This window comes from Lissotriton helveticus, chromosome 2_1 (genome assembly GCF_964261635.1).
Source record: "Lissotriton helveticus chromosome 2_1, aLisHel1.1, whole genome shotgun sequence".
In the NCBI taxonomy this organism is placed as follows: domain Eukaryota; kingdom Metazoa; phylum Chordata; class Amphibia; order Caudata; family Salamandridae; genus Lissotriton; species Lissotriton helveticus.
The window spans coordinates 1,428,936,030-1,429,008,118 of NC_136059.1; positions in this window are offsets into that span (position 1 = coordinate 1,428,936,030).

Here is a 72,089-nt window from a genome sequence, read left to right on the forward strand (position 1 = left end):
TTGGAAAGTGCAAAGTTAATGACGTATATAAAATGCGGAACTCACCCGGCCCGCCAAATATAAGATCTATTTGGCTACAAAGTAGGGGAGGTGACTGCCACGGTAACGGCAAAAGACCTCGTGTGACGTTTATTAGGGCCGCAGTATCCGATGTGTGGATAAACACATCTGTGGAGACAGCAAGATATGCATTTCCTTTATTGAATTCCGTTTTAGAGCAAATATACAGCCACCCAAGAAGGCACAACGTATGGTAGTGAAGAAATCCTACCTTAGTCTACTGCTGGTAAGGCGGAAACCGGGAGGAGCGGGGTCAAAAGTGGTTGTAGGGCGGGTGCGCTCTTTTACCACAAAGTGCCTAGTCCCTGGAAAAAAGATTTTTTTAAATATTAGGAAGGCGGGTAAGATACTCTCCCTGCAACGGAGAAACCGCAGCCCATAAGTATATGAGCGTTTCCCTCTACGGGGGGCATTAAAGTTGAAGGTCCTTAATGCGCTTACCTTACGGACGTGTGTCTCCCTCTACGGGTTTCCCGGCGCCGTGTTTCGTGAACGGACACGTGCCCGGAAGTGTGGCTCCTTTAAGTAGTGATTGGTAGTCGGTGAGTTGCAGCGACTAGAACGTAGCCCTCGTGATCTGAACCCACTATGTGTGGCCATAAAGAGAAGAGTTACTGCCATGAGTTCGAAGGTAGAATGAAAAATTAAAATATGAGACTAAACATCTGTGTAATTGTCTGACTCGCGCGCATGTATCTCGCAAGGTGTTACAGGTTGAAAAAAATGTTTTTAGCCTGTGGGAAAAAGATATAATTTCTCTTTAACCCTAACACTTTGGTGCCCACGCGTTATGTCGTGTGACGTGTTTGCACCCCGATTTCTTGCACAATGTCAATCCCTCAGGGGAGGTGACGTGTACAATTACTGTGAGGCCTAGACTCTGACCTCCTTCTAAGCCACCAGGCTTGTGATAGGATAATACAGAATATTTGGACAGAACACCCAGCAGGGTGATGATATGCCATGATAAGTGGGTGTGTCCACCAACCGGCACGAGTTAAATAAAAAATAAGAAATAAATGTCAATATTGCCTGAGCGTCCCAGTGTTGGGACGTGAGCAAGATGCTTGGCATATTCTTACCTGGGTAGGGGTAAGGGCCTATGCGGGAATAGGTTTATGATTTAAGAACCATCCCATTATACAGAGGATCCGGATTTGGTATTTACCTATGCAAATGTAGTAAGATGACGCAACCGGATGCTCCTACATATAGGTCAGTATAAAGACTGGTTCCGAACGCAAAATGAGAACAACAACATCATATAGGTGAGATACAGTGGGAAATAACAGTCAATATGCACATTATGGTTCTTTGACGTGGAGAGAGGAAAAACAGCGGCATGGGTACAGTTGGAGACATGTAGTTGATATCTAGTCACCCAGGAAGAATTGTAATTCAGGGTCATAATTCAAACCGCACTCAATGCTCCGAAGACGCATAATCCAAGTTGCTTCCTTGCGTCTTAGGAGCAGTTCACGATTGCCACCTCTCACGTGGATGGGTACGGTTTCTATCCCATAGAAAGAAACTTGAAAATCCTCTACGTTGGGTTGACACTGTGCTACATGGAGGGCCACAGGGTATTTGGGATCATGTTTCAAGATTGCCCTCATATGTTCTGCGATTCTTTCTTTCAGCGCTCGTATTGTGCTCCCAACATATTTCTTACCACATTGGCATTCAATGATGTAGATTACATATTTGGTGGTGCAATTTATGTTGGTTCTGATCTCATACAATTCCCCTGAGGGGCCCGTGTAGTGTTTGGTCTTGTGCTTGGCCCATTTGCACATCGAGCATAATCCACACTTGAAAAAACCAGTTCACATATTGAATTTCTAGACTTAGAATTTTATGTAATCAACAACACCCTACAAAGTAAACTATACAGGAAACCCACATCCTGCAATGCAATCCTAAGAGCAGACAGTTTTCATCCCTCACACCAAATCAGATCTATACCCTTTGGCGAGTTTCTTCGTGCTAGACGGAACTGTAGCGACGATGAGGAACTGGAGAAAACAATTAAAGACATGAATCAGAGATTCACCAAAAGGGGTTACCCAAAAGCAATTTTGTCAAAAGCAAAATCTAAAGTAAACAAAACAAAGAGAGAGGAAACGTTAAAACCCAAAGACCCTCAGCAGAAGAAAGAGAACACAGTAAGAATGATTACCGAATACAATGACTTACACAACTCAATCAGAACCAGTCTAACCAAGCACTGGAAGTTGCTAAGAGATGATTCTACATTGAAGGAAGTAATCCCGACCACGCCTCAAATCACATTCCGTAAAGGGAGAACACTGAGGAACAGACTCAGCCCCACAGTGCCACAAGTAGACAGACACCCTACATGGCTTACCCAACGAGGCAATGGTTTTTTCAAGTGTGGATTATGCTCGATGTGCAAATGGGCCAAGCACAAGACCAAACACTACACGGGCCCCTCAGGGGAATTGTATGAGATCAGAACCAACATAAATTGCACCACCAAATATGTAATCTACATCATTGAATGCCAATGTGGTAAGAAATATGTTGGGAGCACAATACGAGCGCTGAAAGAAAGAATCGCAGAACATATGAGGGCAATCTTGAAACATGATCCCAAATACCCTGTGGCCCTCCATGTAGCACAGTGTCAACCCAACGTAGAGGATTTTCAAGTTTCTTTCTATGGGATAGAAACCGTACCCATCCACGTGAGAGGTGGCAATCGTGAACTGCTCCTAAGACGCAAGGAAGCAACTTGGATTATGCGTCTTCGGAGCATTGAGTGCGGTTTGAATTATGACCCTGAATTACAATTCTTCCTGGGTGACTAGATATCAACTACATGTCTCCAACTGTACCCATGCCGCTGTTTTTCCTCTCTCCACGTCAAAGAACCATAATGTGCATATTGACTGTTATTTCCCACTGTATCTCACCTATATGATGTTGTTGTTCTCATTTTGCGTTCGGAACCAGTCTTTATACTGACCTATATGTAGGAGCATCCGGTTGCGTCATCTTACTACATTTGCATAGGTAAATACCAAATCCGGATCCTCTGTATAATGGGATGGTTCTTAAATCATAAACCTATTCCCGCATAGGCCCTTACCCCTACCCAGGTAAGAATATGCCAAGCATCTTGCTCACGTCCCAACACTGGGACGCTCAGGCAATATTGACATTTATTTCTTATTTTTTATTTAACTCGTGCCGGTTGGTGGACACACCCACTTATCATGGCATATCATCACCCTGCTGGGTGTTCTGTCCAAATATTCTGTATTATCCTATCACAAGCCTGGTGGCTTAGAAGGAGGTCAGAGTCTAGGCCTCACAGTAATTGTACACGTCACCTCCCCTGAGGGATTGACATTGTGCAAGAAATCGGGGTGCAAACACGTCACACGACATAACGCGTGGGCACCAAAGTGTTAGGGTTAAAGAGAAATTATATCTTTTTCCCACAGGCTAAAAACATTTTTTTCAACCTGTAACACCTTGCGAGATACATGCGCGCGAGTCAGACAATTACACAGATGTTTAGTCTCATATTTTAATTTTTCATTCTACCTTCGAACTCATGGCAGTAACTCTTCTCTTTATGGCCACACATAGTGGGTTCAGATCACGAGGGCTACGTTCTAGTCGCTGCAACTCACCGACTACCAATCACTACTTAAAGGAGCCACACTTCCGGGCACGTGTCCGTTCACGAAACACGGCGCCGGGAAACCCGTAGAGGGAGACACACGTCCGTAAGGTAAGCGCATTAAGGACCTTCAACTTTAATGCCCCCCGTAGAGGGAAACGCTCATATACTTATGGGCTGCGGTTTCTCCGTTGCAGGGAGAGTATCTTACCCGCCTTCCTAATATTTAAAAAAATCTTTTTTCCAGGGACTAGGCACTTTGTGGTAAAAGAGCGCACCCGCCCTACAACCACTTTTGACCCCGCTCCTCCCGGTTTCCGCCTTACCAGCAGTAGACTAAGGTAGGATTTCTTCACTACCATACGTTGTGCCTTCTTGGGTGGCTGTATATTTGTTCTAAAACGGAATTCAATAAAGGAAATGCATATCTTGCTGTCTCCACAGATGTGTTTATCCACACATCGGATACTGCGGCCCTAATAAACGTCACACGAGGTCTTTTGCCGTTACCGTGGCAGTCACCTCCCCTACTTTGTAGCCAAATAGATCTTATATTTGGCGGGCCGGGTGAGTTCCGCATTTTATATACGTCATTAACTTTGCACTTTCCAAAGCGTCTAAACAAGTATAAGTATAACGCCCACTCACGAAATGTAATTACAATTGGTTTCTTCTTACGGGTAATATGTTTTTGCTGCTGAAATTGTAGTTCTCGTGGTCACTAGATTTAAAGATGACATATCCTTAGCCTCGCATTTTTCCGACTAAAACTCTGTTTGAAGGACTCTACCCTCCCTTTGTTTTATAGTTCTAATCAGACGCCCAGCTCTAGTCTTCTCTTGTCTCACCATACAGACAAGTATTCCATATTTTTACTTTGTAATTGTTTCCTCCCTTTCTTTTCCATTTTTTTCTCCCCTTTGTTTACATCCGTATTTTGATGATCAACATAGTTCAAGCCCTGACTGATCGCTTTGCGCCCTTTCATGTGTCCACTTTTGACCAGCATATCCGGTCCATAAAGCTTTTTTTCAGGTATGTCTGGTTTTTCTGAAACGGTAGTCCCCCATCACAGACCAATAACGATTCCAAGTGTACACTCTAGTAGAAAATAACAATCTTGGATACCACACTCCAATCGCACCAAGTAACAGTCTACCCAAGTGTTATAACAATGTCATGTCGTAAGCAATGTGAAACAACCCTCACTTATGTCACTCATGAGAAAACTTGGGACACCGTTCTTTCTATACCACACCCCACTTTGCCTAATCACGTCACTCGCATAACCGGCCAGGATGTTTACAAAACGTAGCACTAGAAGTCACATCAGTCACTTTGTGCTTGACGTATTTTATAAATATTTTGCCACTAGACACAACACCATGTCACCTATGTCACCTTAGCTATGACTTTTTCCCATACACACAAAAAGTCACTTTACCACCTTTCGCGCATGCCTTTGTCCACTAGGATGACACCGAGAGTCACCCGGTCTTTTGAAGAAAGATGTAACCTTAAATTATGTAGAGTTTCAACAGACTTTGTATTTTTCATATAGCCCTGAAGATTCGCACTTGTTCCGTGCGATGAAACACGTGTTGGCTTTTGTTGAAATGGAACAATAAACTGGAAATGGACACCCCCAACACAGACTATTGACTGACTTACCCGTCGCAATAGATGAATTTTCTTTGAATCACGTACCTACACGAACTGTTTAGATTGATGCACTATATGTCATTTTCGTGTTTTACAATTGCATACAAGAATTGTTACCATATGATTTTGTGTTAGTGCAGGGGCACTGTTGTTCATATTTATTGCTGACCAGTTTCTGGTCATCCCGAGTGGTTGTGAGGTATTACCACTCGCCCTATTGCCTACACCTTTCTCACTAGTGCCTGTCACCACTCAGCGGCTTACAAGTTGTGCGCCCTGAACATCTGGTATTTCTAAAAGACCTCAGTAGGTGCTTAGTCATATCAGCTCACCAGATTGGGCTGCCCACCGCAAGGACTTTCAAACTCGCATTCCCTTACTCCAGTACAATCTAAACCTCTTCCTTACACCATGGATCGAGATAAAGTAGCCGCAGACCTGTTTGAAAATTTAGCCAAAGGCATGCCGACACACTCAGCAGCAGCTATTTCTGGTCCCCCCCGGGTGGAGGGCCTTAAAGAAAAATTTAAAAGACTTGAGAAATTAAAAATGCAGGAGAACTCACGATGGTGGGATGCCACTACCTTAAAGCAATATATGCGCCTCAAACAAATCCCCAGGGGCCTACGTTCTCAGATCTTTCCGACCTATGACAATCTGGATGTAGATCTCATGAAAAAATGGGAAGACTCTGTGAACAATAATTCTTTTGTCCTCATGGACATCCTTATAGAAAGTGCTGACCGCAAAACTCTGAAACTTCAGGGAGAAATTGCTCTTCTGGAGCAAGAGATAAAAGACCTCAACCTGCCAGAACCTACTGTCAAAAATTACACCATCTTGGATGAGGTTTTACTTAAACATCAGGAAGAAATCAAGAACAGAAAGGCCAGACAGATTAAAAGAGATGATGGTGACTACCGCAACGGTAGAGTGTTCACCTTCGACCGTAAATATGACGCTCTGATTCCCTCCAACAAATCCAAGAAACCAGAGGGCATCACATCTGCCCCAGGCTCCATTTCATCCAGTACCACATCCTTAAATACCGTTGGTACCAGCGAACCAGAAACAGAAAGTGAAGATAATCTAGACGCTAACAGCAATCCTTTTTTAGTAGAAATGGAACGTATACGCAAGGGGAACAGGGCGCCATCCCGAAGAGGTCCCGCACCTCCAAAACCCACAGGGGGTCCAGGGGCAGCAAACGACGAATATCGCAAAAAACTCAGGTCAGGGAGAGCTCAGAACTAGAGAACATGAACACTGAAGTACAGGTGATCAACCTATCCTCCTTCCCCCTTACCTCAGATATGACCAATTTACTCTCGAAAGGTCTTAGTTTTAACCCTTACTCCACAGGGGATTTATGTCAAACAAAAATAGATCTCTTTAAATTTGTCCGTAACCTAAAAATCAAAAAATACTTTGCAGGCAAAGTTGCCAATAACAAGAATATCAAAAACATTCCTGATGTATTGAGTGACAATGTTGTACTTACAATAAAAGACATACAAGCAGTCCATGTACTTTTGTCTATTACTGAACGAGAGGACAGTCCCATGGAAATGGGGCAACTCTTAGAAGAACTAAACATTGATATGGATTTGGGGGTAGCCAGTGGTCTCAAATCTAAGTCCACATGGACTCCTACCCTTCCAGGCGGTAACAGCATTGACAATTTTCATAGAAATGTTTTAGAAGACCTAAATAAGATTAACACCACGAAATTGCAAGAAAAATTCAAGTTCAAAGACAACCTAACTAAAGGTGAACGCAACGCCTTATCTGTACTGACACGTAATCCCTCCATCATTATTCGTGAGGCAGACAAAGGAGGAAACATTGTGGTAATGAACGCAGAAGATTATAACAATGAAATACTGACCCAACTAGCAGACCTCTCATGCTATGAATCTATTGCCTCCAACCCCATGGGGGTGCTCACAAAGAAGATCAACGACCATCTACTCAAATGGAAAGAGGATGGGCTCCTCAATGATGAAGAATACATGTACCTGAAAGTATTCAAGCCAACGTTTCCATGGCTTTACACACTACCGAAGATTCACAAGGATCTCCCATTTCCCCCTGGGAGACCAATAGTATCAGGTATCGGGGGTCCAACCGAGAGATTAGCGGAGTATGTGGATATTTTTCTGGGCCCACTCGTCAGAAATCTCCCTTCATATATTCAAGACTCCAAACATATTCTCAGCCTTTTAGGAGATTTAGAATGGCAACCAGGCACCACATTAGTTACCATGGATGTGGTTGCTCTCTATACCAGTATCAACCCACAACTGGGTATTGAAGCAATCACTAAAGTCTTGTCCAAACGGCCCGCTTCTCTCTGGTCGCACACTCAAATGCTCATCTCGATGATGGGTTTGATTTTGGAGAATAACTTCTTTTTGTTCCAGAAAAAATGGTACCAACAAAAACGAGGAGTAGCCATGGGCTCTAAATTCTCGCCCTCCTTCGCGAATCTCTTCATGGGAGCTTTTGAAGCAGACCATCTTTGGGGTACCTCTAGCAGTCAATTCACAGATTCCATTCTGTTCTGGGGTCGCTACATAGACGACTGTATCCTACTATGGACCGGAACGGATGTTCTACTACAAAGCTTTTTCGACTTTTTGAACAATAATCTTTGGGAAATCAGCTTCACTATGAAACACAGCAGTTCACATATTGAATTTCTAGACTTAGAATTTTATGTAATCAACAACACCCTACAAAGTAAACTATACAGGAAACCCACATCCTGCAATGCAATCCTAAGAGCAGACAGTTTTCATCCCTCACACCAAATCAGATCTATACCCTTTGGCGAGTTTCTTCGTGCTAGACGGAACTGTAGCGACGATGAGGAACTGGAGAAAACAATTAAAGACATGAATCAGAGATTCACCAAAAGGGGTTACCCAAAAGCAATTTTGTCAAAAGCAAAATCTAAAGTAAACAAAACAAAGAGAGAGGAAACGTTAAAACCCAAAGACCCTCAGCAGAAGAAAGAGAACACAGTAAGAATGATTACCGAATACAATGACTTACACAACTCAATCAGAACCAGTCTAACCAAGCACTGGAAGTTGCTAAGAGATGATTCTACATTGAAGGAAGTAATCCCGACCACGCCTCAAATCACATTCCGTAAAGGGAGAACACTGAGGAACAGACTCAGCCCCACAGTGCCACAAGTAGACAGACACCCTACATGGCTTACCCAACGAGGCAATGGTTTTTTCAAGTGTGGATTATGCTCGATGTGCAAATGGGCCAAGCACAAGACCAAACACTACACGGGCCCCTCAGGGGAATTGTATGAGATCAGAACCAACATAAATTGCACCACCAAATATGTAATCTACATCATTGAATGCCAATGTGGTAAGAAATATGTTGGGAGCACAATACGAGCGCTGAAAGAAAGAATCGCAGAACATATGAGGGCAATCTTGAAACATGATCCCAAATACCCTGTGGCCCTCCATGTAGCACAGTGTCAACCCAACGTAGAGGATTTTCAAGTTTCTTTCTATGGGATAGAAACCGTACCCATCCACGTGAGAGGTGGCAATCGTGAACTGCTCCTAAGACGCAAGGAAGCAACTTGGATTATGCGTCTTCGGAGCATTGAGTGCGGTTTGAATTATGACCCTGAATTACAATTCTTCCTGGGTGACTAGATATCAACTACATGTCTCCAACTGTACCCATGTCGCTGTTTTTCCTCTCTCCACGTCAAAGAACCATTATGTGCATATTGACTGTTATTTCCCACTGTATCTCACCTATATGATGTTGTTGTTCTCATTTTGCGTTCGGAACCAGTCTTTATACTGACCTATATGTAGGAGCATCCGGTTGCGTCATCTTACTACATTTGCATAGGTAAATACCAAATCCGGATCCTCTGTATAATGGGATGGTTCTTAAATCATAAACCTATTCCCGCATAGGCCCTTACCCCTACCCAGGTAAGAATATGCCAAGCATCTTGCTCACGTCCCAACACTGGGACGCTCAGGCAATATTGACATTTATTTCTTATTTTTTATTTAACTCGTGCCGGTTGGTGGACACACCCACTTATCATGGCATATCATCACCCTGCTGGGTGTTCTGTCCAAATATTCTGTATTATCCTATCACAAGCCTGGTGGCTTAGAAGGAGGTCAGAGTCTAGGCCTCACAGTAATTGTACACGTCACCTCCCCTGAGGGATTGACATTGTGCAAGAAATCGGGGTGCAAACACGTCACACGACATAACGCGTGGGCACCAAAGTGTTAGGGTTAAAGAGAAATTATATCTTTTTCCCACAGGCTAAAAACATTTTTTTCAACCTGTAACACCTTGCGAGATACATGCGCGCGAGTCAGACAATTACACAGATGTTTAGTCTCATATTTTAATTTTTCATTCTACCTTCGAACTCATGGCAGTAACTCTTCTCTTTATGGCCACACATAGTGGGTTCAGATCACGAGGGCTACGTTCTAGTCGCTGCAACTCACCGACTACCAATCACTACTTAAAGGAGCCACACTTCCGGGCACGTGTCCGTTCACGAAACACGGCGCCGGGAAACCCGTAGAGGGAGACACACGTCCGTAAGGTAAGCGCATTAAGGACCTTCAACTTTAATGCCCCCCGTAGAGGGAAACGCTCATATACTTATGGGCTGCGGTTTCTCCGTTGCAGGGAGAGTATCTTACCCGCCTTCCTAATATTTAAAAAAATCTTTTTTCCAGGGACTAGGCACTTTGTGGTAAAAGAGCGCACCCGCCCTACAACCACTTTTGACCCCGCTCCTCCCGGTTTCCGCCTTACCAGCAGTAGACTAAGGTAGGATTTCTTCACTACCATACGTTGTGCCTTCTTGGGTGGCTGTATATTTGATCTAAAACGGAATTCAATAAAGGAAATGCATATCTTGCTGTCTCCACAGATGTGTTTATCCACACATCGGATACTGCGGCCCTAATAAACGTCACACGAGGTCTTTTGCCGTTACCGTGGCAGTCACCTCCCCTACTTTGTAGCCAAATAGATCTTATATTTGGCGGGCCGGGTGAGTTCCGCATTTTATATACGTCATTAACTTTGCACTTTCCAAAGCGTCTAAACAAGTATAAGTATAACGCCCACTCACGAAATGTAATTACAATTGGTTTCTTCTTACGGGTAATATGTTTTTGCTGCTGAAATTGTAGTTCTCGTGGTCACTAGATTTAAAGATGACATATCCTTAGCCTCGCATTTTTCCGACTAAAACTCTGTTTGAAGGACTCTACCCTCCCTTTGTTTTATAGTTCTAATCAGACGCCCAGCTCTAGTCTTCTCTTGTCTCACCATACAGACAAGTATTCCATATTTTTACTTTGTAATTGTTTCCTCCCTTTCTTTTCCATTTTTTTCTCCCCTTTGTTTACATCCGTATTTTGATGATCAACATAGTTCAAGCCCTGACTGATCGCTTCGCGCCCTTTCATGTGTCCACTTTTGACCAGCATATCCGGTCCATAAAGCTTTTTTTCAGGTATGTCTGGTTTTTCTGAAACGGTAGTCCCCCATCACAGACCAATAACGATTCCAAGTGTACACTCTAGTAGAAAATAACAATCTTGGATACCACACTCCAATCGCACCAAGTAACAGTCTACCCAAGTGTTATAACAATGTCATGTCGTAAGCAATGTGAAACAACCCTCACTTATGTCACTCATGAGAAAACTTGGGACACCGTTCTTTCTATACCACACCCCACTTTGCCTAATCACGTCACTCGCATAACCGGCCAGGATGTTTACAAAACGTAGCACTAGAAGTCACATCAGTCACTTTGTGCTTGACGTATTTTATAAATATTTTGCCACTAGACACAACACCATGTCACCTATGTCACCTTAGCTATGACTTTTTCCCATACACACAAAAAGTCACTTTACCACCTTTCGCGCATGCCTTTGTCCACTAGGATGACACCGAGAGTCACCCGGTCTTTTGAAGAAAGATGTAACCTTAAATTATGTAGAGTTTCAACAGACTTTGTATTTTTCATATAGCCCTGAAGATTCGCACTTGTTCCGTGCGATGAAACACGTGTTGGCTTTTGTTGAAATGGAACAATAAACTGGAAATGGACACCCCCAACACAGACTATTGACTGACTTACCCGTCGCAATAGATGAATTTTCTTTGAATCACGTACCTACACGAACTGTTTAGATTGATGCACTATATGTCATTTTCGTGTTTTACAATTGCATACAAGAATTGTTACCATATGATTTTGTGTTAGTGCAGGGGCACTGTTGTTCATATTTATTGCTGACCAGTTTCTGGTCATCCCGAGTGGTTGTGAGGTATTACCACTCGCCCTATTGCCTACACCTTTCTCACTAGTGCCTGTCACCACTCAGCGGCTTACAAGTTGTGCGCCCTGAACATCTGGTATTTCTAAAAGACCTCAGTAGGTGCTTAGTCCTTTAGAGACCTCATGACAAAACCTAGGGGGGTCAGGAATCTCTACCCTGCCTCCTTTTCAAGTACTAGCCTTCTGTTTACAGCTACCTTCTGCCACAAAAACAAGATGGCAGACCGCACTTCCTCATATCGACTGACTGGAATGTTGACAGACTTCCAAAAGCCAATCAGAATTCCGCTCGCGCACGCTAGGGTCCGCGCACAGTGCAAGGACCGTGCAAGGACCGTGCATGAACTAAGTGTGGGCGTAAAATCCGTTTCGCGGTCAAATTTGAGGATTTTTGACGATTTTGCGATCCGCGGATCGCGCGACTTTGCCCAATAATCCGCAAATTCGCAAGCTACGAATTATTTTGCTTGGTCGCGCTTGAAAAATACTATATTGCGCACGCGCCGTTGACTCTGAGCCTGCCGAGTTGTTTTTCTCCCGGTTTTGCGTGTGCTGTGCCATTTTCGATCTTGCTGCGTGATCGTGAGAGAGTTTTTCGAACGCAATTAAGTCATCGCGGCTTGCCATCTTGCACGGGCAGAGTTTGACAACACAAGTACGTCATAAATGCCCACGACGGCGCGCAGCTGACTTCCTAAGGGAGGTTTGAACAGCTCGCGTTCCCGAAATTGCAAAAATTGCAATTCTGCACAAGAAATCCACCGCAGGAAGCATAAACCTTGTGAAAATGATGATTTTGATAAGAATAACTCCTCAGAATGACATTTGGCTGCACTTTTTGGTGCAGGAGTCCATTTTTTGGGGTGGGTGGGAGGAAGGAAGTGCCCCAGAGTCTCCAACTTCCTGTTCCTGTCCAGCAGGCTCCTCCCAGTGCTTTGTGAATGTCCTGGCCACTTTTCATTTGGCTGTGTAGCTGGAAGGATTACTTTTTCTTGCTGCTGGTGGATTTTTGTATTTGAGGACTTTTTGGACTTTGGAGTTTGAATCACTTTTGGTCTTGAGATTTTACAAGTAAGTTGGTGTTTGTTTGGGGCATTGCAGTTGAGGCAACTCCAGTTCTAAAACTTTTTTCACAACTTTAACAAAATATATATTGTGGTGGGTAGCTAGCCACAGTATCCAGTAGGCCCAGGGTTAGTCATGGGTGCATGATACAACTGTTTCTCTGATTTTTTTAAAAACTTAATTCTCATTTATGTCATGGAATTCTAGCTCACTGTTATATGTTTTTTTTCTTTTTTGGGGTGCCTGTAAAGCCTCACTAGCCAGTAGGCTCAGGGGTAGCTAGTGAGTGGTGCATGGGCCTAGTCTTTCTGTGAGGTGTCTTGAATGTAAAAATCATTGAGGGCATGGATGGCACTGAATTGTGGTGATTTTTGTGTGTTTTTCGATTTTTGGGGGAGTTGATGGGGCATGGCCATGTGGGTGGGGGCCATTTTGAGGGCTGGTACAGGCAGGGCCTGGCCATGTGGTGGGGGTCAAGGGGCCATTTTGAAGCCAGGCAGTGTGATTTGTGCCATAGGCCTGCATCCAATGTGCCTTGCTTTCATCCATTATGCCCAGGGTTACTCAGTAGTGCATGAGCCTATTCTTTCTGTGGGGTGTCTTGAATGTAAACATTATTGAGGGCATGGATGGCATTGGATTGTGGTGATTTTTGTGCATTTTTCGATGTTTTGGGGTGTTGACGGGGCATGGCCATGTGGGTGGGGGCCATTTTGAGGGCTGGTACAGGCAGGGCCTGGCCATGTGGTGGGGGTCAAGGGGCCATTTTGAAGCCAGGCAGTGTGCTTTGTGCCATAGGCCTGCATCCAATGTGCCTTGCTTTCATCCATTATGCCCAGGGTTACTCAGTGGTGCATGGGCCTAGTCTTTCTGTAGGGTGTCTTGAATGTAAACATCATTGAAGGCATGGATGGCATTGGATTGTGGTGATTTTTGTGTGTTTTTTGACTTTTTGGGGTGTTTAACTGATGTTCCTCTGGCTTCCATTGCTTTTAGGTGCACAAGAGAACCACCAGTGCCAGGAAGAAGCACTGCAGCGGTGTGTGCAGCACAACGTCACGTGACGTCACGTGTGGCCACAGACAAGACAACTCTGCAACTCGTGCAACTGCGACCTGCTGTTCTGAGTTGACATCTGAAGAAGATGGCCCCAAAGAAAGGTGGCCATAGCGCCTCAGCGAAAAAAGTTGCTAGTGCCACTGCCAGTAAGAAGGAGCAGAAGAAGCAAGTGGCACCACCTACCAAGGAGACTGGTGTGCCCACCAACACATTTTTTGGGAAAAACAAGTACGCCTGCAGCAGCAGCGGTGTCTGCCGGGTACCAAGCTGGAAGCAGCACCTCTGCTTCATTGGGCTCCGTGCCACCACGCCAAGTTAGGTCCAAGACCATAAGGGCTGCTGCGCCAGCCACTTTGGTTGTTCAATCACTATCGACCAGTGATGTTGGCTCATCACAAGAAAGTACCATCCAATCAACGCCGGGTGTAACTCAGCTGACGAGTGTTCAACAACCACAGCCGCAACGACAATCACAAGTGCAACTAGTACAAGCGCAAGTACATGGGCAAGGAGAGGCGCAAGTACATGGGCAAGGAGAGGCGCAAGTACATGGGCAAGGAGAAGCACAAGTACATGGGCAAGGAGAGGCGCAAGTACATGGGCAAGGAGAGGCGCAAGTACATGCACAAGGAGAGGCACAAGTAGAGGTGCATGGAGAGGTGCCACTAGAGGTTCATGGAGTGGCACAACTGCCTACAACGCTTGTTCCTCCAGAAGTAGGGGCACATCAGGAAATTGATATTCAAGTGGAAGAATCATCCGCTGAAGCCACTCCTCCTGAGGATGATCCATTGTCTTCCAGATCCCCAGCAAGAAAAAGGTTAAGGAGGGGTGCTCCTTCTACTACTACAAGTTCTTCTTCAAGACCCCTTCATTCTGATGACCAGGATCGTGATTGGAACCCAGCAATGCAGTCTGACAGTGAGGCGCGCCATGAGCCGACAAAGGTAGCTAAGCCTAAAAGGAAGGTTCCCGCAAGGCTTTGACTTATGGTTGATGACGATGAACAAGAAGTGGTGCCTTCTGCTACTGATGAAGAGTCTGACGATGACCCAGTCATCACAGACGTCACTCCAACCACAGCGGGCATGCAGCAGACAAACATTTTAACCCTAGCCCGAATGGCTGCTGAGCGGGATGTGGGCAGCGTGGCACGGGTACCACCACCAACGCAGTTAACTACAACACCAACACGACCTACAGCTTCCATATTTTCTCGTCAGAAGGGCCGGCAGGGACCTCCATCCAGCTCGACCTCCATTACCTCAAGTAGTGGTGCTGTAAGTGAACAACAGAAACAAATTCAGCCATGCCCATCCTCCACTTCATCTGGCATTGAAAGTCAAAGTAGCACCTCCACCACCAGCAGACATCTCCAGTCCCCAGTTTGGGACTTCTTTACTGTTAGCAAAAAGGTGGAAAACATGGTTGTTTGTTCGATTTGTAAAGCAAGCGTTAGTCGGGGTAAGCTTGGTACCAACTATGGTACCGGAGGCCAGAGAGGTAATCTCAAGCAGCACCACACTATCATTTGGGAAGCACACATGAGGAAGATCGAGGAAGCCAAAACAAAAACAAATCCAAATGTATCCCTTGATATTTCATCTGATGAAGATGAGAGGCTGATCATGCAGGGGGGGAAGTGAAGAAGTGACAGACATTTTTTCTGGAACACCCAGTACCCCTGGCAGCAGCACTGCAGTTGTAGCGCCCACATCCTCTACCCCTGCAACATGTATGAGGCACACTAAGAGTCTGGGACAGACACCAATGCAAAAAACTAAATCAATGAGCTTAACTGGTTTGAAGTCTGCATCATCATCACGTAAAATGGTCCAGTGCACCATTAGCAGCATGTTTTGGTCGGATGCGCCATTTGAACGCAACCACCCAACGGTGCGTCTATAACGCAAAGTTGACTAAAATGCTAGCGCTGGACCTTCTCCCTTTCTCTTTCGTGGAAGGGGTGGGTTTTCGTGAATTTGTGGCAATAGTCTGCCCTAAATGGAAGGTTCCTAGCCGATCCTATTTTGCAAGGGTTGCTGTTCCAGCACTACATCAAGATGTGCTGGAGGTGATTGGCGCAGCTATTCTGAAGAGTGCTGTTCACACTATCCACATGACAACAGACATGTGGACCAGTTGCCAAGCCCTTGATTACATGTGCATCACTGCACACTGGGTCTCTTTTGCAGGGGTCGAAAAACAGTTAAAACACAAAGATGTTGACACGGAGGAAGTTTTTCAAGCTACTGGCAAACATGCAACAGTAGGCATGTTTGCCATGGAGAAATCTCACACTGCACCTAACCTTTTGGAGGAGTTTAACAGGAAGGTCAATGAATGGCTGCATCCAAGAAATCGCACAGTTGGTTATGTTTCCATGGATAATGGCAGTAATATAGTTAAGGCCATGGAGAACGGTGGCTATTTCAGAGTGCTGTGTTTGGCACACAGTATTAACATCGTGGTGCAAGCCTTCTTGAAAACAGAAGTGCCAGTCATCAAATTACTGACTATCTGCCGAAGAATCTGCACACATTTCAGCCATTCTTTTAAGGCCCGGAAGCAGCTGAGGAGCCTTCAATATGAACGTAAACTGCCAGTCAAAAGACTAATTCCGGGAGGTGGCAACACGTTGGAACTCACCCTTTTACATGCTTGAGCGTCTGTCTGAGCAGTGAGAGGTAATACATGAGTATGTCTTTAAACTGGGTTCTACTCATAAAGACATGAGCCTAGAGTTGGAGGAATGGAAGCTAATTGCAAGCCTGACAGACATGCTTCGTCCTTTTGAGCTCTTCACACGTGAAGTCAGCAGGGAGGACTGTTCTTTGAGCAAAGCTATCCCATTGTTGCGCATGCTAGAGCACCAACTGAAGGAGGTGTCTTCAACGTTCCGAGATGATGGTGAAAAGCGAGAAGCATATGATTTGGCGGAGAAGTTATTAAGGCTCCTACTTGACAATGAAAGGCTTAAAAACATACATACAGAACAACATTACATTTGTGCCATTATTCTTGATCCACGGTACAAAAAGGTAGTGGCTAGCAAAGCATTCATTCCTTTGATGAAGCAGATGTTTCAAAGTACAAACATTGGCTAGCTGTGTCAACCACTCGGTTAGAAAAAGACCGGCAGAACCTTCAAGGAGGCAACACAAGTACAACTGAATCAGCAGGCCATCCGGCGTCAAGTTCCACTTCTCAATCCATGGCCGAAGGAAGACCCTTTCCCTCACAGCCGTTAACGACACCAGCAACCATATCATCATCCTCACCTGCACCAGGCCGCAAACAAATATTGTCGGAAGGGGATTGGCTAAATCAGCAAGGGCTTGCTCGGTCCACTGATGAAAAGGTCGCAGATGGTACGCAAAGTGGATCAACCCTGGAGAACTTGAGTCGGTGGTGCAGGCCTATCTGGATGACCCAACAGAGGTGTGTCATAATGAGAACCCATTGGGATATTGGTATACGGAAAGCTCTGTATGGCGACTGATCACCAACCTGGCTCTAAATCATTTGTCTTGCCCACTCGCAAGTGTGTCTTCTGAACATGTTTTCAGTGCTGCTGGTGCCATTGTTACTTCAAAAAGGACCCGCCTTTTGCCTAAAAATGTGGAGAGGTTAACAATAATCAAGATGAATCAGCACTTCATACCACCCTATTACAAAATACGTGTATGCACACAGGAAGAAGAGGACACCGACTTAGGTGACGCCGACGGAAGTTCTTCTCAGTCACCAGACCTACTCCCGTCTCAATTCATAGACTTGGAGGACAAGCTTTGCTTCCCTGACACCTAGGCCTGAAAATTACTTCCTTTTTCCCGTACTTATTCACTTTTATTCCTGTGTGTCTTTCTTTGTTTTGCTACTTTTACCACAACAAAACTCTAATCACCTAATCACAATAAGTCCATCATCAGCACTGTCTTCATCTTATTTTCCTTATTGATTTGAAGGTGCCGCAGTCTGCATTCAGATGTTCACAAGTTCACAACTCAATCATGCTCCTCTATCCTCATCCTCCAGACTCCCCCTATCCATTTCCCTCAAGACAGATGGATGGGTTATGGGGAAAAAACAAACTTTGTCTTCGTAGACGAGTTCCCTCAAGTGGGACTGAAATAACTGACTGACTACATGCTTGCTGATTGTTGACAGACCTACTTCTGAAATTTACAGGAGAGGCTGCCCTGTGAGCCCTCACTTTCCGAAGAAAATGCAGTGGACAGCAATGGATGTCTGTCTCTGTTGAAACCAATTGCTGTTTGTTTTTTGTGAACAGCGCAATTTGCCATGTTTTGAATATACCAGTATTGCAGGTTTTTTGGGGTTTCTTTGGGGGTGTTCTAGATTTGCTGTGCTGGGTCGTGGGGTCTGGGAGCACTAATGGCACAGTCTAATGTTGATTGTATTTGTTTTTCAGGAAATGCATGGTGGAAAAGGGGAGTTAGGGCCTAGCTGCAAGGCGCATTTGGACTAAATTCCAGGTTGGCCCGAAATTTGCTAAGTCTCACTTTTTTAGGTTTTGCTTTTTGGCTGTTTGGGGGTGTTAAACTTGTTTCCACCTGGATTGACGGGTCTGGGGGCATTGCTAGGAAGGTCTAATACCGGATAAAATTGTTTTGGATAAAATACGTGGTGAAAAGGTTTTTCCATTTTCAGGCATTTCGCTCACTTTAGCGTTTTCGGGGGCCTGTTTGGGGGGGTTCCTGGTGTTTGTGGGTGGGTTTTGGGGCCGTGGAGCAACGCTGGGTATGGATACATTTGATTGCAAGCGGTTTGAAGCAAATCCATGGTGGCAAAGGGGAGTTAGGGCCTAGCTGCAGAGCGCGCGTGGAGTGATTTTGGAAAGTTGCCTAAAAATGTCTAAGTCCCTATTTTTGTATTTTTGCTTTTTGGCTGTTTGGGGGTCTTCTACTTGTTTCCGCCTGGGTTGACGGGTCTGGGGGCACTGCTGGGCATGTTTAATACCGGATTAAACTGTTTTGGATAAAATATTTGGTGAAAACGTTCTTCCATTTTCTGGCATTTCGCTCAATTTAGCGTTTTCGGGGGCCTGTTTGGGGGATTCCTGGTGTTTGTGGGTGGGTTTTGAGGTCTTGGAGCAACGCTGGGTATGGATACTTTTGATTGCAGGAGGTTTTAATATAAACCATAGGGTTGAACCCATAAAGTCTGAGGGACCTGGGTGATACTTTATATAGGCAGAGGGGTCCCAGACTGCAACAATAATTAGAACAGTATGAAAGAATAGATAAAAGAGGGAAATTATTAGTCTAGACAATCAATTACAGTGCAGTGTTTTATTCACAGCGCACTATTATAACCTTCTCATGGTTAGATAATGTATATCATACAGGTGTTCAAACTAATGTTTGTGCCCATAAGGAAGAAAGAAAGGGAGGGAGAGAAGTGTTGGGTATAGTTAAGGTAAAAGTAAAGTGACTCGCTATACAAATGAAATAGCATCAGCAAATACATTGATAATCATGTATACTTTGTACAAGATGGTCCCCATTTGGCGGGGCCTCAAAAGAAACATGCAAACATCTAAAACATTTTTAGTATAATCAAACTCCAGAAGAGCTGTATAAATCACGCTGGTATTCAGAGTTGACGAGGTAGATAACAGTCTACGTTTCGACCCTTGGATGTGTAGGATGGTTAGTCCTTACAATGCGGGTCTTCATCAGGACAGGTAAGGGATGGGCAAAAACCTCCTAGGGTCAAAGGAAATAGAAACTATTTACAATGAGAGACTCAGAAATTTATCGAGCCGGCGGAAATACCGCAGGTATACTAGCATTAAAATACTGAGGACTATATACACAGAGCCACATAGTGTGCTCTCAGAAAATAGATCGTGTTTACCTACCCCATGGGTTGGTGCACGGTAAACCACTCTTATTCGTCGACGATCTACAGAAATTAAAGGACCTAATGAGAGGTAGCCGTAAAAAGGGGTTTAAGAGCCGTGTGGCCCAGGGCATCTAAATAAGTTACCTTTTTGAACAATCAAAGACAGCACGGAAAACTAGATTTTTCAGCAGCCCAATAATGGGGTCGGATGGCAGCAAATTTTCGTCGGAGATCTAAGGAGTTAAATGGACCTTATGAGGGACGCCTGTATGACTGTGTGCAGACATTACGAGCAAAGTGATCAGAGCCCTCTAGATCGTTTACCTGTTGTCGGCAGAAACGGCTGGAAAAATTCGGCAGCGCGATTCTGGGGGAAAATGAAAAAACGTAGATTAGTAAATCTACGCGCCACAGTTATAACAGAGTCTACTCGCAAAAGTACTCTGAGGAATCGCATTACGCTCACCTCATTAATCCGATGCATTCAAGAGCAAAATCACTTGATCGCCTCCATTCCCTGGAACCAGGAAGTCAGGCGGGAAGGGGGCGTGGCATCCTTAAGACCTACACTGATGGATATAGAGGACAGACTAGTCTCTCACTGCTGCTAGGTAACCATTAGCGTCCCATAGGGGGAGCGAGGTCTTAGTGAAACTCCGTGTAGTATTTAATGGAACTAAAAGCCAAAAGATTCATGGACATATCAGCATGATGGTTAATCCATAAAATTGTACGTTGGAGCATATATTTGTACATTAAGCCAATAGTGTATCAATAAGTCTAGAGCAAAATAGATTTAACAGGACGTTTTTGGCATAAGGTACAATGGTGTTTAGAAAGAAATAAGAAATTAACCAATTTAGCCATACAAAACAATCTTTCGGGAAATTCTCAATCACGTGAACCTATCCACAGGATGGTTAAGACGTAGTATTGATTGAGTTTGATGAGACACAGCCACATTGATTATCTGCGTGAACCTGCCAAACAAGGCGGTCAGACGCATATGATTGGTATCAGAATAACTGTAGGATGACAGAGAGTTACAGTGTAAGTTTAGGGGAAAATCATATTTGGCAGGATAGATTTCAAAGATTAGCCCGTTGAGCGAAACTGCTTTCGGATTCATTAAGGCCATTGCGGATCGAGTCGAAAAAGTCAATCCATTTTAGTTCCCTTGTATTGAGAATGGGAGCTATGTTGCCACCCCTTGGGCCCAAAATGACCTGTTCCAGTACTGTCCATTTCAGATTTTCTGGTAGGTGATTCTCTTTAGTGCAGTGCTCCACCAAAGGTGCTCCTAAGACCTTGCAGCGAATGCGACTACAATGTTGGAGAAAGCGCATTTTCGCTCGTTGTTGTGTCTGCCCAACATAGATTAGATCACATGGACAAATGATACAATACACCACATTCTGGGTGTTGCAGTTGGTGTGTGATTTCAGGGTTACACGTAGCTGTTTGTAGGCAAATTCCTTGGTCTGTATAGTTGACGGGCATGCCTTACAGTTGCCACATCTGTAATGCCCTACGATTGGTGCAAGATTCCACATAGAGGTGATGGTTTGTCCCTGGTTATTGTCAAGAAATGAACATACCACGTGATCCCGTATATTTTTGGCCTTCTTGAAGGAGTGCAGCGGGGGATTCTTGAGTGCAAGGTCATCTGAGATCAGGTGCCAATGTTTGTTGATCACTTTTTTGATCGCATTACTATGAGTAGAGAAGGTTGTTACACAAATCAGGCGTTTCTCATCACTCGGTATACGTTCATTGGGTTGTAACAGGACCTCTCTGGGATTGAACCATGCTCTTTTTCTGGCTTTTTTGATCAGATGTCTGGGGTAGCCACGTTCTATCAATCGTTCCATCAAATTCCCAGACTGTGCCATGTAGTCATCCTTTTTACTACAGTTGCGGTGGATCCGCAAAAATTGCCCAAAAGGCAAATTATCCCTCAGGCCTCGGGGGTGGTGGCTGGAGTATTGTAATAGCGAATTTCTCTCTGTCGGCTTCCTGAACAGGGTTGTGTGGAGTGCCCCTTCTTCTGCAATAACTGAGATATCCAAAAAGTCCATTTAACACTTAGATCTCCGACGAAAATTTGCTGCCATCCGACCCCATTATTGGGCTGCTGAAGAATCTAGTTTTCCGTGCTGTCTTTGATTCTTCAAAAAGGTAACTTATTTAGATGCCCTGGGCCACACTGCTCTTAAACCCCTTTTTACGGCTACCTCTCATTAGGTCCTTTAATTTCTGTAGATCGTCGACGAATAAGAGTGGTTTACCGTGCACCAACCCATGGGGTAGGTAAACACGATCTATTTTCTGAGAGCACACTATGTGGCTCTGTGTATATAGTCCTCAGTATTTTAATGCTAGTATACCTGCGGTATTTCCGCCGGCTCGATAAATTTCTGAGTCTCTCATTGTAAATAGTTTCTATTTCCTTTGACCCTAGGAGGTTTTTGCCCATCCCTTACCTGTCCTGATGAAGACCCGCATTGTAAGGACTAACCATCCTACACATCCAAGGGTCGAAACGTAGACTGTTATCTACCTCGTCAACTCTGAATACCAGCGTGATTTATACAGCTCTTCTGGAGTTTGATTATACTAAAAATGTTTTAGATGTTTGCATGTTTCTTTTGAGGCCCCGCCAAATGGGGACCATCTTGTACAAAGTATACATGATTATCAATGTATTTGCTGATGCTATTTCATTTGTATAGCGAGTCACTTTACTTTTACCTTAACTATACCCAACACTTCTCTCCCTCCCTTTCTTTCTTCCTTATGGGCACAAACATTAGTTTGAACACCTGTATGATATACATTATCTAACCATGAGAAGGTTATAATAGTGCGCTGTGAATAAAACACTGCACTGTAATTGATTGTCTAGACTAATAATTTCCCTCTTTTATCTATTCTTTCATACTGTTCTAATTATTGTTGCAGTCTGGGACCCCTCTGCCTATATGCAGGAGGTTTTAAGCAAATCCGTGGTGGCAAAGGTGAGTTAGGGCCTAGCTGCAGAGCGCGCGTGGAGTGATTTTGGAAATTTGCCTAAAAATTTCTAAGTCCCCATTTTTGTATTTTTGCTTTTTGTCTCTTTGGTGTATTCTACTTGTTTCTGCCTGGGTTGACGGGTCTGGGGGCATTGCTAGGAAGGTCTAACACCGGATAAAAGTGTTTTGGATAAAATACGTGGTGAAAAAGTTTTTCCATTTTCAGGCATTTCGCTCACTTTAGCGTTTTCGTGGGCCTGTTTGGGGGGGTTCCTGGTCTTTGTGGGTGGGTTTTGGGGTCTTGGAGCAACGCTGGGTATGGATACTTTTGATTGCAAGCGGTTTGAAGCAAATCAGTGGTGGCAAAGGGGAGTTAGGGCCTAGCTGCAGAGTGCGCGTGGAGTGATTTTGGAAATTTGTCTACAAATTTCTAAGTCCCCATTTTTTTATTTTTGCTTTTTGGCTGTTTGGGGGTCTTCTACTTGTTTACGTCTGGGTTGATGGGTCTGGGGGTATTGCTGGGAAGGTCTAATACCGGATAAAAGTGTTTTGGAGAAAATCGGAGGTGAAAAAGTTTTTGCGTTTTTGCTCACTTGCTTGTCTTTGGGGTGCTGTTTGGGGGGGGGTTCCTGGTGTTTGGGGGTGGGTTTTAGGGTCTGGGAGCACTGTTGGCACAGTCTAATGTTGATTGCATTTGTTTTTCAGGAAATCCATGGTGGAAAAGTGGAGTTATGACCTAGCTGCACAGCGCGTTTGGACAGATTTGAAAGAAGGCCGAAAATATTCTAAGTATGAGATTTTCCATTTTTGCCTGTTTGGGGGTGTTCTGCTTTTTTGTTGGTGGGTTGGCGGGTCTTGGGGCATTGCTGGGAAGGTCTAATACTGGATAAAAGTGGTTTGGAGAAAATCCATGCTGAAAAGCGTTTTGGCACTTTTTTTAATTTAGGGCTCGTTAGGGTTAGCAGCAGTATTGCATGTGTTTGGGGGTGTTCTAGATTTTTGCAACTGGGTTCTGGGGTCTTAGAGCACTCGTGGGAATGTGTAATTTTGGTTGCAAGTGGTTTGAAGAAAATCCATGGTGGGAAAGGGGGGATTTGGCCTAGTTAAAGAAAGCGTTTGCCACTATTCTTAACTTAGGGCTTGTTAGGGTTAGCAGTATTGTATTGCATGTGTTTGGGCCGGGGTTCTAGATTTTTACGACTGGGTGGGTCTTGGAACACTTGTTGGAATGTCTAATTTTGATTGCAAGTGGTTTGAAGATAATCCATGGTGAGAAAGGGGGGTTTTGGGAATACTTTCTGAGTGCATTTTGGCACGATTTGAAATTAGGCCTCTGCGAGGTAGCAGCAGTATTCTGCACATTTTTGGGAAGGTAATGTGGGGTGTTCTAGATTTTGGGGATTGTCATCTCTGAAAGTGACAGTATAATTTTTGCACTACACAGCGTGCCTTATATATTTTTTTCTCTGAGGTGTCTTTAACACTTACTGTTGTGTTTTTCCATCATCAATTACAGGCAGGCTTTTACCCTGTGCCATCGATGTACTACTCAGGCTTACAATTAGCGTTCCGCAAATCCGCATCAGGCAGGCAGTGGACAGTGTGTCTGGTCACCAAGATTGATCGACGGAGCATCCGATGGAATGAAGGAGTACCGCGAATAAGAGGAATGGCTGGATGCATCAACTTCACAAATTCAACGGGACAACTACAAAAAACAGTAACAGTATCCAAAATTCTCCTTATCTTTTAAAGGATATTCTTGTGAACTTGAACTTACTTCTACGAGTGTGACTCTGTGCGTTTGTTTGATCTCTGCTTCAAATTCATCCCTCAAGGTATTTGATACGTCTTTGCTATGTTTAACACTAATTTAATGTTCTAAGTGTTTATTCTCTCTGAGGGCAGAGAGGCAAGTGAAATTGCGTAATGACTGCAGCCCTGTACTGTCAACTTGTTTCTTCGTAGTTACTAGTAAGTTGCAGTAAGTAGTAGTACTACTTTTCAGTAAGCTAACCATCCATTTAGTAAACAACTTCTGACATGCAGTAGTGCACTTCCTTTATGTCCCTTTAAAGAGTTATCAATATCTTCAAATCCAAAGATTTGTTTCTCTTCATTTGTTGTTTGACTGTCCATGCTGTGTTTTTTTCCTCTCTACCAAACTTTCCCAAAACCCCCCATTCCCATCCAATTTTCAAACCCTAACTCTCTTCCCCTGGGCTGTGTGGTATTTCATTGAGGTGTGACTGACAACAACAATAAATTCCACACACTTGCTGGGGAGGATAAGGTCAAAGCAACCAGAAGTTCATGTGCGCCATCGTGGATTGATAAGAACATCCTCCTCCTACACGACGTGAACAATCAAATGCTTAATGCTTACCTAACGTTGGCACTGCTTAGGCTACAATTTAGGGCACTGTTCTGTACCGTACTATCTATTGTACTGTTTCTAATGCTACGCTCAGGCCACTCAATGTTTAATTTCCTCTTTTTTTCATATGGTGATACTGCCAGTGTGTACCACTACTGCTACCAGCACAACAATGATATTGCATCCGTCGAGGATTCAAGTCAACAACCAACCTTAATCACCATTTGCAATGCAGCCAGCCCTGGGGCTACCCCGATTCTCAAACACAAATCACAGGTGAGATAAGCATATTGGAGAGGTAGTAGAATAATGGGCTAGGAGGACTAAGTTGGGAGGAAAGCAGAGACTGACAGTACTACTAGTAAAGTACAGTAGTAGGGCTACTAAATTTACTAACTTGGTTACTTGCATTTTGGTACATTTCAGGACTAGATGTTTCATTCATGCTGGCAAGTTTGAAGAAAACAAACGTGCAGTAACCACCGCCAACCCCCACACAAAATAATATATTAACACGTATACTGTGTTTTTGTAAGGAAAATAAATATAAAAAAATATATATTCGTGTTGTTTTCAGCACAACAATAATACAATAAATTCCCCGAACTCACCCCCCTCCCGAACCCAACCAATGTCAAAAAGTCCAAAAGTCCCCTTTCCCAAACACCCAATTCCCACCCCCCAACAGTCTTTAAAAAAGGGGCAAGGGACAGTCACTTCCTCCGGTGGCGTAGTTTGGCAAGATGTTGCTGCATGTCCTGCTGCTCTTTGCGGAGGTCCCTGAGCTGGCGCTGATGTTTTTAGGCCAACCGCTCCAGGTAGTCCACTCTTCTGCGTAGCCGGCGCACACGAACCATCGAGGATCTGGGGGGGGGCGCTGATGTTGTTGCTGCTGTGCGGCGGTGGCGGGAGGCTGTCGGGCCACGGCTCCATTTGGCTGGAGGCTTCTGGCTGGTGGACCCGGGGGCAGTGGAGAAGGATGTAGATGTTGATGTCTCCTCATGCTCATGAGCCCACAACCGCTCGGCACAAATAGCCTCCAGCTTACGGGCCCTGGCCCGGACAGCATTCTCCTTACGGGTGAGCTTTTTGGGAGTAGCATCTATGAAGAAAGAAAGAAAAATACTGTAGCCAATAGTCTTTAACATAAAGTCATAATAATTCAATGGAAGGTTGACACTCAGTAACACCAGCAAGTAGCAAACACTGTATAACATTTTGGCATGTATCTTTCCACCGTCTTTGTAAGCCTGTGACACTGTGAGTTTCAGGAATTCCACTAGCAGCACTATAGGTGGACTCACTACTACATACATAGTCAGAGAGCACTAAAAAAAGGCCTTTTTTACTTTTTTTCTCTTGTTTTGCAAAAGAAATTACTGATACGTGAACTTGTGGTAGTCGCCATAATGGCAGCTCACTCAGCTTTCACCCAAGAAATACAGACACAGGCCATGATGATGCAGACTCGCAGTACTTTAAGCAATACATGCAGGTGGGGATAGGAATGTCTTACTTTTCTATAGGGGTGGCACTGCCACTGGCCCTACTTCATCCACGCAGCGTCTGATCTACTACATCATACACCTCTGCTATCGACGAGGAGGATAAAGAAGATAACATCCAGGCTTCCAAAGTACGTCTATGATTCTTCTTAATGTCTCAAATGTACCAACATTTCTTTTTGTCAACAACCAACTAACACCCTTTTCATTGTATTTTGGAAACCGCCGTCTTCTTTCTTATGTTGAATTGCATTCAACCAAACCATTCTTTACAGTCATAAATATTAAGACTCGCTCGTACTTCGTTTCACCCTTCTTTAACTTTTCGTTCTTCACATCCCTAAACAACATCTAATATGACTTGGCTTCACAATAAAAATTTGCCAGCTGAGTTGAAGTGAAATAGAGGGGGCCATTGGTTACCAGAGAAGTAACGCCGCTAATGCTATTAAAAGTCAAGGTCGACTGTCTTCTCCGTGATAGCCCAAAAAGTAGTTCTAAATTAGTAAATGTTCTTGACAGTACAGTGTACTTATACTAGTGTACTGTGTACTACCGTACAGTACATCATACACTCCTTTGTGAGCCTACTCAAAAAAATTTAAATTAGTAAGGAGTATAATAACTTACCACCGTCCGCCACCGCTGAGTCTTCTCCCCAGCTCCTCCTGTTGGCGCCGCCGCATCCAGAGTGGACCCCTCCGCACTGCTGGCCCCGGCACTGGTGGTCATCTGTGCCGCATCAGATGTTGTGACGTCTAGGAAAAACATGTCATATTTTCAGATGCCATACACAACCCCCTATTTTGTCTCGTAATGGAAGAAAAAGTTACATACACATTTTTTATTACTGGGATTGAAAAAAAGTAACGGTTTTGGGGAGGGTGTTAACCTTTTATATGCTTATTCCATTAAATGCTACACTTCTTCTTATGACAACTGATGAATGGTTGCTTAACGAGCACCATTTTTCTCATTACAGAAAGAAGATTCCATTTCACTTCTGCCAGACGATTCACCGACTACTATTAAGTCATCACCAGCAGTACTTTAAGTACTTTAAAGAAGGTGGGGGCTCCTGTACAGTTATTCTAATAATTTCATGTGTCTGTTAACTATTATTAAGTTTGAGTCATACTAATTTCATCCATGGGAATGCTGTTTAAACTTTAACGTCATCTTCATCCATCAGAATACTACGCTATTAAAAATAAAGAAATAATGTTTTCATTTCTTAATTGAAAATAAAACTTTAAAACTAACAAACACTGGGGCATATTATCAAGGGGGTTTATCTCCGCTTTTTTGGCTTTAAAAGCCAAGAAAGCGGAGATAAAATTATCTCCCTATTACCAAGCTGTCGCTAACACCAGTTAGCGACAGCTAATAGGAGATAGCGACCATCTTGGGCCCCGCTTTGCATATCAGTGATATTTATCACTAATGACATGCAAAGTGGGCGTGCCAAGATGGATGATTGTTTTTTTGGAAATATTTGATTTCTTTGTACTCAATCTAAAATTATGTCGGGGAAACAAATTATCAATTGCATCTGATCTGGTCACCTAGGAGGATAGTAGTACAGTATTGCAGGATTCGCGGACCGTCTAATAGGAAAGTTATGTAATTCACTAACTACATCAACAACAAAAAGGTTCTACTACGACTGCCATCACTCAGGAGCACGAGACGTTGCGTGACAGACACAGTCCGTCATCATGATTGCAGACCACTAACAAATGTCCTATAATAAGTAATAAATAATATACTCAACGTATCAATCCACCACTATCTCTTCAAAGTGGCAGCAGCAGGAGTACAAAGAAGGACTAGACTTGAGTAATGCTCTCAAATGACTAAAAAGTTGCAAACAAATAAGCATAGTAGCAACGCCAATAACCAGGCGAGCACCTGCAATGACAGAAGCTATTTAAACATTAATTTACCTGCAATGTAATCGAATCAGCAGCATTCGTACTCTTCAGGAAAAAAATAGATTAGCAATATAATAGAGCAGAAGGAAAACAAGTAGTTATTAAATAGCTTCTTACCAAGGCCAGGGATCTCCACACCGAGCAGGTCGAGCATGTCATGCCCCCGGTCCAAGATGTCACTCCACCGGTGCGTCACTTGCTGGTAGGTGCGCCGGACCCCAGACTCCTTATACATGTGCCGGAACACCTTCTCCCACAGCTGGCGACGCTCCCGGAGGCCCTAACCGGAAGCAATCCGCCCACCTGCTGCCACGGTCTTAGGGAGGTGGACATGGACAAAAACCATCAAGGCGGCCACCTCCCCCGCAGAGAAGATCTCCCTGGACTGGACTTCCTCTCTCCTCAAACGCCCGCAAGGGAGCCGGGTACGGGGTGCTGGGCCCTTCCCCTTGCCCTTGTCGCCTCCCTTAGCCATGGTCCTGGGCACAAGAAGAAGGAACGAAGAATAGGTGTGAAAAAAAAATAAGAGAGAGAGCGAAATAAATAAAGTAGGTAATGAAGTAACAAAAAGTTAAAAAAAACACAAAATATAGATGTAGGAAATTGAAGAGAGAGATAATAAGCAAAAAAAACCAAAAAAATCAGAAAAACATAGGATTACAAAGATGTAAGATGGATAGAAAGGTAGCATGCCCAAAACCATAGCAGTGAATGAAAAACAAGATGACCGTGCCCATAGAGGACCGCGTGAGTAAGTTTGCACGATATTTCCCCAGCGAGCACGCAAAACGCCCACGAACATGTAATCGCGCGCCGCATACGACGAGAGCATACAACTAGTGCCCGGAAATGGAACACGTCACGCAAACAAGATGGCTGCGCCCATACACGACCGCATGGGCAACCTCGGTATCGGTGCGCTGCAAGCGGTCCGCGAATAAGCAAAAAAACGCGCGAACACGCAAAAAAAAAGAAATCAGCAAATTCGCACGAATTTGCGGATTGCAAGTTCGATTTCGCACGAATTTGCGCCCCGCAAATCTCGTGAAATGGCAGAAAAACGAATTTTGGAAAAGTGAAAGCACTTAGCAGGTGCAAAAGTTCAAGCTAATTTGTAACCATTCCCTGTAGTGCTTTCTGAGGGGCCCCTCCAGAGTTCAGTTGCCTAATTGCAACTATTCTCTGACCCTGCTCTGACCCTCAAAGCAGGGTCAGAGAATAGTTACAAGTATGGCACAATGCTCCTGTAAAAAAATAACTGCAACAGGAAGCACTTACAGCTAAGGAAGCAGGTGCCAGACTTGAAGCACCACTTCAGTGACACATTAACCAGCCCCAAAATAATTCATCTCAGTTGAGGCTGGGCAGGTGTCCTTTCCCCCATAATCTACAGTGGTGAATAAGAGGGTGGTAGTTTCACCAGAGGGTGGCACTGGTGAACCAGAGGGTGATGTGATGAACCAGAGGGTGGCAGTGATGAACCAGAGGGGGACAGTGATGATCCAGAGGGTGGCAGTGGTGAACCAGAGGGTGCTCTGATGAACCAGAGGGTGGCAGTGGTGAGTGCTGAACCAGAGAGTGTCAGCAGGGGTGAACCAGTGGGTGCTGTGATGAACCAGACGGTGGCAGTGGTGAACCAGAGGGTGGCAGTGATGAACCAGAAGGTGGCAGTGATGTTCCTGAGGGTGGCAGTGGCGAACCAGAGGGTGGCAGTAATGAACCAGAGGGTGGCAGTGATGAACCAGAGGGTGGTAGTGGTGAACCAGAGGGTGACAGTGGTGAACCAGAGGGTGCTGTGATGAACCAGAGGGTGGCAGTAGTGAGTGCTGAACCTGAGGGTGGCAGGGTGAACCAGAGGGTGTCAGTGGTGAACCAGAGGGTGCTGTGATGAACCAGAGGGTGGCAGTGGTGAACCAGAGGGTGGCAGTAATGAACCAGAGGGTGGCAGTGATGAAACAGAGGGTGGCAGTGGTGAACAAGAGGGTGGTAGTGGTGAATCAGAGGGTGACAGTGGTGAACCAGAGGGTGCTGTGATGAACCAGAGGGTGGCAGTGGTGAGTGCTGAACCAGAGGGTGGCAGCAGGGGTGAACCAGAGGGTGCTATGATGAACCAGAGGGTGGCAGTGAAGAACCAGAGGGTGGCAGTGATGAACCAGAGGGTGCTGTGCCCATACATGACCGCATGGGTAACTTCGCCATGCAAGCGGCCCGCGAACACGCAAAAAGCCCCGCGAAAACCACAAATTCGCGATTTTGCCGAAATTCACGAATTATGTGGATCGCAAATTCGCTTTCGTACAATTTCGCGGACCGCGATTTCGCAGATTTCGCCAATGCTTAGCATGAACCGTGCGCGGACGGTGTCCCGCCCATAGATATATAATTTGGGAAAATTCAATTTTCTCAACAACTACTCGAGCAATTTTCACCAAATATGAAAAAGGCACTACTGCATACCAGTCCCTACCATTTTGCCAAGTTTGGTGTAATTCCATTCAGCCGTTCGGGCTGTAGCCGTGTCTAAAGGTCCTATGGAAAATTGCATTGGGCTACATTTCACATTCAATTTTTGCAACAACTACTGGAGGGTTTTCACCAAACATAGCAAAGGCACATCTCCATACCAGTCCCTACCATTTTGCCATGTTTGGTGTAATTCCATTCAGCCGTTCGGGCTGTAGTCGTGTCTAAAGTTTCCTATGGAAATTAGCATTTGGCAAAACACGTTTTGGGACCTCCCTTTTTTCTCGGCCCCCGCTTGACGAATCCCCCCAAAACTTTCAGGGAAGGAGCAGAGCAGAGCGAGGCAATTTTAAGGAAAATTACACACAGATTCCTCAATCGGTGCCAAAGTTATTCCCAATAGAATGTTGGGGATTTCGTATGGTAACTAGGTCCTAACTATATATACCTACTGGCTATCGCCAGTAGGTAATATATATACACATATATATATCTGCTCCAGAAGCCCCCTCCCACAACAGGGAAGGAAGCGGCCGCACTCGCGGAGTCAATTGTAAAGAATTTTATTGCACGAACAGGACGCGTTTCGGCGAACATGCCTTTTTCCCCTGTATCAACCTGGTTACAAAGGTTGCCGTCATTTAAAGCATTAAAAAAAATAATCAAATGTTTTTCTTGTGAATTCATAAACACAGAAGACGGACAAAAGCAACAATGTTTCTTTTTGGAGTGGTTTTCTATATTTTCTATATTTTCTATATAATCAGAAAAACAACCATATCACTACATATCTGATTTACAATTGATTAGCATTAGACAATCAAATTGTTTCTGATCAAAGGTGTCATGTATTCCTATAGGTTCTGAATCGATCCCCCTATTCCTGACCCTATTCTGGTTAAACTAACTATCAAGTTAACTAACAGTCAGCCCATGATGCAAGAAAAGCCCCCATGATGCAGATACCGTTATCTGACGCAGTCACACTACGGCACAGGAACGTGTTATCTGATTAGGTCATAACGCTTGAGATCTAATTAGACAAGCGACATTCCTCCAGCCCCTGATAAGGCATACGACGTTCTCATAACAAATCAAACCTATGACAACCTGGAAAATCCGTGCGGCCATTGTTTTGATTTCACAGAGAACTTCAGGAAAAGAATGTGCTAACGAGCAAGTCGTATGACATCTTTATTGACGTATCTATGTCCATCCTTACGTCAATCTCGGCACCTTTAAGGTATAAATATTGCCGATCTTGCCCTATGCAAACACACGCGTGGTGACGAGACGGAGCAGCCATACTTGCCGAAGCCCAGAAGCAGAGCAGACCCCGCTGGCAGCAGCCCCGCCTTCCTGACGCGCTGAGAGACGCGCTGCTATCTCCTGCCGAGAGACCCAGCACCGGCGCTTTCGGGCAGCCCTCGCAGGCAGCCTGGAATATCGAGAGCAGAGAAAGAGATACCATTCCTCATTCATCCTAACTTCCAGGTACAGAACTGAATAACCCCTCACAGAGAATTCTTTAGTTATTCACTTGGCAAAAACAAACTTAACTTAAACTGTAACTTTCTATTCCCGCCCACGCATTAGACTTAGGTCAGGTACACGGGGTAGGCGTATTTAGAAACACCAGTTGAGTACGTTTAGTCAAATGTATATGTGTATGTAAATATATTTTAATCATTTTAAACATCATATGGCTCAGAAACCATATCAATGTTTTTACAGTATTATTTTATACTATTGCTTTTAATGTATGCACTTTACTTAACTATAAGTATTGCAATAATATCGATCCATTTCTCTTGTACGAGAAAAGAGACTGATCAATAAATAACACCTTTTTATTGAACACGCCCGTCTCTTCCTTTTCTCTACAATCTGATGAGACTAAGAATGCACGTACTGACTGAGTAAAATAATTGCCTTGTGCTCACACGACTCTGGAGATACACTCTTGATTAGGGGAGAGCAAAGTTGTAATGTTCTATGGTTGTCAGAAACTAAATCCCTTCTTGTCTAATCAGGGGAGTTAATTCTTTCCTGAACATTCGAGAAAGTTTCTAGCGAACTCTGAGCTACGCTGGCAAACCCAAAACTTAAGTCTAGTATCGACAGTAGTAGACCTAGTTAACGTCTGGCCTAGGCCTTTACTGCTGTAGGTATTATTCCAATGCGCAGAGCCTATTGGGAAGATAGGAACTACACTACATGGCGCCCAACGCGTTTGGAAAGGGCGATAAAACTAACGTAAGACATTTAGAGTAACTCAGTCGTGCTTTCTCACTCAGACCCCTTTTCCCAAATACTCCAAAGACGTCTGGAGTGGGTGAAAGGTAATATCCTCCAAAACCTCGCAGGAGGGAACTCCTATGTAAGGTTCTTGGTTTAGTCAACGTTGAAGGATACACTGTTCCAAAATATTGTGCATCTAATCCTTGTTCCATAAGAAACCTGATCTGCAAACAAACAAAATAAGCTTCCTGTCGGTAAAATGGCAGAGAGTGATGATGAAAGAGAGGCAGTTAGATTAGCAGCTGAAATAGCAGCAGCTGATACTGCAGCACTAGATGCGGACGGAGATATAATACTCATCCCGGTCGCCAAAAGGAAATCTATAACCTTAAAACTTATAGAAAATGGACTGACACCTAGAGGTGGCACAGTCATATTCGTAATTGAGGCACACGAATATCGGCAGACAGAGGTATACTATACATGGATACATTTTCCAGCAGCAAATGCTGTAACAAAGTACTTCCACTATTACAAAATAGAGGTTCCACCCGACATTTACACTCATTTCGAGGAGGTGGAAGTACCACTCAAATTCCAAGAGCATTTGCTCTTATTTGATGGCGCCCTAATACATAATAATCACATCACCAGGCTCGGTCCTTTAGGTAGACCAGGAGCAACGTGGCCGGTCTTAGCCGGATACACACCACACCCAGACATCGAAGGAATGTCTACAGGAGAGCTGTTAATACAGCTAAAACAATTACTAAAAATTCATAGACAATTAGTCCAGTATGTAATGCGGACTTCAACAATTCAGCCAGCGATTAAACTTCCACAGCTGACCCCTCACCAGGGGAACACAAATAAAATCACACCACAGAACATCCAATCCTGCCTAGGTAAAGTTCCGGCTAAACGGGAACAGATACCATTCTGGTTGGCACAGAAAATCACCCAAATAGAGGCGGTGTTTCCTGACACCACCCCGCTAGAAAAACACAGGATTCTGACTATATGTCTCCCAATGGGAATCGCACCACACATAGAGGACTGTGACACTTGGGGTACAGTCTTTGCTTCAATCTACACAAAAACGCACGGTGTTCCATCCATTTCGGTAATACCAGATGTGCTAAAACAAATTCAAGATGAATACGGTCCAGAACCAGCTTTAACTCTTGGTATGAAATTACTGAAAGACTTCAAGCAGGTCTCGGCTATATTATTAGCCAATATAAAAGGTGAAGCAGCAAACGTGGCGATCCGCCAGAGGTTAAAAGAGACAGATATAGCAGACCAACCAGCTGAAATTGCCAGAATCATAGAAAAATCCTATGAAGAACTAGGTAGAGATAGTTTAGGTGGAATACCAGTAAAACCGCAACTGACTGAAAGTCCAGAAAAAATATTTTTTAATAATAATTCACCAAAAAAAGAACTGGGATGGAAACAAACAATCCAATCCAAAAGAAAAGAAATTCCAGTCCCGAGGAAGGTCTCCTAGGCGAAGGGAGAAATCTCCGAACCAGAGACACAGGTCACCCCAGAGTGACCCCTCTGGGAAAAGATATAACCTTAGAAATAGGGATAATATTAAAAAACCTGATAGATATCAAGACATTGATACACGTCCCTCTCAATCTTTTCAGACTTCCTCGCAGAAATCGGAAAGAAGAGGACGATCAGAACAAAGAGAAGAGCACGTCAAGTCCAAAGACAAGGAACCTGCTCAGCTAAAAAAGAAATTACAATTTCCAAAAAAGAAGGTAGCCAGTATCAAGGTAGTTAACAATGCCGAGAATACTGAGGACACAACTGAAAAACGGAGAGTGGGCTCAGACAATGCTAGACAGCGCAGCAGAAGTGAGCATAGCTCACAAAGTCCTTATGAATCATCTGTAGACAGTGGACACGAATGAATATCTTCAAGTGGAAACTGCAGACACCAGAGTTAGCAAACCCCACAAGATATACGAGATAACATTACGTATAGAGGGAGATAAGACTAGGAAAATAAGGGGACTATTTTGGGATAACCTCTCCAAGGGTTATGACATCCTTCTAGCTGAAAAAGACTGGCCACCAGAGTTTGTCTGGGAGTGCCCTCATGGCGAAGAAGTAATTATGCCTGCCTTCTCGAATCAAATCCCGATTCATAAAAAATACACACTTGCTAGAAAGTGGGCAGTGGCCTTAGCACCTGCTTTATATAAAAATCATGTAGGATGGGATGAGGATTCTCCTCCTCACAAAATCCAGTTAAAATCACAACCTACTGCACAAAGGCAGTACCCAATTAAGCAAGAAGCTAAAAAACAGGTAAATGAAATACTAGATCAGCTAGAATACCAGGGGGTGATTGAAACTTGCACCTCACAAATGAACAATCCTTTGTTTCCGGTCTCCAAACCAGACAATTCACATCGTCTAGTTTTGGATTACCGACACCTTAACACATGTTGCAAAACCTTTGCAGTGCAAAACTCACACAGTGCTGCACTAATGAATAACATAGTGCGCAAAAAATACAAAACAACCTTGGACATCTCCAATGGATTCTTTTGTCAAAACATAGCACCAGAGAGCAGATATTTAACTGCATTCTCAGTAAATGGCACTCAAAAGCAATTCTGTCGGTTAGCCCAGGGGTACAAGAACAGCCCGGGGGTATTCTCAGCGAGAGTAACAGAATTACTGCAACTATATGATGAGGAAGCATTATCTTATGTCGATGACATTTACTTAACAGACGATGACTTGGATACTCACTTGAAAAGAGTGAACACCATAATACTTGGGTTCGCAGCAGAGGGTTACAAATTCAACTTTAAAAAATCCAGAATTGCCCATCTAACAGTCCTATTCTTAGGATATGAGTTATCAAGTGAAGGTAAAAGCCTGGCAGACAATTTCCTAGAGAAATGTGCCGTAATCCAAGCTCCTAAAACACTAAAAAACCTACAGTCAATTCTAGGCTTCCTAAATTTCGGAAGAACATACATTGCAAATTACGCAGAAAGGGTCAAACCCCTTTATGATCTAATTAAACTAGACTTTAAAAGATCCAATTGGACTCAAACACACACAGAAATTTTGAGATCCTTACAAACAGACATGCTAATTAAAAAAAAATTAGAAACACGTGATAACACATGCAATCTTGTGATTCGAGTCATCCCAGGGAGATGCGGATTCACATACCTAACCTCTAATGAGGGAGAAAAGGTACCAATTGCATTCAAATCACACTTGTACACAGAAGCTGAACAGAAATTCAGTAATACAGAAAAAATCATTCGTGCAGTTCAAACCGCAATAGCTAGAGAAAAAGACATAGCTGACGGTAGACATATCACAGTCAGAACAGCAGAATCAGCCTTTGAGGCACTAACAACACCGTGTAATTTACCAACAACAACATTGAAATCGGAATGGATACAATGGGTGAATTCAATCACAACGGACAAAGTATACTACTACTTTGATCCAGAACTAGAAGAATTAAAAAATCTAAAATATGAAAAGACGTATCCTCTGCCAATCGACATTCTGCCTCTACGACATTACGCCTGTGTAATCTATAAAGACGGACATGCTCAACCCTCCGTTTGGGGAGAACAAGCATACAACCCCACATGTGAGATTACAAAAGAAGTGTGGCGCGGAGGTAAACTAAAACCTCTATTAACAAAAACACACTCAGTAGAAACTAATTCAGAACAACAAACTGAAATAATAGCATTGAAAATGGCGCTAGATAATGCGGATCGCGAATTCCCGACACTTATAGTGTCAGATTCATATTACTGCGTCAAATCATATAACAGCGATTTGCAGACATGGATTCAAAACGGTTACAAAGATGACACAGATGCACCAATAAAGCAGAAACTGCTCTGGGAACAAATAGCTCTTTTACAAAAAGAACTACCAAAGACTCACGTGACTCACTCACTGAGTCATCAGCGTGATGGCGTTCACGTTGTAGGGAATTCATTGGCTGAGACAGCCACAGCGGCAGCCACTAAATCGGCTCCCGTAGATCGAAAAAAGCGTACATTAAAATACATTGACGGTGAAACAGTGCTGGCGGTGAAAACGTCATCAAAAGGCGACTGCTCAGCGTTACCGATCAACTATCCACTCAATTATACATACATAATCAATGCAAACTCCGTCCCTTTTGCTCGAATCCCTGGAGTGGGGGATAGAGTGATTCCAAACATGGACAGGAGAAGCTTGTTAATCGCAGACGCACACATGGGTGAGGGTCTTGGACACCTCAAACTGAAAGATTCTCTGGAAGAATTACAATCACGGTACTGGTGGCCAGGCATGAGCCTGCATCACACCATGTTTGTAAAAAACTGCCCAAACTGCAACAGAGATCGCAGTGGGGAGAGAAACAGTTTAATACCTCGTCGTATCAAGGCAGATAATATGACCAATAAAAAGCAGGGCTTGCGATTAACATATACAGGCTAGTTTCCACTTATAATGTAGATCACCAGCACTCGGCTGACGTCCGGACTGTTATACAAAGATTTGCGAGTCTAAATGGCATATACGCTAAGAGCATGCTACGTTCGACCATTGTTCTCACTCAAGCCCACCAGCCTGGGGGGAAACATGGCCGAATGAGCACAGTCCAGCGGGAATCTTCTCACTTCCTTCCTGAGGGTACGGGATGGTGTAAAGAAAAAACCAAGGCATAAAGCAATCTATAGCGGAAAGGAAATTAGGTTCGGGAGCTGGGTGGGTCAAACATCTAATAAGTGTCCAACGTAGTCTAAATAACTTGCCAAGAAATTCTCTGAAGGGATTCAGTCCGTACGAATTATTATTTGGAACTAGAATGATTATCTCTGACCTCGACAGTCAGACTTCAGTGGTTAAAGAAAAAAGCTTTGATGTCAAAGACCGTTTGGCTATTTTGCAGGACTTAAACAAAACAAGAAAAGACCTGAGCAACATACAGTTGAAACAACAGCCAACAACCACTGAAGAATCACCACCTGTCCCAACAAGACCTGTCTGGATTCCAAAAGTCGGGGATCTAGTCAGGGAGAAGATCGCAGTAAAGAAGTGATTTGGGCCTTCTTACAGAAAAGCAGTTCCTGTCTTGTCTGTCAACGGGACAAGATCAGTTGTACTACCGCCACTTGCTGGTAAAAAGGAGAACCGAGTTGTATCCATCGACCTGGTAAAACCACAACATGTGGCCGATAACAAACAGTAGGACAAGTGGACTCCCAATAAGTAGCAGAACACCAAGGTTTGCTACCAGTACAGAGGTCCTAACAAAGAGGCTCATCACATTCGAAACGCCTACAGAAGAACAACAAGGACTATGCAACAATGCAATAGAACTCAGACCTCTGAAAACCCAAATAAAAACATTTAGCAGAGACACACAAATCTATAATGAAGTACCAGGTGACAATTCAAGAAACAAAAATCCTGAAGCAATTGGAACAATTGACAGAACTGCATCCGGCTACTTCATCAACTTCGATGATTCCTCTGAAAGCCTCAGTGAATCAAAGACACAGCCATCATCAAAATCCTTTAAAGACAAAGCTAAGGAACTTTTGAACCAACTGAAAGAAACATATCTGATTTCTCCATGGATTGAATTTTGGGTGGGTTTTGGTGCATTTATCCTCATACTTTGGCTCATCATGGTATTAACTTTGGGACGCTTCATTGAGGGAAAATATGCTAAAATGGACACAGCAAGTCAGAACATCAACTTGGTCCTCAAACCACACACATCTTCACACGTCGAGAAAAGAGAACTTTCTTCAGCCAACTTCACAGCCAATCCTATACCTGGTGGGGTAGCCTGGGACAACACTGACTATGAAATTTATGGTCCGGTCGAGATCCTGAAATATCCACACCAAATCAAGATCTCCTTGAGTGACTTTGCAAAACCAAACTCATTTGCTGATGATTGGGACTTCGAAAATATTAATAATATGATGTCTGACTTAGTAATGTCTGCTAAATTTACAAAACATGATTATTTGCAAGGTTCTACAAATTATGATAGTATGTATTGCTATAACCACTATGGTAACCATTTTCTACATAAATCTGCACAACCTAGAAATGTTTTAAATTATAATCAATGGGAACATTGTGCAACACCTCCAAAAGGGAGCTCAAGAACCGTTGACGACAAATATTCATATTTTTCAGGTTTTAACACAAGTAATGCTGAAACATTTTATTTTAAATTGTCAAACAAGACAGGGATGAAAACCATGATAACCAACACAAAGTTGATATATTCAGATTCATTCTTCGAAGAAATGAATACTTTTGGATTTGATTATTGGGACAAAAATGTTGAATTGAAAAGTGTTTGGGGTACAAAAGAATGGCAAGTACAGGGTTTAGAAGCTTTGTTTAGAGCTTGCATGATCCCAGAACAAATGATATTTTTAAATGACACTGTTCAACAAACCACCTGTCTTGGCCTAGCCAAAATCAAAGATTTAAATAAACCGTCTATTCCAAAGCCAACAATGTTTAGCAATAGCTCTGATACGGATAAAGAGATAGACGTAAACCATATATTAAACCAAAACAGAACACATCCTGATTGGAAACAATGGTTAATCTGGCCCACAGATACAAATAACTGTCAAGACAGATTCCTGAATAAAACACAGGGGTTCAAAATGACCAGGCCAGACCCTAGATATCCCCAAAGACATCACCCAGGGATAATAACAACCTACAGTGTGGGCAAATTATGCATTCAGTGGCTACAAACTTCCACACTGCCTGAAATTAAGCAACACCTAACTTTACTTACTGATGGTGCTGACTTGCGTGATTTCATAATGGGACCACGCAAACAGCGTCAAAAGCGTTTCATAGCAGCCTCTGTATATGCAGCATACAATGAGGCCTGGAAGGTTAATCAAATTGAAACAGCAGAGAGAATACGGGAAATTGACCGTATTAATTTGGAAAAATCACTTTCTGTAGTGGACAATGGGTTAATGACTCTGTCCTCCAGAATTTTTTCATTGGACAGCATTGTGTCTTCAGCAATCGATATATTATCGCAAGACTTACTGTTATTACAACACGGTCAGTCTCAATTGCGTTCTATTGTACAGCTTGGCTGGACGTTACAAAATCTGCGTTCAGGCTATGTGCCTTGGCGTTTAATCAACACAACGTCACTATTCCAAATCTTTAACCTTACTGATAGACAAATCGGTATGGCGCAAAAGGGTGCTGATTATACAATCTTGAGCATTGAAAAACTAGAAAGATTACCAATGACAATGTCAGAACGACCTGTCAGTGAATGGATAATACACGGAATCATAAATATTCCAATCTCAACCTTCAGGTTTCAATACTGCCAAAAATATATACAGGCTGGCATGTACGAGAAATTGGGAAAGGGGTACCTTAAAACAACATTAAACCTGCCCTATTCACATGCATGTGTCAGTAATAAAGGACAGAAAGTGTTTCTTAGTGGCAACAATTGTGCGATGTCACTAAGCGGCACGCTTCTGTGTAACGGAATTAGTTTGCATGGAGCCTGTGAAGGGAATTCATACAACCTTTCATGTCACCAGCAAGGCGCACCTGCAACAGAAATAGAACCATTCTTTCAAAGACTCTATAATGGGAGTTACATTCTTATTGTAGACCGCAAATGTTGTAGTCTTATGCCCGGGACTCCTTATCTAGTCACTACGACTGCGAAGGTCAAGTGCTGAGGACGTTCTTTGTTCCCCAGCTCCTTTCCAGACAGGGAGGCAAGGGCATGGCCCAGTTTGAAAATTACTTCTATTCGAATAGATACTTTAAGCAGAATGAAAACAGTGCTTCTTCAGACGCCTACAAGGCTCACGTCATCAAAAGAAACGTATGATCTACAAGTCGCAAGGACGACTGCAGAGATACATACATTATTATCGACTAATTCCCCCGTACATTTCGCGGAAATCCTGAGCGAAATCTTAAATATTTCTGATACCACTGGGGTCTAAAAGGTATTTAAGACAGTATTTTCGATGGCATTAACACCATTCAAAGCCATACTGGGTATTTTTCCAGATTTCGTCCATTCGATTTTTGGCGGACTTCCCCTGATCCTGGGACTAATTGCAGGAATCCTATTCTTAGTCCTTATTTTTCATTATGGCAACCCATGTCACAGATCAAACTCTCGCGACAATGGAAGAAACAATCCTAGCCATTGGATACCGGGACCGGATATCAAAAATCCTGAACATGACTTGGTTTCTATCATTTCGACCAATGTGGCAAAGATGTGTTTTACCTGTATTGAGGTGTCTGCTATGCGGAGAAGAATGCGTGTTAGACACCTGTCTGACGCTACAATCGGATGCGCCAGTGGATGCAGATACATTGTTGGTTCCTACCAAGGTTCACGCTTTGTGCTGCCCTCAAAGGCTGCCAATCCTGATGACGGCATTCGTGGAATCTTCACCACTACGATTGAAGAGTAGTGAAGTTCAAGATGAAAGCAGCATCGATCAGGTACGACCTTCTGTCAGCAATGCGAATCAGAATGTCAATGGAGACAATCATGCGCACGAATGCATGGTTACACCTATTTCCGACTTAGTGGAACTTTCCCATGAAGCTGTTGACAGTTTTTTCGAAAGCCTTAATGATATGATGTTCTCTCCAGAACAGAAATAGAGACTTTTGAGCAAGCTCGCACACGGCGTTCCCTGAATTCGGCCTTCAACTTTAAAAAAAAAAAGTCACATGAACAATTTTTCCCACCAGTTCACGGACAGCAATTTTTTAGCAGACCCAAATTATTTTTTACAAAAATTTCGGGACACTTATCTTCTGCTTAAAGTAAGAAACTATTCCTAGAGAACTAAGATTTCTATTTTTAGATACTTTATAAACTTTAGTTGCCCGCTGGTATGTTCACAAATATTTTATTATGTGATGAAATGGTCTCGAACTTTCTTTCTGTATAGCCATATTAAGAGCCATTTCATGTGTATTTCTCATATACCGAATAAGCAATAATGTCTACAAATGCGTGTTTACTTTAGAGTTTAATTCATAGCTTAAGTGCATACAATATATATGACTGCAATTTTTCAGTATATTTGAAAATTTCAAAATGCATTTATGTATTTTGGGGTGGTGAGGTATACACTATACTCTATAGTATGTTGTACTATGTTATACTATGCATAGATTAGTAAATATGACCATAGTTAGCGTGGAGTGGGTGTCATGTATTCCTATAGGTTCTGAATCGATCCCCCTATTCCTGACCCTATTCTGGTTAAACTAACTATCAAGTTAACTAACAGTCAGCCCATGAGGCAAGAAAAGCCCCCATGATGCAGATACAGTTATCTGACGCAGTCACACTACGGCACAGGAACGTGTTATCTGATTAGGTCATAACGCTTGAGATCTAATTAGACAAGCGACATTCCTCCAGCCCCTGATAAGGCATACGACGTTCTCATAACAAATCAAACCTATGACAACCTGGAAAATCCGTGCGGCCATTGTTTTGATTTCACAGAGAACTTCAGTAAAAGAATGTGCTAACGAGCAAGTCGTATGACATCTTTATTGACGTATCTATGTCCATCCTTACGTCAATCTCGGCACCTTTAAGGTATAAATATTGCCGATCTTGCCCTATGCAAACACACGCGTGGTGACGAGACGGAGCAGCCATACTTGCCGAAGCCCAGAAGCAGAGCAGACCCCGCTGGCAGCAGCCCCGCCTTCCTGACGCGCTGAGAGACGCGCTGCTATCTCCTGCCGAGAGACCCAGCACCGGCGCTTTCGGGCAGCCCTCGCAGGCAGCCTGGAATATCGAGAGCAGAGAAAGAGATACCATTCCTCATTCATCCTAACTTCCAGGTACAGAACTGAATAACCCCTCACAGAGAATTCTTTAGTTATTCACTTGGCAAAAACAAACTTAACTTAAACTGTAACTTTCTATTCCCGCCCACGCATTAGACTTAGGTCAGGTACACGGGGTAGGCGTATTTAGAAACACCAGTTGAGTACGTTTAGTCAAATGTATATGTGTATGTAAATATATTTTAATCATTTTAAACATCATATGGCTCAGAAACCATATCAATGTTTTTACAGTATTATTTTATACTATTGCTTTTAATGTATGCACTTTACTTAACTATAAGTATTGCAATATTATCGATCCATTTCTCTTGTACGAGAAAAGAGACTGATCAATAAATAACACCTTTTTATTGAACACGCCCGTCTTTTCCTTTTCTCTACAATCTGATGAGACTAAGAATGCACGTACTGACTGAGTAAAATAATTGCCTTGTGCTCACACGACTCTGGAGATACACTCTTGATTAGGGGAGAGCAAAGTTGTCATGGTCTATGGTTGTCAGAAACTAAATCCCTTCTTGTCTAATCAGGGAAGTTAATTCTTTCCTGAACATTCGAGAAAGTTTCTAGCGAACTCTGAGCTACGCTGGCAAACCCAAAACTTAAGTCTAGTATCGACAGTAGTAGACCTAGTTAACGTCTGGCCTAGGCCTTTACTGCTGTAGGTATTATTCCAATGCGCAGAGCCTATTGGGAAGATAGGAACTACACTACAAAGGTTAATTAAATAATAAGCTGTAAGGCCGCAATACATGATTTAAAGTCCTTCGCATAAAAATTATGCAACAACGAAAATTATGTAAATGATTAAGCCCTGTTTGGGCAATACCGCTATATCCATAGTGTGTCAACAAAATTGAGCCCTGTATGGGCAGTACCACTTTGCCGATGGTGTGTCTAATTCATGCAGATAAGCGAAAAAATTCTTTACTATATAAGCATGAGATATAAGACATTCAGAGATACATTCTTGATATCCACTCAAAGCATAGGGATTTTTACGTTACTACTGGCAGAGAAGGTATATGTGCATATTACCCAATGCATCTAAGGAACATGATGTTATTATCCAAGATGTATTGAAAGTTCCTCTTTAGAATTAAGGCCAAAGAGAATAATAGTATGCAAGTCAATAATATACCGCGATTCAAGTCTGCGCAATCTTTGCAGTCTATCTCCACCCCATTCACTTACTGGGACGTGGTCACTGCTGTAAAATTTTAACAGTGTTCGGTCGCTATTATGAACTTCAGAAAAGTGTCTCGCCACCAGATAGGTGGGGTCCTTATTTTCAATGGCCCGAGCATGCTCTAGAATTATATAAATGTTTATATATATATATATATATCATCACAAAGTTTGGTCCCCATGAAGCAAGCCTCACAACCAGAAGGTAAGTAATAGGCGTTTATTCGTGTAAGCAGCAGCTCATTCCGTCAGAGCAAATCCCCGATGGACCAAAGTCTGTGCACCAAAGTCGAATCGCCGACGCGTTTCATGCGTCTTGCACACTTCTTCCAGGGCTGACTTTGAAACAAACACTGCCTTGCAGATGCACCGCACCTTAAATCACCTGTGGCACTGGCCCCAGTGGGCGGGACATTCTAAATGCCTGCTGGTCTAGGTAGTCTTAATGGTGCCATGAAATATAATTCAAGTGAATTTCCAAGCGTGCTGATAAAGAAAATAAAAACCCCAGTGGGTTGGTGAAATGTTCTGTACCTCAAGCAAGCTGCCCAGTGTTACTTACAGCACGCGCCTTCTGGGTCCATGCCACTGACGTCAATTAGGCGCCAGCATAGACAGTGTGAAACACGGCGGGGCTTCCTCCGCGGCAGGACGGGCCACCAACAAATCATCACAAAGTTTTGTCCTCATGGAGCAAGCCTCACAACCAGAAGGTAAGTAATAGGCATGTATTCGTGTAAGCAGCAGCTCGTTCCGTCAGAGCAAATCCCCCATGGACCAAAGTCTGTGTTTTTTTGGTATCAACACAAGGTCCGCACACCGTAATCGCACCGTAAGAGCACCGTCGATAGTTTTTTGAAGTTCAAAAACATAATATCTACGTATTTAGTGTACATTTTAAAGGTAGACAATATCTGGGATAATGAAGAAAATGTTTTTTTTAAAAACAGTATATTACTTTTAAAAGTAATTACAAATCTCGCGATGGTACCTCGCACTTGCACGCACCGCGAGAGCCCCCTGCGCGCACCGTAAGACCTACATGCGATTCCCCCCCGAAAGTTTTATACACTTAAAAACGTTATATCTATGTATTTATTGTACAATGTAAAGATACACATTATCTGGGATAATGTAGAACATGGGTTTTTTACACTTTTAAGAACAGTATATTACTTTTTAAAGTAATTACAAATCTCGCGATGGTACGTCGCACTTGCACGCACCGTGAGAGCCCCGTGCGCGCACCGTAAGACCTACGTGCGTTTCCCCCCGAAAGTTTTATACACTTAAAAACGTTATATCTACGCATTTATTGTACAATGTAAAGATACAAATTATCTCGGATAATGTAGAAAATGTTTTTTTTTATAATTTTAAGGACCGTATATTACTTTTTTAAAACAATTACGAATCTCGCGAGGGTATATACTACGTAAACGCACCGTAAATGCATCGTAAGCGCTACGTAAGCGCACATAAGCACACGTAAGCGCTACGTAAGCGCACTGTAAGATTACGTCAAACCATGACAAGACATTCTATTGGTTTATAATACTTCCTACTCCAATTATTGAAAGACCCCTCCCATGTTAATCATTCTTCTTTGACTTTCAGAGAAGGAGCATCTTTTTTCTTTAGCTCCTGGGCTTTAGATAAAGAATTTGAAATGGCTGACCTTCCAGAACAATCTGATCATTCTTCATCTGAAGAATTTGTAGAAGAAGACCCACGGCCAACAAAAAAAAAGAATCCATTGTTTGGAAATGTTTTACCTTCCCTGAAGGTCTAAAAAAAGTTAACGCCCCACAAGTCACATGCAAAATATGTGACACTGTTTTATCCAGGGGAAATGCCAACAAAAAATATTCGTTTGGCACATTTAGCATAGAACGCATGTTAAAAACATGCACCCCAACAATTGGGCAAGAGCAGTTGTGTGAAGATCAGAGGAAAACCAGGACTCTGCTCCAAGCACTTCAAGGGCACCCACCGCCAATGCCATCAAACATGATTCCTAATATACAGCCACATTTAAAGAATTTAGTGATTCCTTGCATGCATTGCAAACAACTAATTTCTTATGGACAAGAGTCCATAGCAGTCTTTCTAGAAAAGAACAGGAGGCACAACTGCTCCAAATAATTTTTTTCTTTTTTTATAATTCTTTGTTCCTGTTGAACAATTGTTTTGTTTAAAAAGTTCATTTTTTCTTCGTTTTTCAAGCAAACCAAAAACAAACAAAAAACAGTTCTTTTTAGAACTTCCTCTACTGGTCAAAAAAATAACTATATTTCTATGTTTGTATGTAAGAGTGAATGTCTAGTGCAAAACTATAAGGATGTGGTACAGCATGAATCTATAGGGTGTTTACCTATAGTATACTGTACTACTTCCAAAGCACTAAAATTGTTACAACTCTATGCTTCAATTTGCACTATTAGTGAAAGTGCATGGATGAATTTATATGTATTAAGGGCAGTTTTATAATCCCCTTGTGGGTCTTTTACACAACCATTGCATCACATTTGGCAGTCATGTTTCAGTGACTCAGATAGGCCTGGACTCGCAGGTAGTCTTCTTCTGTTCTTCTGGGTCGTAAAATCATTGGTTAGACATTCTAGATAGTCGGTCAGGGGATTGGGGGTTCAATTTCTGTTCGGACTGAGGTATGTCGAAAGTCGAACTGCACCTATCATCTTGTCCACACTTCTTTGTATGCAGAATAGTCCCTGAAACACTAGCGTTATGAGATGTGCTCCTCTCAAATCAAAAAGGTAACTGCTACCTTTTACTTGGTGTAATCAATGACATTTTGTTGTTGGAAATTGTCAAAGCACTTACATTAAGAAGACTGGAATAGACAGCAATAACAACACAGAGGACTGCACTCAGTGCCTAGAGCTATTGCTGTATCAGAGTTTTGTTTCACACCGTTTGCCGAATGGGCAAGCTTAGCTACCTACACAGACCGACTCATAATTGTAAATGTAGAAAGTAGTCTACATTAGAAGAAGATCAAAGACTATTTTGTAAAACATAGAATTATTAGGAACCAGTTTGTAATGAATAGGAGCTGTAAAAGTTAAGGAAGTATAAGTATTAATATAACAATAGAACAACTTACTGGGGCCAGCAGAAGAGCCTGCAAGGGACTGCTCCTGTCGACCTTCTGCCACCGGAGTCTCTGTCACCGCCGGCGCCTTGCCCCTGGGAGGTCCTGGTGATCATGAAATAAAGAAACACAACATGGATGATTGTTTTTTTGGAAATATTTGATTTCTTTGTACTCAATCTAAAATTATGTCGGGGAAACAAATTATCAATTGCATCTGATCTGGTCACCTAGGAGGATAGTAGTACAGTATTGCAGGATTCGCGGACCGTCTAATAGGAAAGTTATGTAATTCACTAACTACATCAACAACAAAAAGGTTCTACTACGACTGCCATCACTCAGGAGCACGAGACGTTGCGTGACAGACACAGTCCGTCATCATGATTGCAGACCACTAACAAATGTCCTATAATAAGTAATAAATAATATACTCAACGTATCAATCCACCACTATCTCTTCAAAGTGGCAGCAGCAGGAGTACAAAGAAGGACTAGACTTGAGTAATGCTCTCAAATGACTAAAAAGTTGCAAACAAATAAGCATAGCAGCAACGCCAAAACCCAGGCGAGCACCTGCAATGACAGAAGCTATTTAAACATTAATTTACCTGCAATGTAATCGAATCAGCAGCATTCGTACTCTTCAGGAAAAAAATAGATTAGCAATATAATAGAGCAGAAGGAAAACAAGTAGTTATTAAATAGCTTCTTACCAAGGCCAGGGATCTCCACACCGAGCAGGTCGAGCATGTCATGCCCCCGGTCCAAGATGTCACTCCACCGGTGCGTCACTTGCTGGTAGGTGCGCCGGACCCCAGACTCCTTATACATGTGCCGGAACACCTTCTCCCACAGCTGGCGACGCTCCCGGAGGCCCTAACCGGAAGCAATCCGCCCACCTGCTGCCACGGTCTTAGGGAGGTGGACATGGACAAAAACCATCAAGGCGGCCACCTCCCCCGCAGAGAAGATCTCCCTGGACTGGACTTCCTCTCTCCTCAAACGCCCGCAAGGGAGCCGGGTACGGGGTGCTGGGCCCTTCCCCTTGCCCTTGTCGCCTCCCTTAGCCATGGTCCTGGGCACAAGAAGAAGGAACGAAGAATAGGTGTGAAAAAAAAATAAGAGAGAGAGCGAAATAAATAAAGTAGGTAATGAAGTAACAAAAAGTTTAAAAAACACAAAATATAGATGTAGGAAATTGAAGAGAGAGATAATAAGCAAAAAAAACAAAAAAATCAGAAAAACATAGGATTACAAAGATGTAAGATGGATAGAAAGGTAGCATGCCCAAAACCATAGCAGTGAATGAAAAACAAGATGACCGTGCCCATAGAGGACTGCGTGGGTAAGTTTGCGCGATATTTCCCCAGCGAGCACGCAAAACGCCCACGAACATGTAATTGCGCGCCACATACGACGAGAGCATACAACTAGTGCCCAGAAACGGAACACGTCACGCAAACAAGATGGCCGTGCCCATACACGACCGCATGGGCAACCTCGGTATCGGTGCGCTGCAAGCGGTCCGCGAATAAGCAAAAAAACGCGCGAACACGCAAAAAAAAAGAAATCAGCAAATTCGCACAAATTTGCGGATTGCAAGTTCAATTTCGCACAAATTTGCGCCCTGCAAATCTCGTGAAAAAGGCAGAAAAACGAATTTTGGAAAAGTGAAAGCACTTAGCAGGTGCAAAAGTTCAAGCGAATTTGTAACCATTCCCTGTAGTGCTTTCTGAGGGGCCCCTCCAGAGTTCAGTTGCCTAGTTGCAACTATTCTCTGACCCTGCTCTGACCCTCAAAGCAGGGTCAGAGAATAGTTACAAGTATGGCACAATGCTCCTGTAAAAAAATAACTGCAACAGGAAGCACTTACAGCTAAGGAAGCAGGTGCCAGACTTGAAGCACCACTTCAGTGACACATTAACCAGCCCCAAAATAATTCATCTCAGTTGAGGCTGGGCAGGTGTCGTTTCCCCCATAATCTACAGTGTGAATAAGAGGGTGGTAGTTTCACCAGAGGGTGGCACTGGTGAACCAGAGGGTGATGTGATGAACCAGAGGGTGGCAGTGATGAACCAGAGGGGGACAGTGATGATCCAGAGGGTGGCAGTGGTGAACCAGAGGGTGCTCTGATGAACCAGAGGGTGGCAGTGGTGAGTGCTGAACCAGAGAGTGTCAGCAGGGGTGAACCAGTGGGTGCTGTGATGAACCAGACGGTGGCAGTGGTGAACCAGAGGGTGGCAGTGATGAACCAGAGGGTGGCAGTGATGATCCTGAGGGTGGCAGTGGCGAACCAGAGGGTGGCAGTAATGAACCAGAGGGTGGCAGTGATGAACCAGAGGGTGGTAGTGGTGAACCAGGGGGTGACAGTGGTGAACCAGAGGGTGCTGTGATGACCCAGAGGGTGGCAGTGGTGAGTGCTGAACCTGAGGGTGGCAGGGTGAACCAGAGGGTGTCAGTGGTGAACCAGAGGGTGCTGTGATGAACCAGAGGGTGGCAATGGTGAACCAGAGGGTGGCAGTAATGAACCAGAGGGTGGCAGTGATGAAACAGAGGGTGGCAGTGGTGAACAAGAGGGTGGTAGTGGTGAACCAGAGGGTGACAGTGGTGAACCAGAGGGTGCTGTGATGAACCAGAGGGTGGCAGTGGTGAGTGCTGAACCAGAGGGTGGCAGCAGGGGTGAACCAGAGGGTGCTGTGATGAACCAGAGGGTGGCAGTAGTGAGTGCTGAACCTGAGGGTGGCAGGGGTGAACCAGAGGGTGGCAGTGATGAACCAGAGGGGGGCAGTGGTGAACCAGAGGGTGTTAGTGGTGAACCAGAGGGTGGCAGTGGTGAACCAGAGGGTGCTATGATGAACCAGAGGGTGGCAGTGAAGAACCAGAGGGTGGCAGTGATGAACCAGAGGGTGCTGTGCCCATACATGACCGCATATATATATCTGCTCCAGAAGCCCCCCTCCCACAACAGGGAAGGAAGCGGCCGCACTCGCGTAGTCAATTGTAAAGAATTTTATTGCACGAACAGGACGCGTTTCGGCGAACATGCCTTTTTCCCCTGTATCAACCTGGTTACAAAGGTTGCCGTCATTTAAAGCATTAAAAAAAATAATCAAATGTTTTTCTTGTGAATTCATAAACACAGAAGACGGACAAAAACAACAATGTTTCTTTGGCGGCCATTTTGGAATGGTTTTCTATATAATCAGAAAAACAACCATATCACTATATATTTGATTTACAATTGATTAGCATTAGACAATCAAATTGTTTCTGATCAAAGGTTAATTAAATAATAAGCTGTAAGGCCGCAATACATGATTTAAAGTCCTTTGCATAAAAATTATGCAACAACGAAAATTATGTAAATGATTAAGCCCTGTTTGGGCAATACCGCTATATCCATAGTGTGTCAACAAAATTGAGCCCTGTATGGGCAGTACCACTTTGCCGATGGTGTGTCTAATTCATGCAGATAAGCGAAAAAATTCTTTACTATATAAGCATGAGATATAAGACATTCAGAGATACATTCTTGATATCCACTCAAAGCATAGGGATTTTTACGTTACTACTGGCAGAGAAGGTATATGTGCATATTACCCAATGCATCTAAGGAACATGATGTTATTATCCAAGATGTATTGAAAGTTCCTCTTTAGAATTAAGGCCAAAGAGAATAATAGTATGCAAGTAAATAATATACCGCGATTCAAGTCTGCGCAATCTTTGCAGTCTATCTCCACCCCATTCACTTACTGGGACGTGGTCACTGCAGTAAAATTTTAACAGTGTTCGGTCGCTATTATGAACTTCAGAAAAGTGTCTCGCCACCGGATAGGTGGGGTCCTTATTTTCAATGGCCCGAGCATGCTCTAGAATTATATAAATGTTTATATATATATATATCATCACAAAGTTTGGTCCCCATGAAGCAAGCCTCACAACCAGAAGGTAAGTAATAGGCGTTTATTCGTGTAAGCAGCAGCTCATTCCGTCAGAGCAAATCCCCGATGGACCAAAGTCTGTGCACCAAAGTCGAATCGCCGACGCGTTTCATGCGTCTTGCACACTTCTTCCAGGGCTGACTTTGAAACAAACACTGCCTTGCAGATGCACCGCACCTTAAATCACCTGTGGCACTCGCCCCAGTGGGCGGGACATTCTAAATGCCTGCTGGTCTAGGTAGTCTTAATGGTGCCATGAAATATAATTCAAGTGAATTTCCAAGCGTGCTGATAAAGAAAATAAAAACCCCAGTGGGTTGGTGAAATGTTCTGTGCCTCAAACAAGCTGCCCAGTGTCACTTACAGCACGCACCTTCTGGGTCCATGCCACTGACGTCAATTAGGCGCCAGCATAGACAGTGTGAAACACGGCGGGGCTTCCTCCGCGGCAGGACGGGCCACCAACAAATCATCACAAAGTTTTGTCCTCATGGGGCAAGCCTCACAACCAGAAGGTAAGTAATAGGCGTTTATTCGTGTAAGCAGCAGCTCGTTCCGTCAGAGCAAATCCCCCATGGACCAAAGTCTGTGTTTTTTTGGTATCAACACAAGGTCCGCACACCGTAATCGCACCGTAAGAGCACCGTCGAAAGTTTTTTGAAGTTCAAAAACATAATATCTACATATTTAGTGTAAATTTTAAAGGTAGACAATATCTGGGATAATGAAGAAAATGGGTTTTTTAAAAACAGTATATTACTTTTAAAAGTAATTACTAATCTCGCGATGGTACCTCGCACTTGCACGCACCGTGAGAGCCCCCTGCGCGCACCGTAAGACCTACATGCGTTTCCCCCGAAAGTTTTATACACTTAAAAACGTTATATCTATGTATTTATTGTACAATGTAAAGATACACATTATCTGGGATAATGTAGAACATGGGTTTTTTACACTTTTAAGAACAGTATATTACTTTTTAAAGTAATTACAAATCTCGCGATAGTAGGTCGCACTTGCACGCACCGTGAGAGCCCCGTGCGCGCACCGTAAGACCTACGTGCGTTTCCCTCCGAAAGTTTTATACACTTAAAAACGTTATATCTACGTATTTATTGTACAATGTAAAGATACAAACTATCTGGGATAATGTAGAAAATGTTTTTTTTTTATATAATTTTAAGGACCGTATACTACTTTTTTAAAACAATTACGAATCTCGCGAGGGTACATACTACGTAAACGCACCGTAAATGCATCGTAAGCGCTATGTAAGCGCACGTAAGCACACGTAAGCGCTACGTAAGCGCACCGTAAGATTACGTCAAACCATGACAAGACATTCTATTGGTTTATAATACTTCCTACTCCAATTATTGAAAGACCCCTCCCATGTTAATCATTCTTCTTTGACTTTCAGAGAAGGAGCAGCTTTTTTCTTTAGCTCCTGGGCTTTAGATAAAGAATTTGAAATGGCTGACCTTCCAGAACAATCTGATCATTCTTCATCTGAAGAATTTGTAGAAGAAGACCCACGGCCAACAAAAAAAAAGAATCCATTGTTTGGAAATGTTTTACCTTCCCTGAAGGTCTAAAAAAAGTTAACGCCCCACAAGTCACATGCAAAATATGTGACACTGTTTTATCCAGGGGAAATGCCAACAAAAAATATTTGTTTGGCACATTTAGCATAGAACGCATGTCAAAAACATGCACCCCAACAATTGGGCAAGAGCAGTTGTGTGAAGATCAGAGGAAAACCAGGACTCTGCTCCAAGCACTTCAAGGGCACCCACTGCCAATGCCATCAAACTGATTCCTAATACAGCCACATTTTAGTAATTTAGTGATTCCTTGCATGCATTGCAAACAACTAATTTCTTATGGACAAGAGTCCATAGCAGTCTTTCTAGAAAAGAACAGGAGGCACAACTGCTCCAAATAATTTTTTTCTTTTTTTATAATTCTTTGTTCCTGTTGAACAATTGTTTTGTTTAAAAAGTTCATTTTTTCTTCGTTTTTCAAGCAAACCAAAAACAAACAAAAAACAGTTCTTTTTAGAACTTCCTCTACTGGTAAAAAAAAACCTATATTTCTATGTTTGTATGTAAGAGTGAATGTCTAGTGCAAAACTATAAGGATGTGGTACAGCATGAATCTATAGGGTGTTTACCTATAGTATACTGTACTACTTCCAAAGCACTAAAATGTAACATATGTAGATAAATATGTTACAACTCTATGCTTCAATTTGCACTATTAGTGAAAGTGCATGGATGAATTTATATGTATTAAGGGCAGTTTTATAATCCCCTTGTGGGTCTTTTACACAACCATTGCATCACATTTGTAATGCAGCGGTGGTACAAAAGATGCGCCATTAAGTATGGTTTTTAAAATCTGATGTACTTGGAAGGTGCATCATATTGTAAAACCATGCACCAAAAGGAGGCTTTCCTGCATACATGGAGAATGTTCTGGTGCAGGAACACCTCCTAAAAGTGAATAAGTGAAATTTATAATATTTCATTCAGTCACTTTTGGACTTATACTACGTCAAAATCCTGCACCTGTTTGAAACAGCAAGCAAAGGGGAGTAAGCGAAAGTGAGCGCAAAAGGGAAGGGGTGTGAGAAACAGACAGGAGGAAGTGGAGTGGGGTAATGGGAGTGACGGTGAGTGAAGGGCAGTGACAGTTAAGAAATGGATAAGAGGGTGAGGGAAGGGGGATTTGAATTAAAATTAACACAGAGTGAAAGTGAGTGAGGGAGAGAGGAGGAGTGGTAGAAAGAGAGAGGAAAGGAGATTAAGTGTAAGGGAGAGAGAGGGAGAGAGAGAGAGAGAGAGCAAGGGACTGAGAAAGAGTGAGACAGTTATTCTGTCACAATAAGAGACTGAGGAGAAAGTATTTCTTGTTTAACATGCTTGCCTTATAAGTAATGAAAAGTTAGACAGTGATGAGAAAATATGTTTTTATTTGCCATACTTACCTTCTAAGAAATGAAAAGTTAATAAAATATTTTTTATAAATATAATATCTGTGAAAGACATGAAAAAAATGAATTATAATATATACAATATATATTTCACAATACAAGAGAGAAGGAAAGAGATTAAGAGTCAGGAAAGGGAACTAAGGGATATAGTAGGAGTGAAGGAAACAGAAAGGGAAAGAGAGGAAGAATGAGGGATAGAGAGAGAGAGAGAGAGAGAGAGAGGGAGAGCGCCAGAGTTTGCCGCCATCTGTGTGCGCCAGGAGGCACTTACATCTACACCAGGGCTCCCTGGCCAAGGGCGGGCCCATCTGTGCCTGTCTTAGCCAGGAAGAGGCTGGGCTGGGCCCCCCTCTTGGTTCTGGTGGACATGCCCAGATTTTCGTTGGAGCTTTTTAAAAAGGTACTGTTGTGAACAATATTTTTGTCAGCTAAGGACTCTAGAACAACCATTGTACTGTGGTTATTTTGTTGCTATTTACACCTTTGTGATTTCCCGAATACTGGGTAAAGACTGAATTCTGGGTTTTCTCGTTGCATCACATATAACTTAGCACTTGTTGCACCGAGATTTATACAAGGTTATGCGGAAGAGGAAGGCTCAAGATGAGAGTGGGGAGGGAACTGAGGGAGGGCCAAAGCGAAACATCAGGAAAAAAGCTAAAAAGGCGTTTAAGGCTATCTCTAACAATTGTGTCATTGACCGAAGGTACATTTGTAATGAGAGAAACACACAAGGAGAGAGAGAAAGAGAGAGAGAATGAGACACTGTGAGGGAGTGAGGCAGTTATGGTGACTGAGACACAGGAAGTGACTTAGAGACAGATGGAGGAAAGGGGAGTGAGGGAGTGTATAAAGGAAGGGGAGTGAGCAAAAGGGAGTGAGGGAGTGACAGAAGGGGAGTAAGTGAAGGTGAATGAGGGATGATGTTATTGATAGAGACTAAGGGGTGAGTGAGAAGACACTAAGCAATACAGCAACACAAGGGTAGTGATAGAGGAAAATAGGAAACTGCAATGAGAGACTGACAGGGTAAACAGGGAGTTGCACAAGGTGAGTAACAGAAAAGAGAGAGTACTGATAGTCACAGAAAGACTATCAAAGTGAATGAAGGGCAATAATTAGAATAAGAAAAGGAGAGTAAGATGACTAGAGAAAGAAGAGTAACAGAGAGATTAATGAATATGAAAGACAGAAACACAAGTAAGAGAGTGAAGAAAAACTATTTTCTGTTTGTCACACTTTCCTTATAAATAATGACAACTTAATAAAATTCTTTTGCATAAATATAGTATCTGTGGAAGACAAGAAAAATATAAGTTACAATATAATATTCATAATACAATACAAAGTACAAGTAAAACAAAACAGAAAGGGAAAGAAAGGAAGGGTGAGGGACAAACACACAGGAAGAAAGGAACTAAGTAATGTACTAAAAGGAGTGAGAAACTAAAGGAATGCGAGTTACCAAAAGGGATTGAGAAAACAAGGTTAAGGGAAGGGAATTGACGGATGGACTAAGTGAAAGAGTGTGAGGAAGAGTAAGGGAATATGTGCAGGAGAAATGGAATGAGAGTGATGCAGAGAGAAGAGAACATCAAGTGGAGGAACAAGACTCAGATTGAATGAAGGACAAGGATAGTGAGGGAAGGGATATAACAGTGAGGGAAGGGGAGTGATGGAAAAAGAAGCATATTAAGAGAAAGGAAAAAGAAGATACCCCCAGATTCATCAAGAACACATTTTGCTATTCCTTAATAGCGAAAAATACCGATTCGCTATTAAGGAATAGCAAAATGCTATGCATCAAGAAATCACTTAAAAAATAGCGATTTATTTATTTATTTTATTTATTTATTTTCGAGATTTTTATTGCGCAAACAAATACCCGAAGGTGTCTCGGCGCATGTGGAGGCTAGAGGGACCGAACAGCAAGCCTACTGGTTTGAACAACCATGTCTTTAGGAGCCTACGAAAGCTCATCAGATTGGGAGCAGTTTTAATCATGAGTGGCAAAAGGTTCCAAAGTTTGGGAGTAGCAACCAGGAAACGCCTGTCTCCCCAGGTTGCCGTTCTCGTGCGAGGTACCGGCAGGAGGCAGGTGTTAGCGGATCTCAGCTGCCTTTTAGGGGTATACAACTGAAACGCTTCAGTCAGAAACTTAGGTCCAACGCCGTGCACTGCACTTTCTAATAACTCCTTAATTGCGACTCGCAAATTGCGAGTCGCAATTAAGGAATATCTCCCCATTCATTCCTTTGGGCCTAGAGGCCCATAGGAATGAATGAGAAGACAATCTCAATTTACTTATCGCAATTAGCAATTCGCAAATTGAGATTGCAATTTCAAGGGTGCAGGGGTGTCCAAAGGACACCCTGTTGCACCCCTGAAATTGATGTGTGCACATATGTTGTGCACACACATGCCCTTAGGGCATGTGTGTGCGCAACATGAAACTTTGAAAAATGCAAAGTGCATTTTTCAAAGTTTTCGCAAATTACCACAAAGATGTACTTCATGGTAATTTGCGTGCCCTAATAGCGAATTCGCTATTTTTTCACTTTCATGCATTGCATTTAAGGAATCTCAATTTGAGATTCCTTATATGCAAAGAATCGTAATTTTGCGAATTCTTAATTTGCGATTTTTGCATTTGGGATGATGCATCCCAAATGCAAAAATACCGCTCGCAAAGGGCCCGATTCTCAGAATCTGGCCCTTTGCAAGCAGATTTGAGCTTGATGAATCTGGCCCTAAGTGAGAGAGAAGAATGTATGGAAAGAGAGAGAAAACAAAAGGAAGACTAAAGGACAAAGAGGGAGACAGTAAAAGAGAGAAACAGAGGGAGAGTGAGGGACTGTGAAGTAGTAAATCAGTTATACTGACTGACACAGAGGAACAGACTTAGACACAAATGGAGAAAAGGGCAGTGAGCAAAAGGGAGTGAGGAAGTGAAAGAAGTGGAGTGAGTGAAGGTCACTCAGTGATCATATGAAGGAAAGAGAGTAAGGGGCAGTGACAAGAGACTGATCGATACAGCAAGACAAGGGTAGTGATAGAGAAAAATAGGAAAGAGAAGTGATGAACAGACAGAGGAAAGAGGGAGTTGGACAAGATGAGTGAGGGTGAAGGAAGAGTTCTGATGGTGAGACAAGCACAGTAAACGTGAATCAAGGGGAGTAAGTAAAATGAGGGAACAGAAGTAATATGAGGAAAGGTAAACAAGTAAGAGAGGCAGTGAAGAAAGGATAGAGAGAAATAGAAGTAAGAAAGTAATGAAAAAGTATTTTTTGTTTGTTGTACTTACCTAAATATAATATCTGTGGAAGAGAAGAAAGAATTGAGTTATAATATATTTTTCACAATACAAAATACAAAATAATTTGTACAATATGTTATATATTTTATTTTTCTGTTCTCATAATATATTGAATTTCACTAAAAACAGTGAGTTCAATACAACTCATCATATGACAGCGAGCAATAAAAAACAAAATCAAAAAGATTGTGTTTAAAAAACCCATTCAACATTTTCATTCACAATATAACAATTAGAAAAAAACATATCGTAAATGTCTTTTTCAAACCGCAATTTCTTACCTAAGTAAACAATCTCAACAACAATCACAAAAAAGAAAACATTACTACTTCTTTCTTATACACTCTAAATAAACTAATATCCAAACATATGCTACCATCTCTGTGTCTGCTTCCACTATCTGTGTCTCTGCCTGCACCCTCTCTCTTCTGAGTGTACCATCTATTAACCTTTTTTTACAGCACTAATCTTCCTAGGCTAATTGTTTTCCCTAAAATTTGTTTTACAAAAACACTAGGTAAGAATTTGGTAAGTCAAAAGGCAAACGTTGGTTAAAAGGCAATTGAGTGTCAATGAGTCCAGCCTTTTGCACATTTTAAATAGGCGGTATAATGTCCAGATGTTGTAGAAGAACCATCATGGAAAATAATAGCTACAGTTACAAAAGCTCTTCCTGAAATTGATATTTGAGAAGCCACAAACATTTTAATTAAAGTTGTCAATTTTGTTCCATCAGGTCTGCATCGTTGGAGTATTAAAATCACATACTGTCCATATCTTCGTATAAATAATGTGGATAACATTTCTGAGTTGCATTGGTTACAGATCATGTTTTGATTTGCTTCTCTAACCAGATTATTAAAAGTCACTGATTTGCAGTCTGGTAATGTCAAATATATAAGTCATTCTGTGTCTATTTGAGTACTACTTGAAAATGAACAATTATCAAAATCATGTTGCCATTTATAAGATACACGGAATATATTTTCAATATCTAAACCTTCATCTTGCAATAAAACAAGCATATACATAAGAAATCACTGACAATCTTGCTGAATATTCTGCGAAAATTGATTTACTCCAGAACATATGTCTAAATCATTTCGAATATCAGAAACACTTTCTATTTTTGTTTTATCACTCCTACATTTCACAAAGACAGAATTCAAGAAACACCAAAATCTTTGATCCCGATTATCAACAATCTGTTGCCGTAAAGTTTGAAGAAAAAAAACAACGTTAACCACTACATTAGCATAGCAGTTGACACCAGAACTGTTTTCAAACTGAAAATCAACAACTTCTTCAATACTATCCTTTTTCTTTTTCTTTGCAATTACTGATTCATCTACTTTTTTTTCTTTTCTCTACAACCTCACAACAATTTTTCTCCAATCTTCTTTTTCTACCTACCACAACCTTTTCAAATAAAGGATATTGAGGTAAATTTGGAGCAAGTTCTCTTCTTAACCTATTATACTCTTTCACACAATTTAGATCTGCACTAATCTTTGTCTCATCAAAATCAATCAAGTATAATCCAGATAAAGTTCTGACTCGAGATAAAGCAACATATGCCATACCTTCCTTGAACACAGTACTTCCAATATTTACCAAAGCACTATCCACACTTAAACCTTGAGATTTGTTAATAGTCACTGCATATGCCAAACAAACAGGAAACTGATTTCGGCGCACATATACATATTTTACAAGCAAAAATCGAGTAGAACAACGACACAATTGTTGAACTTCTTCAGTTTCATCAAATTTGATTTTCATAATTTCAATCATATCTCTATTTGGGTAATTCACAAAATCAACAACATGACCCATTGCTCCATTTACTAAACCTCTTTCCACATCTAAATTACGTCGTAAAATGATCTGACAATTTAAACATACATATAGATTCTTTTCTAAACCAGCTGTTTTAGATATTGACTTGTCTAAAGAATCTAAATTTGACTTTAACTTTTCTGACAAAATATTTGTAGATCCTTTATGCTCTATTGTATCAATAGCTTCCAATTTTATAATTTCTTGATTTTCTAACTTCAACATTTTTTCATTGTAGATTCCACATTCTTACAGAGTTGGCATCAAGCATATCACTGATGTTTTTCTGCAATTTTTCTATATATATTCTCTGCACCAACATTTTCCTTTGGAAACAAATTAGAAAGTAATAGTGCCTGTAGAGCTTCTTTGCCATGTTGACTTACTTTTCCAATCCTTATATCTTCAAGAATACTTTTAAAATCAGCATCCTTTGCCTGTCGCATATTTTGAGTCAGTTCTGTGTATTTGAAATATAACCATATATTAACATTTCCAATGCTTCCCAGGCACTTTCTGGTGTCTTCATGTGTAACAGTTTTAAACACTGGTTGTCCTTTCACAGGTGTTAGCTGTAGTAGATCTCCAAAAACGATGATGTGTTTGCCTCCAAATAACACATCATACTCTGTTTTAAGAATGTGTTGCATTCTCAAATGCACAAAGGCAAGCATTAAATTTGATACCATGCTTACCTCATCAATATTAAGAAGTTTCATTTTTTTTAGAACTCTGGAAACTTCACAACAAGCTTCTCCAGATAGCTTGTGGTATTCTAATTTATTTTCATGCTCTACTGGCAGCTTCAGTAAATGATGTAAAGTAATCCCTTTAATGTTATGCACTGCCAACCTAGTTGGAGCGGTAACAACACAAGAGAGTGATGACTCTGTTCTTTTTTGAAGATAAGATGCAATTCCTTTAATTAGAAAACTTTTTCCAGTTCCTGCTTGTCCACTCACATACAGTCGGACCGGTCGATATGACGTACATGAGCACTCTTTTTTCGCATGAAGTAAACCATGCTCAATCTGCTCAGTCACTTCATCATATATTTGTTTCTGTTGAACATTTAGTTGTTTTTCCAATTCTTCTAAGTTTATTACATCCTCCTGAGCTTGTTGCATTGCTCTTTCCACCTCATCCATGGCAGTGGCTGCTTCATTTTGGATAATTGGTCCTCCTAGCGGATCCTGATTCAGCTAAGCAGAACTTTGTCTTGAGAACTGTCTCTACCAATCTCTGCTGCAATTGTAGCTTCTTGCTGTATTTTCTTGTTCAACATTTCTAGATAATTAGTAAAAACAGGACATTCTATAGTATTTTTGGTTGCGTTGAATGAATCTTCATAACTGAGAAAATCTCCAAGTAGTTCCTCTTCTGTACGCCATGGTTTAAAGAGTTGCAAAAGAGCTAAATAGTAAAATTCCCTTTTGTCAGGAGTTTCGCAACTCAGTTTTCTATGATTAATCAAATGTCCTTTTCTTTGTTTCACCAGACATCCTTCAGATCCAATTACAGAATATACTCCTTTATTAATATCTTCTGAAATATTCCTCTTAAATATATAGCTTTGCAGTACTTCATAGAGACAAACGTTCTCAAGATGATTACTTCTATTTGGATAGTATGTATCCAACATATTTGTTTTCAAAATATCTGTACTGTTTGGTTTTTTCTCTGCTAAATACTCAATTTCTTGTACAGATTTCAAAACTCGGTGTTGTGTTCTTGCAAGTCCTAAACTCACCCAAATAATTGTTCTAGATTTGGCATATAGACTTGCAGATGATAAGCGATCTGAACATTCAAATGCTCCAATTTCTCGATGAAACAACATCTTCAAACTGTAGCTGTACAATTTCTTACTTAGGCTCTTTTCATGAGAAATTTCCTCCCACATTTCCTTTAGTTCTGTCCTCTCAGATTTTGTATTGTAAGATGTAACATATCGAGCCACAGCAATAGAGTTGTCTGCAACATAATGAATATCCATGTTAGCATTCCACATTGACAATATGACTGGGTTATAGTCATTTATGTATTTTGACTCTTCCTTTCTCCTTAAGTTGTAGGTATTTTTCGGTGATTTTTTGTCACAGTATGTCGTAAAGATGACATAAAATTGTTCACTCTTCCTTTCGATGTTACTGGACGTGGAAATGCAAAACGACATTTTGTGTAGAACTTATCCTTAGATTTGTATTTCCGACGAAAGTATTTTCCAAAACGATGGGTTTGAAATTGTAACACTTGTTGTCTTGAATTCTTTTCTTCTGTACTTTTTGGTACAGCACATGTAGCATATTGTTCAATTAAACTCATCACTGTCTCATCTGAATCTGTTCTGAATTTGGGGGCCTTTTTGATCCATAGCAGCATATGTATGTGAGGAGCACCTCTTGCTTGATACTCCTTTCTCCAAAAGAAATCCAGAACCTCTCACAAAGGAGGATTTTTTTGTTTGTTATAAAAGACATCATAGCTTCAAATCTATGATTGAAATACCTGCATACATTAACTGGATCCAAAGAGCACAATTCTCCAGGTGTCTTGTATTCTATATTTTCTATGTTTGCATTTGCCTCTCGAAGAAATTGAAGTAAATCTTCCCAAGCATACTCAGCACAGCTTAGAGTAAGGAACCATGTAGGAGTTCCTAAGTTTCTTAACATACATTTCAATTCCCCATTATGACGGTACCAATACTCATTAGTACCACGCTGATATGCCATCAGATTAATTAGCTGAGATTCCAAAACAGTGTGATTCTGTTGGACTTTATTCATAAAGTCCCTTGCCGAAACATTCTGCAGATGTACTCCACTTTTTAGTACGTGGTTCACTGCATAAGAAAGTCCAGACAAGTCACTCTCAAACAGAAGATGAAACAAATATGGAATACACTGACGAAACCTTGGATCTTCTGCATATAATCTTGATGTCCGGTATTCAGATGCTGGTATCTGCACAGGTCGGTCATCATATCTTCCACCTTGTCCTGTTGGAAATAACTGAGGAAAACAACAAGCTTCTAAGCTTTCTTCCCATACACTAATGGGACTTCCTTTTGCTTCTTTCATTTGGAATAACTCAATAGCATTCCCCATTACTTCTTTGAAATGCAGTGGATGAACACTGTAATGTTGGTAGATTTGTTCACTTCTGGACACATCCACTTTTTTTAATTTGTCCAGCTGACAAATAACTGTCCTCCTCTACAGTTGTTTCCTCTTCTTCAAGAGAAAGTGGTTTCCCCTTGACTATGTTTAAAATACCAATACAAATATTTATAAACAAACGATTGAACTGTTGAAAGACATTTATTAGATTCAATAATTAAAAATAGAGCAATAAAAAACACAATAAAATACAAAAATGTACAACATTTTTTTGTCCCTCCAGTAATAAAAAGAAATTACAATTCAAGTACATAAACAACAATTATGACCGGCATAATTCAGACATGGACAGACATATGTAAGACATGCAGGTTTGTGCAATACAATTTGTACACTGTAGGTCCTTATTTAAACCTTAATACATTACATTCTACAGTTTGTACTTGTACTAAGGTTGTGGATTTATCAGTTGTACACAAACAAGAGTTGCATCGACGCGTTTCGATGGTAAGAACTGATTAATCCATCTTTGTCAAGACTATCTTTGTCTCTGTCCTAAAAGCAGGGTCATGGGCAATGATTCACCCTACGATAAAATACATGATATTAGTTACACACGAAATGATACAATAATTTAACAACAACATGTAACTAAAATAAATGTACACCAGCAAGCTTTATGGTTTGTATATTGGGCTAATGGATAAAGGACTTAACCATCTAGGTCCTAGTCACTATCTAAAAAGTTCTTGTTAAAAGATCTATCCATAAACTTCATATTGCTCTGTTAGAGCTCTACTGTTCTAGCTCCTAAGTCAGGAGAGGCCTCTAAAGTCCATCACGCCATGTTATCTCTCTAATTTTTATTGACGGTATTGAATTCATATACTATTGACTAGGACCATTTTTATCAAATGGTATAATATATGCGGGATCCCTAGATCTAATCATATCTCCTTACCCTGTTGGTAGTCAAACGACGTCAAAAGTACGGCGTTGCTGACTCAATATGGTACTCATCAAGTAAGAGCATCACAAGAAAGTACTCCTCATGGGAGACTAAAAAATAATAAATATTAAGACATATTGTGAGACCATCGAATTCTCTCCTGTCACATGGTTAATACTAATGGTCCCACATAAACTCTAAATTGAAAAGTTCACATGGCGTACCTTGATACAGTGGCCGGAAGTGGCTTTCTATACTGTTGTGAGATTCCTTTGGCTTTGAGCAAGAATCATAAATCGTGTAAGAATGTGTCCTCGAGACAGTCTGGAGGTAAAACACGGGGCCAGGAACAGAAAGCATGGGTTAAAACATAATAGTTGAAAGCAAAATAATCGGCAGATTACTTTAATTGTATAAGACTTGCTAAATAAAAATTATTAAAAGTGATTACCTGGGCTGTTGTTCCTCTAGCTTAGTCAGATAGCCGCTATAGTTTCGTGTTGTCCTGGACTGTGAGAGGGTGTTTCACAAAACACATATGAAGGAACAACGATCCTAGTAAAGATCTAAACAAAAGACACAAGGCAATATCCGATATAGAAATGTGTCAAGAAGGACCTTCTTGACACATTACTATATCGGATGAGTACCATACAATTAAACTAATCTGCCGATTAAGGGGTTCCTCTCATGCTTTGATATATTGTTTCCTCTTCTTCTACATATACATTTTTGTACTATTGATTGTTTTTTACTAAATACAACATTGCCTTTTTGACTTTCCTAACATCCACAAATTCTTGCCAGATTTTCTTACCCTTTGTAGGAACGCCATTAACTATAATAACTAGAGGTTCCTCTTCCACATTTTCTACATCAATTGTTTCAGTATTTTTCTTTATATTTAGAGGTAAATATACAACTCTTCCCTTTAAGCCTCTCAGTAAATCTGAAGGAGGCAATTTCCCTGTCTTAGGCTCCATACGAACAATAGCCTGAAATGGATGCACACATTGAATCAGAATAGACTCATAAGTATTTAAATCCATCAGTTCACAAGGAATATTTACCAACTCAAGATTATTATGTACAGCTCTAGCTGGCATTTTGTTTTCATTTAATTTTTTATAACAATATTTACAAATACGTTGATCAGAACCCAAATCAAAACAATTCTCTACCAACAAATAAGTTGCAAATTCCTTCCACTCATTATTATTCTCCTTTTCACTTTTTAAATATAGATCAACTAACCTGGTCTGATTTTTATAACGAATTCTTCTACCACAAATACAAGAAAAATTGGGCCTTTCTCCTGAAGTGACCTTAAACCTTGTAATTTCTTGGTTAAAATTGTCTGTACCTAAATTTTGAACATTTGCATCCACATTTCCTTCTATTACTGTATCAGTTTCTGCACTGCCCTCTTTTTCAGAAAAATACCTAACCTCAATTTCTTCACAAATGTTCTTTACATCTAATACAGATCCATGTAAAAGAGCACTGTTTAACTGTTTCAGCTTAAGTGCTGGACTTTTTGCATAATACAACCTTCTCACTAATTTCCTCACTTCAGTATGATGCACTGCTAACATCCTAAAATGGTGAAAAAAACTCTGACATACTTTTTTAGAAAGACAAGCCAGTGAATGACCTTGCAAGCCAGTTTTTTCTCTCACTAGGCAGGAGTCTAATTCTTGCAACATCATAACATTCTGTTTAATACTTTTCTTACTATACTTACGTAAGAAATTGCGGGAAAAATCAATTGAATCCTGCCATACACTACAAATACTTACTGTAGTATGTTTATCTAGGGACCTGTATCGATACTCCTATTTCTGACCCTTGTCCGGTTATAATTCACTAATATCCATACAACGGCACAGAAATCCGTTTTCAAATTAGTCATAGCGCATGCTGTCACATTAAGCAAGCACTATTCCTCCAGCCCCCTAGAAAGCACACCGAGTTCTCTAAACAAACCAAGCCTCCAGCAAACCTGGGAAATCCCCGCTGCTATTGTTTTGATTTCGTCCGAGAACTCCTGTAAAGAATGTAAGAACGACCAGTTCTTAATGACATCTCTTATTGACGTCTTATGTCCATCCTTACGTCAAACCCGGCACCTTTCAGGTATAAATATACCGACGCTGCCCTAAGCAGAGACACGGTGGTGATGAGCTTGGAGCAGTGACTACTTGCCGGAGAGCCCAGCTGATGCAAAGAGCCCACGGACGCTGCCCCTCCCTTTTGACGCGCTGAGGAAGACGCTGTCTTTTCTCTTGCCGAGAAATCCAGCTTCCTGCGTTTCCAGCTTGCCCTCGCGGGTGACTGGGATACCGAGTCCTGAGAACGAGATACCAGCCCTCCAGCCTTCAAAATCCCAGGTACTGAACTGACTAACCCCTTACAGAGACTTCTTGAGTCAGATTCTTGGCAAAACAAACTTAACTTAAACTGCTACTTACTTACTCCCTCCCACGTATTAGGCTTAGGTCAGGTACACGGGGGTAGGCGTAGTTAGAAGCACCAGTTGAGTACGATTAGTCAATGTATATATGTATATATATCTTTTATCCATTTTAAAAGTATCATATGGCTAAGAAACCATATCAATGCTTTTACAGTATTATTTTATAATCCTGCTTTTACTGTATGCACTTTACTTAACTACAAGTATTGCAATTGTAGCGATTCATTTCTCTTGTATGAGAAAAGAGACTGATCAATAAATAACACCTTTTATTGAACACGCCCGTCTCTTCATTTCTCTACAATCTGGTGAAACTAAGTATGCAGGTATTGACTGAGTAAAATAGCTGTCTTTTGTTTTCACACGACTCTAGAGATATACTCTTGATCAGGGAGAGCAAAGTTGTCATGTTCTATGGTTGTCAGAAACTAAATCCCTTCTTGCCTATCCAGGGAGGTTAAAATCCTCCTTGCCTATCCGAGAAAGTTTCCAGTGAACTCTGAGCTAGCTAGCACACAAAACTTAAGTCTAATATCGTCAGTAGAAGACCTAGTTAACCTCTGTCCTACGTCTATACTATTGAAGATATTATTCCAATGCGCAGAGCCTATTGGGATAATAGGAACTACACTACATGGCGCCCAACGGTTTGGTAAGGCGATAAATCTAACGCAAGACATTAGAGTAACTCAGTTGTGCTTTTTCACACAGACCCTTTCTCCCATAAATACTCCAAAGACGTCTGGAGTGGGTAAAAGGTTAAAATCCGCCAAACTTAGTAGGAGGAGACTCCTATGTATAGTTTTTTGGTTTATTCAACGTTGAAGGATACAGTGTTCCAAAATATTGTGCACCTAATCTTTGTTTCCTTGGAAACCTGATCTGCAACAAAAAATCTTCCTGTCAGTAAAATGTCAGACAGCGAAGGGGAGAGGGAGGCAGCTAGAATAGCAGCACAACTCCTAGCAGATGACACAACTCTGCTACAAAATGAACCGGAGGCAATACTCATCCCGGTCAACATAAGAAAAACTATAACTTTAAAACTTATAGAAAATGGACTGACATCGAGAGGTGGTACAGTCATATTCGTAATTGAGGCACATGAATATCGGCAGACAGAGGTATTCTATTCATGGATAAACTTTCCAGCAGCAAACGCTGTAACAAAGGAATTCCACTATTACAAAATAGAGGAACCTCCGGAAGAGTACACTCCTTTCGAGGAGGTGGAAATACCACTAAAATACCAAGAGCATCTCCTCTGGTTTAAAGGCGCCCTAAAACATAATAATCACATCACCAGGCTCGGTCTAGTAGGTAGACCAGGAGCAACGTGGCCGGTTCTAGCCAGCTACACACCACATCCAGACATTGAGAAAATGTCTATACCTGAACTTTTAACACAGCTTAAAATACTGTTTAAAATACATAGACAATTAGCCCAATATGTAATGCGGACTTCAACAGTCCAACCAACTATTAATGTTCCACAGCTGACCCCTCATCAGGGGAACACAAATAAAATCACACCACAGAACATACAGTCCTGTCTAGGTAAAGTACCCATTAAACGGGAACAAATTCCATTCTGGTTAGCACAAAAAATCACTCAAATAGAGGCAGTATTTCCGGATACTCCCCCTGTTGAGAAACACAGAATTCTGACTATCTGTCTTCCAATGGGAATCGCCCCACATGTGGAAGACTGTGACACTTGGGGCACAGTCTTTGCTTCCATTTACACAAAAACACATGGTGTTCCGTCCATGGCGGTAATACCAGATGTGCTAAAACAGATTCAAAATGAATACGGTCCAGAGCCTGCTTTAACTCTGGGTATGAAATTACTGAAAGACTTCAAGCAGGTCTCAGATTTATTGTTATCCAACATAAAAGGAGAAGCAGCATCTGTGGCGATCCGCCAGAAATTGAAAGAAACAGATATAGCAGAACAACCATTTGAACTTGCCAGAATCATAGAAAAATCCTATGAAGAACTAGGAAGAGATAGTTTGGGTGGGAAACCAGTGAAACCCCAACTAACTGAAAATCCTGAAAAGGTATTTATTAACAATAATCTAAACACTCCAAAAAAGACCTGGGATGGAAATAAACAATCCACTCCCAAAGAAAAAAGATTCCAGTCCAGAGGAAGGTCTCCTCGGCAGAGAGAAAGATCTCCGGACCAAGCACACAAGTCTCCCCAAAGGGAGCCCTCTGAGAAAAGATACAACCTTAGAAATAGGGATAATTTGAAGAAACCTGATAGATATCAAGATATTGATACACGTCCCTCTCGATCTTTTCAGACTTCCTCGCAGAAATCGGAAAGAAGAGGACGGTCAGAACACAGGGAAGAGCACGTCAAGTCCAAAGACAAAGAACCTGCTCATCAAAATAAAAAGTTACAATTTCCAAAGAAGAAGGTAGCCAGTATTAAAGTAATCAAACATGCCGAGGATACTGAGGACACAGCTGAAAAACGGAGAGTGGGCTCAGACAATGCTAGACAGCGCAGAAGAAGTGAGCATAGCTCGCAAGATCCTGATGAATCATCTGGAGACAGTGGACACAAATGAATACATTCAAGTGGAAACTGCAGATACCAGAGTTAGCAAACCTCATAAAATATACGAAATGACATTGCGTATATAGGGAGATAAGACTAGGAAAATAAGGGGTCTCTTTTGGGATAATCTCTCCAAAGGCTATGACATCCTTTTAGCTGAAAAAGACTGGCCACCGGAGTTTGTCAGGGAGTGCCCTCATGGCAAAGAAATGATTATGCTTGCCTTCTCAAATCACATTCCAATGCACAAAAAATGTACACTTGCAAGAAAGTGGGCAGTAGCCCCAGCTCCTGCATTATATAAAAATCATGTAGGATGGGATGAGGACTCTCCTCCTCACAGAATCCAGTTAAAATAACAACCAACTGCACAGAGGCAGTACCCAATTAAGCAAGAAGCTAAAAAACAGGTCAGGGAGATCTTAGATCAACTTGAATGCCAAGGGGTGATTGAAACATGCACCTCACAAATTAACAATCCTTTGTTTCCTGTCTCCAAACCAGATGATTCATATCGTCTAGTTTTGGACTACAGACACCTAAACTCATGTTGCAAAACTTTTGCAGTAAAAAACTCACACAGTGCAGCACTAATGAATAGCATAGCGCACAAAAAATACAAAACAACATTAGACATTTCTAATGGATTCTTTTGTCAAAATATAGCACCTGAAAGCAGATATTTGACCGCGTTCTCAATAAATGGCTCGCAGAAAATTTCTGTCGTTTGCCACAGGGGTTCAAGAACAGCCCAGGATTATTTTCAGCGAGAGTAACAGAGTTACTACAAATATATGATGATGAGGCATTATCTTATGTCGATGACATCTATCTAACAGATGATGACTTGGATACTCACTTGAAAAGAGTGAACACCATAATACTTGGGTTCGCAGCAGAGGGTTACAAATTCAACTTCAAAAAGTCAAAAATTGCCCATCTGACTGTCCTGTTTTTAGGATATGAATTATCAAGTGAAGGCAAAAGCCTGGCTGACAATTTCCTAGAGAAATGTGCTGTAATCCAAGCACCAAGAACACTGAAAAACTTACAATCAATTCTAGGTTTCCTGAATTTTGGAAGAACTTACATTATAAATTACGCAGAGAGGGTTAAACCTCTCTACGACTTAATAAGACCAGATTTTAAAAGAATCAATTGGACTCAAAAACACACAGAAATTTTGAGATCATTACAAACAGACATGGTAACTAAAACAAAACTGCAAACACGCGATAACACACGCAACCTTGTGATTCGAGTCATCCCAGGAATATGCGGATTCACATACCTAACCTCTAATGAGGGAGAAACGGTACCAATAGCATACAAAACACATTTGTACACAGAAGCTGAGAAAACATTCAGTATAAAGGAAAACATTGTACATGCGGTCCAAACAGCTATAACAAAGGAAAGAGCCCAGGCCCAAGGATTTCTGTTATAACAGCAGAATCAGCCTTTGAGGCATTAACAAGCCCGTGTAATCTAACTACCGTGGCATTAAATCCAAAATGGATGCAATGGGAAAATTCCCTTGCTACAGACAAAGTAAATTACTACTTTGGACCGAACATGAAAAAATTTAAAAATCTAGAATATGAAAGAGAATACCCTCTGCCAATCGACATTCTGCCCATACGACAGTACGCCTGTGTAATATATACAGACGGACATGCTCAACCCTCAGTTTGGGGAAAGCAAGCATATAACGCCACATGCGAAATTGTAAAAGACGTGTGGCGCGGAGATAAATTGAGACCTCTGTTTACGAAAACACACTCAGTGGAAAATAATTCAGAACAACAAACTGAAATAATAGCGTTAAAATTGTCGCTAGACAATGCCGATCGCGAATTCTCGACACTAATAGTGTGCGATTCGTATTACTGCGTCAAATCATACAATAACGATTTACAGAAATGGATTCAAAACGGTTACAAAGATGACACAGGTGCCACAATCAAGCAAAAATCGCTTTGGGAACAAGTAGTTCTTTTACAGAAAGAACTACCAAAGACTCACGTGACACACTCACTGAGTCATCAGCGTGATGGCGTTCACGTTGCAGGGAATTCATTGGCTGAGACAGCCACAGCGGAAGCAACTAAATCGGCTTCCGTAGCTACAAAAAAGCGTTCAGAAAAATACATTGATGGGGAAACAATGCTGGCGGTGAAAACGTCATCAAAAGGCGACTGCTTGGCGCTACCCATCAACTATCCACTCAATTATACATACATAATCGATGCAAACTCTGTTCCTTTTGCTGAAATCCCTGGAGTGGGGGATAGAGTAATTCCAAACACGAACAGGAGAGTCATGTTAATAGCAGACGCACATATGGGTGAGGGTCTTAGACACCTTAGGCTTAAGGATTCTCTGGAAGAATTACAATCAATATACTGGTGGCCAGGAATGAGCCTGCAACATCACAGTTTTGTGAAAAACTGCCCAGACTGCAACAGAGATCGCAGTGGCGACCAAGACGGTGTATTACCATGGCGTTTCCCTCAAGATGGGATTAAACAATAAAAAATGAAAAAACCCAGTATGAATAATGCGTCGTATTAACATGTAGAGACTATTTTCACTTATAATGTAGACCCCAGCTCTCGGCTGACGTCTGAACTGTTATGAAAAGATTTGCGAGTCTATAATGGCATATACGCTAGGAGCATGCTACATTCTGACCAATGTCCTGCCTTTTAGCTCTCAAGCTTATCGGGGGGGCATGGCCAGCATGGGCATTGCATTGCGGGACTCTTCTCACTTCCTTCCTGAGGGAAACGGGATGGTGTAAAGAAAAAACCGAGGCATAGAGCAATCTATAATGGTAAAGGTATTAGGTTCGGGAGCTGGGTGGGTCAAACATTTAATAAGTGTCCAACGTAGTCTTAATAATCTGCCAAGAAATTCTCTGAGAGGTCTCAGTCCATACGAACTATTGTTTGGGACTAGAATGTTGATCCAGGACCTCGATAGTCAAACTTCAGTGGTGAGAGAAAAATACTTTGATATCAAAGATCGTTTGGCTATTTTACAGGACTTAAACGAAAAAAGAAAAGACCTGAGCAACATAAAGTTGAAACAACAGTCAACAACCACTGAAGAGAAACCACCTGTCCCAGCAAGGCCTGTCTGGATTCCAAAAATCGGGGATCTGGTCAGAGAAAAGATCGCGGTAAAGAAGGAATTTGGGCCTTCTTACAGAAAATCAGTACCTGTCTTGGCTATCAACAGGACAAGATCAGTTGAATTACCGCCCCTTGCTGGTAAAAAGGAGAACCGAGTTGTATCCATCGACCTGGTTAAACCACAATCATGTGGCCGATAATAAGTAGTAGGCCAAGTGGAC